The following is a 72,089-nucleotide window of genomic DNA, read 5'->3' as shown; positions in this document are numbered from 1 at the left end:
TGCAATCCTATGCTCACAAGCCTAGGAGTAAGTCCCACTGAACAATATGGGCCTCACTTTCAAGTAGACATGCGTAGGATTGCACTGCCAATCACTCAGTTATGTCTCCTGTTTCTTTACAGATAAGAACAGGGTGGATTCTATTTTTAATTGTTTGAGAGATTCATTCATGGATCGGCTGACTGACTCATTGTATTTCTACCCCAGCCTGGGTGGCACATATTAACATGACGGAACAACACAAAAGGTTATTTGAAGCCATCAATATAGGCGGTATTAAAAGTCAGTGTTCAAAATTCACTTTAACTGCAGCAGTGTACATTTAGGCTCCAGTCCTATCAGAGCCATGGATTGCCAGAACAAGCATTCTGGCTGCAGAAGGGCCTTTATAGCTGTGCAAAAGCTGGGTCACCATCACACTCTTCCAGGCCACTGGTGCAAATGGGCAGCAGTAGCTCCCCAAATCTCTGGCAGTGCTGGTAAGTTGGTGGTGAAGCAGTGTCGTGGGCAGGGAGGGGGAGTGAGGGGTGGATCCCAGTGGCAGCAATGTGCTGGATCCTATCCCCTTTTTCTCAGACTGCCTTGCCCTTTTTTCTCCTCGGATCGATACCAGCAAAATGGATAACATAGGTCCAAGGAGACCTGTAGGTGATCAGGCAGCCTACTGGAGAGTAAGCAAAAAATATTTTTATGTACCTCTTCCTGGCTGTCTGATTGCCCTCCCATGAATGAATACAGTGTATGCTCTATCAGTTTGACTGCATCAATAACAATGGTGGGGAAAAGGATGGGGCAGCTAATGTACAAATGAGCAAATATTGCATATTTTCTAAGCTGATAGACACATTTAATAGAAAGTTTGTGTTAATATACATTACAGCACCATCTATTTCTCTCACTGGCTAGCCTTTCAAGCTAACATCTCAGTCTCCTTTTCAACTTCTAGATTTCTTGCTAGATCCCTAGAGGCTTAAGCTTGGATTTATTCAGCATGTTCAGAGATGGGGGGGGGAGAGGAAAAGCCACTGATGATGGCCATTTGCAATCATTTCACTTCCTCCAGCTATGCATGTGTGCAGCATTTTCATTTTTCCTTGCTCTTTTTTGTGCTTAAGCGCTTATACATCAGTGACCTCTAGAGGCTCGAATTTCAGCTTCTCTGCAGGTTAATAATCATCTTTACAGAGAAACACAGCTTTGGACTCCTGCCCAGGCCTAAGATCAAACTGTGGCTGTCAGAGACAGGTACAAGGAATTCACCTGCCAAATTTGCACATGAGTTTTTCTGACGGCCAGAATTGAATCTGCAGAAGAATGACGTATTGAAGGATTGATTGCCCTTTAGAAGGGAGGACTTTCTCTACTATAGGGTGCTAGTTGGGGGGGAGGGTTGACGATATCCATATCTTTGAATGTTTGCACAGGAACCCTGGACATATTTGGTTCTAATTTTTAATATATACATTGATGATAGTAAAAATACTCTGAATATATGAAAAGTGCCTTACCATCAAGGATTCAACAATGGGGGGCAGGGGGGCCAGCTATGTGCCAGGCAGGTGCTCACCATCTTTTCCTCCTGCTCTGGAGTCAATCATGGCATGCTCCATGGTGGTGCTACAGTTGTGGACAACCCCCCCCCCCCCCGCAGAAAAAGCAGACCCCATCTCTTTCCATTTTTAACTAGGCTTTAAATGCATTCTAAATTCAGACCAGAATATAATGAGTAACCTGTTTTATGCTGCTCTAACTGCCTTGATAGGATTGTGGGCCCAATCCTATCCAACTTTCCAGCACTGATGCAGCCATGCCAACAGGGTATGCGCTGCATCCTGTAGTGGTGGGCAGCAGCCACAGAAACCTCTTCAAGCTAAGGGAACATTTGTTTTGATACTTTTTAATTTTTATTTGACGCCACTTTGAGTGCACCATAACGTAGAAAAATGGAATAAAATTTATTTGTAACCAATCCAACTTTCCAGTGCTGGTGCAGCCATGCCAATGGGGGCGGGGCAATCATGGAGGCCTCCTCCAGATAAGGGAAGCCTTGTTTCCTTTCTGCAAGGCTACGTTGTGGCTGCACCAGCACTGTTGGATCCAGAAAGTTGGTTAGGATTGAGCCCTGACTGTCCCAAGGTCACCCAGGAAGCTTCATGGCTACGCAGGAATTTGAACCTGGATTTTCCAGGTCTAAGTATCTACACTACAGCATCCCGGCTCAACGCTGAACATGTGCTCAGCGGGAAGAGGAGAAGGGACCAGATCCTCATGAACAATGGCATGCTTGCAACTTGGTCTTGCATGCGGCAATCTCTGGAACCATGTAGGGATCTTTTACTGCACACATTTTTTTGTTATGTCTAGCTTTCAAACTGCACAGATGTTTTATAACATATATGTTCAGTGCAAGAATTACGTTATTCTTTCATTCTTGTGAAAATTATTGAATGCTGCTTCCTGAAAGCATGAGGCAAGGATCAATAGAGTTTCACCATTAAGAATGCCCCATAGAATGTAAATGAAAGTCCTATCAAAATGCCTAAACACTTTTAGCCCTCTGTTGGAATGTTTCCAGGCCCCAGAGAAGTGGATCAGACCAAACAGGACCGTTTCACAATCCTTCCAAAAGCAGGCAAGCCTCAGGCTTTGGTGTTCCGCAAGAGAAGGAAGTTCTGCCATGGGAATGCCTTTGTCTGCACCCTCCCCCATCTCAGATGAACAGAGTAAGTGTTGTTCAGACAATTCTCTTGGTTGATCTCAAGAGGACTTGACGTATCTCATACAGGCACTCCTGGCCCAACCATGAAGGCAAGGTGAAGCCGGTTTCATCAGGAGCAGCCTGCAAGGTGTCCAAAGCAGCATATTCAGGGTGCTCTCAGTGGAATAGCTAGAGGGAGTGCAAAGCACTAAGTTTTGCAGGGAGCCTCACCGCAGTGTGCAAGCTGCCACTCTCCCTTTCCTTCAGAGCCATTCCAGGCAGTGGGAGCAAAATGGAGGCGAAAACACCTCCGTTTTGTTCCCACTGCCCAAAATGGCTCCAAAGGGGAGAGGGAGGGGCTGCTTGCTTGCCATGATGAGACTCCCTGAAAAACTTAATACTTCTCACCCCCTCTAGCTACGCACTGGGTGCACTTTACCCCAAGTCTGCTGCTGCCCCTGCCTACCTCCAGCCCACTACTGGCGTAAACCAGTCCCTCTAAGAAGGATTTTATCAGGGGGTACAAAGTTTCTGGGGGAGGGGGTTACAAAGTTTCTTCTGGGCCCATTCTCTTCTCCATTGGATCATACTTTTATGATAATTGGATGATAATTTCTACAAATTACAATATATGAAACTATGCAGTTTACACAAATGTGACTTTGGGGCCCACGCCCAACCACAGTGTACCCCCTGCACCCCCTTTCTCATGGGCCCTGGTGAGATTGGAATAGATCCCAATAAATTTTCAGGCCCCCTTCTTTGGCTCCTGTGCTCCTTTTTTGATCCCAGGCCCAGTACAATTTACCCCCTGCACCTCCCTCTCATGGGGGGGGGGGGTGAACCATAATGATTGCCTTCCCACTCATTCAGGCAAGATGTGGATCATCCTTCCCCCTTACCTTGCTCCCTATGCAGTTCCCCTAAAACTAGAAATGCAGGACTTCTGGCTGTATTTACAGGGATAGTGAAATCAAGGAACTCCTTTGTTCTCAACATCCCTTTAAACAAAACTGAACATCTTGTACTTCAGGGTTTGACAAAACCATGCAAGGAGTACAATAAGAAGCTCTTTCCCCCCCCCCCCATTGTCTAGAGCACTGCATCAGAGGAAGCAGCCATGACACTGGCATGGGGTGGTGGTCCAGGTTGTGCTGCCCCTGCACACAAGCACTTATCGAGCATGCACTTGGCTACAAAATCAGTGATGTGATGTGTGGAGTGGCCCCAAAAGACATCAAAAAGAAGAAACACCTCCCAGGCTACACACACTCACAGGTTCATTCTGCATTCCTTCTTCACCTATTTGTTCCCACTCAACCTGCAGACAGCAGAAATGACAGGAGATCTGCCCAGAAGGAATCCAGATTTGAGCTTACAAAAATTACCTGCTTTTCAAGGTACCTGCTTTGGCCTATTTCTTGCTCTTCTGGTTTATTCCCACAGCTGATCTCCAAAGAACCTCCCATCTGGATACCCCCTCAGGGTATTTATGTACAATGACAGCCTTTCATGCTGTCCTTTGCTAGAAAGCCATTCATTCAATTTTGCCATCTTCGTTCTTTATAAGGATCCTCATTAAGTTCCTGGATCAGCAGTGAAATAATCAGTGAAATAATATGTCTGCGAAACAACAGCGGATTAGTCATTTGCTCAGTCAGAGTCCCTTCCCTAGAAATCATGAGCCCCTGTCTTTCTTTTGCCTTCTTCAACGGATGTGAATTTACCATGACATCTTTGCAAACTAATGCTTTTAATAAAGGCAGAATACTTGCCAGTAAACCAGCAGAATTTACATCAGAGCCGAGCTTTGTAAGAAAACACATCACCCTCGATGCAAATCTCTTCTTGGGGAATTGATTGCTTATTTCATCGGATGGTTTTGTCTCCACAATATAAATGCATGGTGTTCTCTGAATGTCTTATAACACTATCCACAATGTCTGTGGATTCTATGAAAAGAGACAAATGAATGGCCTGCATCTCTTTGGTTAATGCAGTGAGGACTGGAGATTAAGCACGAGACTCTTTTTAAAATGAAAACCAATCTTCATTGTTTTATAGAATTCTATAGAAATAGAATAAAATGCTCAAGGAAGTAATTTTCACTTGCTGTAAACTGACATAAATTGTTCCCCTCAGTTATCAGGTGACACTCATTCATTATTATTGAGGTCTGTCAAACATGGCGGGGGTAGAAGGGATGGAAAGATAATTGCCATTTATATAGCAATTTCTGAGTGGGCAAAGCACTTGATGTGCATTCTCTTGATGCTCTTACAACAGCCCGGTAAGTAGCAGCTTACGTTGCAGCTGAAGCCTAGAGGGACTGGCTTACCCAAGGCCATCTAGTGAGACCATGGCAGAGGTGAGATTTGAACTTGGGAAGTTCTGAGTTGGAGCTCAGTCTCTTATGGCCCAGTGCTACCTTTGAAATATACCAATGTGTCTCCACATAGGCTGATACAACAATGACCCCACTAGTGTCGCTGCCTGTCCACCAATGGGCATGCCATGGATGCTGGTGTGATGCCAGAAAAATGACATCCAATGTACCTCGTGAGTGAATGTATGGACACAACCCTATCCTCTCCCCTCCCCCAGTGCAGCTGCACCAAAAAATAGCATGCTATCAGTGGCGGACTTCCCCCCCCCCGCTCCCGGGGCAAAGGTCTGCAAAGCTGCCCCTCCCCCACAAGATTCCGCCTCCCCCATGAGCAAAGCCACCCCCTACCTTTTCAGTGTGACAGATCCTTGCACAACCTAGACTGAGCATGGAAGCGTTCTGAAGCTTCCCCGTGGTCTTCTGGAAAACCAGAAGTGCAGTTTCTGACCACATCAGGAGCCTCAGTGAGGCTTCCCACGCGATCCTAGAGGCATGGCACATAGAGACCAGCACCAAGGGCATTTGCCCTATTCACCCAGCACTAGATTTGCTGCTGCATGCGATATCCAGCAGGGGGATGGATCAGGAGGCTTTGGAAGGGAATCTCCTTACCCCTCTGTAAACCTCCTACTCCACAATGTGTCTCTTCAGACCTGCACCAGCTCTTTAGCTTGTGCCTCTGTGCAGTGAGGCACCAGGACCCTGTTCTGCCTGAGTGCTATTGAGGCTCTCCTTGTGATTCATCTCAGTCCCTCCCCTGGCAAAAAAGTTCCCACAGGGATTCAAACCCTTGCCAGGGGGGAATTTTGTGTGTTTGTTTCACATGGCTGCTCTCTTCCAAGAAGAGCTGTTTTTCTACCTTTGCTCGCATCTGCTCAACAGCTACTCCTTAGCTGTATGAGTTTATGTGGATGGATACGGGAACTTGAACCGTGGGTGAAGGGAATTCTAGCAGGAGTAGAGGGCAAAAGTGACCTGCACAGGAAGAGGGCGAATGAATTCATGCAAAGTACAACACAAATCACAAACTTTTTTTGGTTTCAGTTTAACATAGACATCAACTTTAATTTATATTTATATTCCAGGTCTCCCAGCATCAGTATATACCTCATTCAGCCACTTGAAGTGCTGAATGTAATGCAATGTAATTGGCTCATCACATTCCATTACATTGCATTATATTCAGCACCTTATGGGCGCAATCCTAACCCGCACTGGAGCAGGCAAGCCAGGAGGATTTAGCTGCATCCAACGTGGGATTGCAGCGAGCAGCGGCTCAGCCGGGGCAAGGGGAAGCTCTTCCCCTTACTCGTGGGTAAGGGCTGCGCGCCCCTATGGGTCTCCTCGGACCTGCGCCATAACCGCCGGGTCCTAGCCCCGCTCCCAGCTACCTGCACGCCCACCCTCGGGCCCACCCCCCGCCCAGTAACGCCCCCTCCCTATGCCCCCCATGCCTACCTTTGCCGCTTATGTCGGCACACCTGCAGTCCGCCACACGCTTCCGCCTCCGTCTGCACGTCAGCGCATTTGAATGCACCAACACAGCTCCCGCCTAAGGAGGCACAAACGTGCTTTACAGCATGTTTACGACCCTCCAGGGCCACCTATACCAGCATAACTGCCAGTTAGGATTGCGCCCTTAGTGGATGAATGTGGTATACACTCATGCTGGGAAACACAGAAGTGAGTGTTTTGAGCTATTTTTAGCTCCAAGACGCTAGGGAACCTCGTGGGCTGGATAAAATCCTTCAGAGGGCTGGATGTGGCCCCTTGGCTAGACTTTGGAGACCCCTGAGTTAAAGGATGAGCCAAAAGATTGGCTCATGTCTTGTCAGTCCCCCTCCCTCCCATCACTCCCTGGATGATGGGCTGTGTAGTGGTTTCTAAAGATGCTGGGAGCATTACTGGGAAGGACCACACCCAGTGGCATTGCTAAACCAGGGCCAGGGGGGTACACTGCACTCCCCATACCAGAGTGGTTGCTTCCCATCATCTCTGCTGGGGGGGTGACAGCTCATACCTGAGGTGCATGACAAACACTGCAAATTTGGCACTCCTGCCCGCCCTCATTCCCATAAGCTCCAAATTGAGCCATTTCCTGGGCCAGGGCCACACATGCATGGAGGAGGGAGTGACAGCACAGGTGCAGGGGTTGACGTGATGAAGCAGGCAGTGCATCACCAGCCAATCCAGCTACGCCACTGACTGCACCAGCTGTGCCAATGTTACTGGGAAGGAGTGGCATTGCCTGGGTGGGCCTAGGATACAAATGAAGTCACACTGGTGTACATGCACCTCTGGTGTGGTGTCCAAATAAGATGGGAAGCCCAATCCTGAGTCGATCTGCGAGCAGGGCTGACATGGCACCAAAAATGGCTGCCTTGGCATCCTGAGTGCTATCCGGGCAGCGCCAGTGGCTCCTCGGGAGAAGTGGACTTTCTTCCCCTTCCCCTGGGTAAGGTAGGTAGCCCTGCAATGGGACTACTCAATTCTACAGCAACCCTTGGGTTGCTGTAGAATCAAGAGCCACTGTGTCAGGCTGGTAGCCTGACACGGAACGCCTCCTCCCTGCCTCCCCCACTCCCCCAGCTACCTCTCTGCCACCCAGCAGTCCACATGACCACTGAGTGGCGGAGCACTGGTGATCCACCAGCACTGAGCAAGCTCCAGTGCTCCGCTGGCACTAGGGCCTCTCAAATGTGTCTTATGGCACATTTGCAACAGTGCGCACTGGCGGTAAGTCAGTGTACACTGGTTAGGATTGGGCTGTGGGCCATTGGGCTGCAAGCTTATGCACACTATCCTGGAAGTAAATTCCATTGAACATAATGCAGCTTACTTCTGAGTAGACATGCCTAGGATTGCACTGTTAGCCACTATGCTGCACCAATTCCACCAGCTTCAAAATGTTAAGACGTTTTGGCTCAGCCCTAGTTAGAGGACTCCAGATGGAAGCAACCTCAGCCAACATTACACAGCTCCAGTTGCAGCTCTTTAGGCAATAATCTGGACATCCAACTCAGATTTGTATGCATCAGTTTTAAGAGCTGTTGCTCCAGAGTACAGGAAAGTAAATAAAATACATTGCAGGCTGTTCCAAGCACTTGCGAATGCCAGAGCACTAAAAAATGCAGTTGGAACATTTGGGAAATGGAACAGAGGGGCAGATTGTAAAGGGAAGTGATTTGAGGAACGCCAGAACATAAGACTGATTGAGAACAGGATGCAAAAGAAGCCAAAATAACATTCTCTGGTGATGACATTTCAAGCAGAGAATTCTTCTTCCATTGCAGAGGGGTTCCAGAGAGTTTTCTTATCAAATGTTCACTGAGAGTGGATTCAGACAACCATGTTTTTCCACAGGTAATTACCAAACAATAGGGGCCCATGTTGAGAAAGAAATAATGGGATAGCTATTACCAGTGCTACAATAACCAGTACTCAAATGGCCAGTTTGGATTATATCTACCTGTCCCAATTGGCCCCACTTGTTTAATGACATACAAGCTTACAGCATGCAAATATCGGGGCCCTTCTTCTTGCTTCCCCCATTTTCCTTGTAAATATGTTTAGTTCACTTGGGGGTGCTGTCCATCCAAAGGGGTACCGTCTATCAGCGTGTGCGCCCTTACCCATACTGCTATACTTACTTTAAGTTCACTACTTTAAGTAGGCGTAGCACTTGTAAGGATGCATTTAAGTGCACATAACATTAAACTTATGGGATGGTCAGATTAGGGTAATTAAGTATATCCTAAATCAGCCCATAATAAGCATTCACTTCATATGGACTGTTTCTGAGACTAGGCTTGCATGTGCACTTTAATTGACAGCAACAGTTTGCTACATTTTTATCATCTCCTTTTCATACAGCATCAGTGCAATGTCTGCAGTGGAAAGAAATTATAAGTCTCAAATTCTGGGCAAATGCCCCAGTTTCATGACTACTTGCTGTGAATTTTAGTGCTTTCACAAATGGTAACAAGATGGGCTGACAGTTTATTCTTATTTTCCTTTTGAAGGTTTTATATGAAAATGCATACATTGAGCATTTGCCCATCCTCATAACCCACATTTCTTTTTTATTTGGAAAGAATATAGTCTCTGTTTTAAACATACATAAAAATAAGTTCCTGCCACACCCAATTTCTGCAAATTCTTCAAAAGCAGAGTGTCAGGTTCCCTTTTTCAAGATGATTTACTTCTTTGTGAGGCGCAGAGATTTATTTGACCGAAGAACCATTCTGTGCGATTTTTGTAGTGAAGATGGAAAGGAAGAATATTGGAAATAGATTTATGAAGCCATTCCTCTGGCTACAGAATTACAAAAACAGACTAGGGAAGGTGGAACAACTGAACATAGGGAGAAATCAAAGCTCAGATAGAAGAAGAGTAACGAAACCATGAACAGTGTCATTTCACTTTTCATGTAATTATGTATCCACTTGGAAAGAGCGCTTACACTGTTGGGCAGCCCAATCCTACCCAAATTTCTCCCCACTGATGCAGCCACACCAACAGACCACATGGTATCCGTGGGAGGGTGGAAATTGGAGAGGTCTTCTTAGGGTAAGTGAACGTTTGCTCATTTATCCTGGTGAACGTCTCCAGCACTTCCCAGGGGACTCCTCAGATCTACACCTGCTATTATAACAACAGCAGTAAGGGAGGCAAATGGGGTTAGGACAGCGGTTTTCAAACTCAGGGAGAGTTTGAGCAGCTCTAAATTCTTGTGGGGGGAGGCAGCGGGGGTAGGGGAAGGCAGCGGCGCAATCCCCAGGATCATGCAGCTCAGGGGGGCTGCAAGGGCTTGAGTCCACTTACCTGAGCCTCCTGCAGCCTTCTAGGGTACAGGGAGCCCTGTGCAACCTTCTGCAGGGCTCCCCACAGCTTCAGAAGTGAAAGTGGAGTGATCATGCTCCACTTCCACTTTAGCAGAGGCGGGGTGCGATCACTCCACTTTCGCTTTCAAAGCTGCAGGGAGCCCTGCAGAAGGCCACAAAGGGCTCACCGCACCCCCAGGAGGCTGCAGGAGGCTCAAGTAAGTGGACTCAAGCCCCTGCAGCCCCTGCCTACTCCTTGCCTCCAGGCTGTACCTGCCCCTTAAGGGAAAACAGGCCAGGACCCACAGGCTGGGGTGTCACAACGCCCCAGTTTGAAAAGCCCTGAGTTAGGATATCAGGCATGCGATCCGATCCACCTCCCTCCCTGACCCATTACACACCCTCTCCACCTTGTTCTGCCCTGATTGCTGCCACACCTGCCTTTGTAGGTTCAGCAGCAGGCCACCAGCGCTGCCACTCAGTGTAGCAGTGCACCTAAAATGGCCGCCACCGGAGGCCATTTTATGACAATGAAAAAAATTCAGGAGCAGCACACCACGAATACCAGTTACTGGCAGGGGAACAGCAAGGGATGGCTGTCAATAGTTCTTACAAGTTGTTTGGGCAATTCTTTGTGCCATCTGGTTGACTACTATAGGAAACAGGATGCTGGTCTATTGACATTTAGCTTTATCTGCAGTTTCTTCTTATGTTCTTGGGGCAGTGTTTCTCAAATTGTGCATCAGGACCCACTAGGTGGGTCGTGAGCCAATTTCAGGTGGGTCCCCATTTATTTCAATATTTTATTTTTTAATATATTAGACTTGGTGCTACCATGATATGTAACTGCAGGAATGGATTCCAAGATGGCCACCTGGTAGAATTCCTGCTATTGTGCCCCTGTTATATGCCCTGATATTTCTCTTCAGTTGGATCCATTGTCTCTTTTTCCTCCTTTGGATGCTTTCTGAGTCCTGGTAGAGCAAAGCAATACCACCAGCTGTTTCCAGTCTGCACCCTTGTCTTTGGATTACAGTGGATTCTAAAAAGCTGCTCCAATGGGGAAGAGGAGAAGGCATAAACAGTCCCCTGGAAACGGCAACTCTCCTATCAAGTCAGCCAAGCAGCTACATCTGGAGGACCTCTCAGCATGGTCAGACACAGTAGGTGAGCTCATGAATCTCACTTCTCCCAACAGATATGAAGCTCTTCATGTTTCTGAAACAGAAGCGGAGAGAAACTACCAGTCTCCCTCCAGTCAAATTGGCATGGCATCAGCCTGCCCTCCTTCACCCACCCCTTTGGCTCCCTCTCCACAGGACAAGCAGTCATTATCTCAGGAGAATGGTCTCAGCAACTGTTTTTTGTCCTTGTTGGGTGATTACAACATTAATATTGGAAACACGGTTCTTTTTGTATATAAACAGCTTAGCACTATTCTTGCCCAGCTGGACTCACTCCATAAGGTTATTCAACCACCCTTATCTTCCCTCTCTGCTCAAGTTCTGGGTTTGAACTCTAACAAACCAGGAGAAGCTGAACAGCTGGGGCTTCGTGAGAATCTGGATTGTGGTAAATCTGCCTATTGCTTGTTGAAAAATCAAATAGTGCTGGAATTCCAGGACTCCCCCATCCATAAGGGACACTGGTCCAACAAACTGAGTGCAAAAGACTCTCTATGCAGATTGTTATACCTTGATCCATCCCAGGCGGACTGTGTTGATCTGCAGGAAATCATAAAACTATCCTGGATTCCCCAGTCTCCAAACTGGACCTGGCTTCTTTTGAAGTTTAGCACCTCTTGGATCCCGGGCCAGCTGCATGGGAAGAGTTGGTTTCTTCGATCCTTTGGCATCTTCTTGCGGAGAGTCTTTGGCTGACATGATTGTTAAACCTTTGCTCCCAAGGTATAGAATGCAGCCTCCCCCTCCTCTCCTTCCATCAGCCTTGAAGCTGGCTCAGGCTGGCTCTGTGCCCAGTCACTGGAGGAGAGATAACCATCCCCAGAGCATGGGAGTTACCAATTGCTTTTCTCCTGATTCAAGTCCTTTGGTGCTGCCTAATGTTAATGAGTTAAAGGCTGCCACTGATTCTTTAGGAAATGCTTTGCTTCAGTTAAAATCTTCACTGCATAACCCACAAGCTTCAGCTTTCTCTCAGTCAGCTAATTTAACAACTGGCTGTTCAACTAGTGCAGCTTCTAATAGTGAACGGCAAGCTCAGCATTTTGGCAGTAGCACCAAACCTCATGCACAAGACCAGGTACATTCGTCAATGATATCTGAGATGGTGGGAGCTCAGTCATCTTCTGTTTGCATACTCACCCTAACTGGAGCAGTGCAGCCTATGGATAGCTCTTCTTCTGAAGCCTTTAAGCCTGTGGTGATGAACGAATCGGCTGAAGAGTTGGACTATCTCAATGGGGTGGGTTTGCTGTTCCACATGACTAAATCTGAAGAGAACTTGCATCATGTTGTGGCTAACCAACAATTGCCTAGTGACTCAGTCCAGGTCTTGTCATCTTCCCCAAGACCATCACAGTCTAACATGATGGCACCCCTTAGCTAAAGCCCTGGATGGGGTGCCATCAGGGGCAGTGTCTATCGTTCCAAGTGTTGAGTTGGAATCAGCTTTTGATTTCTGTAAGGCTTTACCACAGACTGCTGGCTCTCACTCACCCTCCAGATCCCTTGTGGACGCAGAAGTAGATGGCCAAAACACAGGATCAATTTACTCAATAACTACTGACCTTCCAATGCATCTATCTACTGATGACCATACACTCATTGCAAGGGTGCTCCCGCCCCCCAAAGGCCCCTTGTCAGCAGAACAAGGTTTTAGGGCAGATCCTCCTGCATTGCTGGCAAAAGATCTGATAATGGAATTACAGCTGGAGGGCGATGACATTGTGGAGGGTGCCATCAGTGCCTTGAAGGAACTCACAAGACCAGAACAACTAAATATTATCAGATCCCTGGACAGAGTTAATGCAGAACTTCTCTATCACAACGCGGAAACTTTGACCTATGAAATCCTTCCAGTGCAAGTATCAGCTCATCTATCTGTTCCAGAAGCAACCACGGAGGTAACTGCTGCCCCTCATTCCAGGGATTTTACACCATCTCCTGTGGCCAATTTAGCCCTGAGTAGCTGTGTGTCTCACAATCCTTCTGGTGCTAAGTGTCTATTACGAAGCGAAGATTGACTAATTAATGCTTCTCCAGCTCCAACTACCTCTTTCCCATCTAAGAATTCTTTCCTGGAACATTGTAGGGTGTAAGAACAAGAAAAATGACAGCAGCTTCTTAAGCCATCTTAGAACCTTTTACATTATTCTGTTGCAGGAGACGTGGGTTTTGGACCATCTGTAAATTCCTGGCTACAGGGCTTTTGTAGTACCTGCAACTAAACCCATCTCTTAATGGTCATCCTTTAGTGGGTTTAGCCAGCCTTGTACTGAAGCAGTTTAAGTCACGCCCTTTAGACATCATTCCAGGGTGTTGTAAGATACAAGCACTGATACAATTTACAATTTACCTTTAATTTACCTTTACAAGATACAATTTACCTTTAATCTTGGTCCTTGACCTCCATCCTGGGAGCGTTCCATTACAAGCTGAGGTAGATATAAATAGAGTGTAGATATCAAATCGTGGCTAATAGTGCCCTTTCCGCAAACTTCCATTATTTAAGAACGGAACCAGCAAGTAGAGAATTTTTATCGGCCATTCTACAGGATTCAGATCCATTTGTTCAAATCAAATCCTTTGATGGTTTTATTGGTTACATTTTTAAGGTCCTGAGTTCAGGCCCAAGTTGGTTCAAACATGCGGCGCATTTGAAAAAAAGGATTGGTTTGATAGTGAATGCAGGGATCTTAAGGTGTGTATCAGAGCATCTTACTTAGATTTTAGAAATTACAATGACCCCAATTGTCTAGTTAAATACTCTACTCTTCAACTAAGAGTTTTATTGACAGAGAAAAAGAAAATTTTGTTTTAACTCAATGGAATAAGCTGCATCAAGCGATTCAACAAAAAAATAACAATTTTGGGCAGTTGTAGCGGGTTCGTGTAGATCAGAAACATATGACCCTGCTGTTATTCCATCGTCTACATGGGTTCAACACTTCATAGGCCTTTTTTATGATAAGAGCAAATTCCAAGACGCCTACCCTGACTTCACTTCCATGGATTTGCCTGTGTGGCCTCCTGTGACCCCTGAGGAAATTAAAGAGCTAATTATGCAATTGAAGCCAGGGAAGGCCACAGGCCCAGATGAAATATCACCTGAGCTTCTAAAAGGTGATCCGGAATGGTGGGCCAAGTTACTTACCCACGTCTTTACAACGATTGACAGATTTGGCCTATTGCCCAATGCCTAGCTTACAGCGACAGTGATCCCTATCCATAAAAAGGGTGTCCCTAATATACCAGGAAATTTTTGGCCCATTAGTTTGCTTTCTGTAATAGGTAAGATCTATGCTAAACACCTATGCAATAAACTTATTCTTTGGGTTACTTTGCAAGGCATCTTAGGCCCCAAGTAAACTGGCTTCTGTCGAGGCAAATCAACTTTGGACAACTGCCTGATCCTGGCTCACTTGGCCCATAAGCAGGTTAGGATATGTAAGGCTCTCCCTTATGTAGCCTACCTTGACTTGAAACGTGCCTTTGATTCTGTGAATAGGGAGCTTCTTTGGTCCAAGTTGGAAAATATGGGGATTGATAAAAGATTACTGCTGTTGATTAGGTCCCTCCATCTAAATACTTCATGCAGGGTTAGATGCTCCTGGAGTGGGAAACTAACTCATTCCATCGCTACTAACAAAGGGGTCAAACAGGGCTGTGTCTTGACCCCATGCTTTTCAGTCTGTTTCTGAATGATCTTGCCCCATCCCCGAAGGAAGTGGATAGCCATTGCCTGAAACTTGGCGCAAGCCAAGTGCCGCTACTTCTGTACACGGATGATACAGTACTGATATCTCATACTAAGATTGACCTAAAATGTCTGCTCAGTCGCGTTGCAGAGTATTTCTTGTCCAACAAATTGCAGATCAATTATACTAAATCTAAAATAATGATATTCGCCAACGGATGGAAAGTTTTTAAATGGTCTTGTAATGGCAACAAACTGGAACAGGTCAAGCATTTCAAGTACTTGGAAATCAACTTCCATTACAGGCTCACATGGGCTTTTCATTGTAAGGGAGTGCAGAACGCATCCAAACTAGGATCCTCAGCTATTTCCCGTTTCTTTTTCACCTGCAGCAATGGCTACGTTCCAGGCGCTCTGGAGGCGTTTAAGGGGAAGGTTCTTTCCCAGGTTCTCTATGGCTCTCCTGTCTGGTTTAAGGCTATTAACCAATCATCAGAATGAATTCAAGCCTCTTTTTTGTGGAAGATTTTGGGTTTACCCAGGTGTGTTCCCTACCCGGTTCTGGGTCTCAAGGTGGGGTTAATTCGGTTAAAGACCACTGCATGGCTAAGATTATTGAAATTTTGGTTTAGGATTTTATTTAACCCTACCTCTACTGGTCTAATGCACCAACTACTGTCAGATTCATTCCTGCCTTTGGAGATCGCTGATCTTTTAACTAAACTTAAGTCAGTAGGGCTGGACACTGCAGAGCTAGGCATGATGGACCATGATGTAGCTTACAGATTTGTCAAAGAAAGAATTCTTGACATTGAACAACAAGAGCTGTTTAGTGCTGCCAAAACCACATGCTCTCCACTCTATCTCCATGTTCCGGTTAGTTTTGGGAAACCAGCCTCCTTCTTTAATCATCTGGAGTGCCCGCAGGCTCGGAGAGCTTTCACATTTGCAAGATGCAATGCTCTTCCATCGGCCTTGTTAACGGGCAGGTTTAGTGGTATCCCCTACTTGGAGAGGAAATGCAAGTGTGGTAGGGATTGTATCAAGACACTAACACATACCTTTTTCTACTGCCCATTACATGATGCTTCACGCCTGAAATATCTAGGCCCATTGTTAGCTAGGATGCAGGGCTGGGAGAATTCAATCATGCTCCAGTTCCTTTCCACATCTGAACCTGAATCCCTGGATAAGGTCACTTCCTTTTTATCCGTGGTAATAGCCAGGCAGAATTCTGGGTCTCTCGGCAGTGTGTGAGAAAAGAACTGATGATTATGTTGTGATATCATTGTATATTTGTGTCTTGTTTTGTTTTTTCTCTCTGTATTTTATGCCAATAAAGATTTCACTGAACTGATATGTAACTGTATTTGGGAAAATGTTACAGATCTGTACTTTTAACAGACTATGTATATGCTTTGAACAATCATAGTAAATGGGACTTACTCCTGAGTAAGTGTGGGTAGGATTGCAGCTTAGGATTGTCAAAACTCTTCCTGCTTGATGATGTCACTTCCGGTCATGGCATCATTTCCAGTGGGTCCTGACAGATTCTCATTTTTAAAAGTGGGTCCTGGTGCTGAAAGATGAGAACCACTGCCTTAGAGGCCTATTAAGTCCCTGATGTGCCGACTAGCCAAATCAGTGGGCCAAATCAGGCTTGATGGACAAGTTTTGCAGTCCCATGTTATTGCAACTGCTACTGCTTGGTGAAATCACACTGAGGACTTGTTTGTTTTGTTCTTATAAGAATCTCAAGTGGAAAAGCTGCATGCATACCCTGTATGCTAGGATGTTTACTCTATCCATAAACGAAGCAGAAAATTGTACCAAATTTCCCTAGCATTTCCAGGCTGATAACACTATCAAGGGGCATATAACAGAGGAGCCTGGGTGCCAGTGGCTTGGAATCCAGATAAAACTGTCATTTGTTTTCCTTCAACTTTTTAACTGTTCATTTGTTCAACGCCCCACTAAAATGAATTGTTTATCAAGAGGAGAAATGGGCCTGTTTTGCTAATCAAAGAGCCTGCTAGGGCCATACTTTTGCTTATATTAATAAGATGGTAAATTTAGACAAAATATTTATGGAAATGCTTTATCCCTCTAAAACATTAGCTTCCAAACCACACCCCACAGGTCAGATCCAGCATAAAGAAAAAGCTGTCCGGGCACAGCGCATTCCATTCCATGCCACAACTTCCTATCTTTCCAGCTGATCTTCTCAGAAGCTCTCACTGGGCAGCCGCTTCCACCCAGAAATCAGGACGCAGAGCCTGCTGGGATGATGGGCAGCAGAAGCGACTGCCTAGCATGAGTTTCTGAGAAGATTGGCTGGAAAGATAGGAAGCTGTGGCATGGAACAGAATCTGCCATGCTCAGATAGCTATTATCTTATGCAGTGGGCTGTGGTGTGGAGACCACTGCTCTAAAACTGCGATTTTCAACATTTTTATTCTCACGGCATACCGAACTCTATGATCTTTTCTGTGGTCTCTTCCTCTTGTGATGTCACTTCCAGCTTCTGGGAGAGTCTCCTGGGTTCTGCGGCTTTCTTTCTAGGGCAACTATCTGCAGTAACAAATTCTGCCTCCTGCCAGTAGAGGATAAGGGACAGCCAATTCGTTGCTAGACAGTTGCCCTAGAAACAGAGAAGAACCCAGAAGAGTTTTTTAGCCATTTTTGCTGAAAATCCAAGGTGTTTCACTGAAAATTCACAGGTGTGCCCCAAACTCCCACAGCACACCTGTGGACCTTTTGCAGCACACCAATGTGTGATGGCACACCTGCCGAAAATTGCTGCTTTAAAAGTTCAGATGATTGTCATTCAACCAGCTGCTGACTATGCCATGCAAGTGAGTGCATGAAGGTCTCCCTTTCAACCCAGTATAGCACCCCGGCATAGTCACACGGAGGCAGAAATACTGTCTCATTGCATGATTAAAATTCTACCTGAATATGTGCAGATTGATATTGGTGCAGATTGATATGGGAGAAGGTGGTCCTTCAGATATCTTGGCCCCCAGTCATTGAGAGCATCTGGAAACAAACCAGAAACCAGTGCAGGCTTTTTCAGCATCAGCAAAATATGATCACCGTGGCAGATTCCAGTCAATAATGAACACGCACTTGTTTCTAAGCACAAAACATTCAGCTTATTAACTTCCTGCCAGACATAAGCTGCAAATTTAGTCACATGTTCTGAATGAGCCTGGTCCTGTGGAATACTGAAGATTTCTGAATTTCAGAACTGGCACTCCAACCTGGTCTCAATATCATGTGACATTCATCAGGAGACTTGAGGATCTGCTGGAGAGACCCTCCTCTACTTTCCACTCCTGATGTGTGCCTGGTTGGGTACACCTAAATGATGGACCTCCTTTAGTAGGAAGGCCCACTCTCTACACCTTCTCTGATGGCTTTTTCATACTACATACTTTTGTTTCACCAAGCTTTTAATTTGCTATTTTTTCATTATTTTTCACATTTTAATGCTGCCCTCCCTCCAAGGAGCTCAAGGTGATGTACATGGTTCCTTCCGTGTCTGTCCTCGCAACAACCTTGTGAGGTAGGTGAGGCTGAGAGAAACTGACCCAAGGTCACCCAGGAAGCTTCAAGGTGACGTGGAAATTTGAACCTGGATTTCCAGATCTATGACTGACACCAAAACCACTACACTGTCCTGCTGAATCTGCTGGCTGCCATTTACAAAGTGTGTGTCAATGCGCGTATGTGTGAATTCATTTGTTGTTTGGGTTCCTGTGATTATGGTATTTTTATCTGCTGTCCAATGTAAAATGGATGTTTATGTATTTTTTTTGTTACTTCACTATTGCATCATTGCCAGTCACCTTGTGCATTGTCTTAATGGAAGGCAAGATAGGCAGTCTGCTAAGTAAATAATAAAGTAATCGTAATTGTAGTGTGTGCAGAGTGGAAATTTGACAATCCACAGAGTGCTTATGTGAGTTGACTCTCAGATAAGAATGTGCGTGAAGCTTCCTAAGTCTCCGACTGCCAAGAATGCACAATGATGTTTTTGACTTTGAAAGATGGATAAAGAAGAGACATGCAGCAGGAATGCTGAAAAGGCTGAATGATTAACTGGAATGCAGTTAACTTAGAAAATTAAATATATAGTATGTGGCTTGCCCCCTCTAGAACGAAGCATGCTCAAGAAGTCTGTTGGAAAGAAGATTATTGTGATTATTGTGCTTTGTTTTGACCCATTCAGCACAAAGTTAAATGTCTAGCTCTTATCACAAGAAAACACATTCTTCCTTTGTTATGTGCAGTATCAGTGACAGCTGGGAAAAAAATTATGTTTCAGTGTTTTCCTTTGCCATGTCAACAAATCAGATTTTACACCACATTTTGTGCTGGATAGACATATTACTCTTATCTTAGGCTGCATTCTTAAACATACTTAGCTGGGAGTGAACCCCATTGATCTAAATGGGACTTAGTTCTGAGTAGACATGCATAAGGATTGTGCTGTTGGTCCTGCCTGAATTCACTTATGTGTGTATACACATCGCAGGGTACCTTGGAATAAACATCCTGGAATTATAAACATGGATGCTCTGGAGACCTGTGGATAATGGAAAGCACACCCTTCTACTTCAGCAGCATTCAGATGGAAATTAAATATTAATTGTTATATAGTGGGTCCATGCGAATAAAGGAAGGCATAGTGATAACAGCTCAATACATTTATTCCATCTTCAGAACAGCTGAATACAAGGCAAACCCCTGGTTTTTTATAGCCTTTAACTCTGCCCACACTTCCCGTGATTGGTGCATTTGAAATCTTACTAGAGAGCCAATTGGATGGTAGGATTCCGATCCATCACCCGATTGGCCAGAACTTACATTAACTAGAGGGCCAATCGGATGGTAGGATTTCGATCCATCACCCAATTGGCCAGTCATAAGTCTGGGCCAATCAGTTATGCAGGATTTCAATCCTGCATAACTTACATACATAACACCCCTCCCCCCCAAGTACAGTTCAAGATTAACCAACATAGTCCTGTCAGTGGTGGGGCTATACCCACATTCGCAAAGAACGGCACGGCGTCGGTATCAGGACCTCTGGTTCCTCAGTCAGCTCTGGGGTAGGCACATCTATGGCAGAGGGACTCCCCATAGGTGCGCTGACATCTGGTGTCTCAGATAAGTCCAGGGAGGTCTCCAGTTCCTGCAGTATCACATCTGGACTGATGGCCTCTCCAGACTGTGGCAAGACCTGATGCTCTACACTGGAAACAGGAATTGGCGTGGTGGGTGCTGAGTCAGCCAGGCGGCGACGCATCTGGTCTGCATGACGGCGGAGGGTCTGGCCATCCGAAATGGCCACCTCGTATGAGACGGGGTCAGTGATTCTAATGACGGTTGCTGGGATCCACGCTGGACTATTCGCATAGTTCCGTACATACACTGGGTCTTTCGGGCTGAACCCACGCACACCCTCTCGTATCTCGGAGGTCGGTGGTCTTTCCGAAGTCCTGTCTGGGTGCAGCCGGTCAAGACGCGTTGTCAGGCGCCGCCCCATAAGAAGCGATGGGGTGTACTGAAGTAGTGTAGATTTCTTCCTGGCTTACAGACCCCTGAAGAACTTTCTGACTCCGAGCTTGAGAAGACTTACTGCGACAAGCGTGGGCAATATGGCCCCTCCTTCCGCAGGCCCGGCAAGTCACATCACGGAACTGGCAACTCTGACGTTCATGTGGTTCCTCACAGCTGGCACATGGGCCCTGGTTGGAGACATCGCAGGCCTGCCGGACCCTGGGTCTAGGTGCTTGTGGTTCCTGGCGATCATTGCATCTTGACATACCTCGATTGATTTGTAGCACCGCCCCTTCTTTCCAAGGGTCTGCGGCCGTGTCCTCATGGTGGACTGCCTCGGCTTTTCAAGTTGTGGCTGGGCTGCGAGAGGCACAAATCTCCCTTGCTGCATCTTCTGCTTTTTCAAACGCCAGTGCCTCCTTGACAGCCTCTTGAAAGGTCAGCTCTTCCTTCGCAAAGAGCTTCCTCTGAATCCTTTCGTCCTGGAGGCCGCATACAAACCAGTCAAGACGCATTTCTTCCAGGTCTCAGAATTCACTTCTTCGCGCAAGATGACGAAGCATGGACACGTAAGCTGGAACAGACTCACTGGCAGCCTGATCTCGCTTGTAGAATGCATGGTGGCGTGCAATATGGGACGGCTGTGGAAAGAAGAGATTCTGCAGGAGGCCCACGATATCCTTATAACTGGTATCCCTTAATTCTGCTGGTGCCACAAGATTCTGGGCGATTTCAAAAGTGGCAGAGCCACAGATGCAGAGCAAGGTGGCCCACTTTAGGGTGGCATCTTTAACTGCGTTGGCCTCCAGGAAGAATTCCAGGTGTTCTGCATAAGTGTCCCATAGCTCTGGGGACACTGAATCGAATTCCCCAATGTGACCTTGGATGGTCATGGTAGCAGCTCAATAGACATATGGAAGCCAGTCTTCTTTCTTTGTCTGGGGCGACAATTCCCCAGTGGTGAATCAGCTCTGAGTGAATCCGCTCTTGATTCTAGTGTTGTTCAGCATGGAGGAATAGGATCCCACCTTCGTCGCCAGTGTTATATGGTGGGTCCATGCGAATAAAGGAAGGCATAGTGATAACAGCTCAATACGTTTATTCCATCTTCAGAACAGAACATTGCTGAATACAAGGCAAACCCCTGGCTTTTTATAGCCTTTAACTCCGCCCAGACTTCCCATGATTGGTGCAATTGAAACCTTACTAGAGGGCCAATCAGACGGTAGGATTTTGATCCATCACCAGCCATAAGTCTGGGCCAATCAGTTATGCAGGATTTCGATCCTGCATAACTTACATACATAGCATTAATTATTTTAAATTTGAAACATTTACTGCTCAGTCCTTGAAAGATGATGGGTTGTTAGTCAATCTAGTTGACTAACTTCATATCCAATCTCACAAGTTTAGATAAACAAACCTCAGCTTCACTGAAAGCACAACTAGAACAGCAAGCTAAAACTGGGAGTTCTAAAACTCTCCAAAAAAAAATTAAGGCACTTCTAAATGCAGAGTTTAGGGAACAAAGAGTGAAATAACAAAGTGCCTAGTTGGGGCATTTATATTCTATCAATATTAGTCCCCAAGGTGGCTCACAACAAGTAATTTAAAATATTCTTTAATTTTAAAACAAACAATAACAATGAAAGCAAGAATGTCAGCTAGTCAGCAGCAGTAAGGATCATCACGGATTAATGTCTCTGTGGTGCGGGGGGGGGGCTGCTCAGACTTGCACTAGCTAAATAGCTGGCATAGGTCTGCATGAATTTGCGCCATGGAATTCGGTCTAGGAAGAGAATGGGGTTTTGAAGTGTAGGAAAAAAGACAACGAAAGGGGGACATGGAAGAGCTCTATAAAATCGTGATTGCTGTACTGAAACAACAGGGAGAGAATTTCACTCTTTCAAAATGCTCAGAGTCATGTTCAGAAAATGATTAGCCACAGATTCAGGACAAAGAAAAAGGAGTATCCAATGTATAATGACCACAAGAGGAGGTGATAGCGTCAGCCTTAGAAAGCTTATAGAAAGGGTTAAACAAATTCAGAAGGGACAATGATTAAGAGCGTAATCCTAAATCCCTTGCGCCAGCCTGAGAGGGTCACAAACATGTCGTGAAGCATATTTGTGCCTGCTCTAGAGTCAGCTGGGCCGGCGCAAGGATGTGTCCCGGCCCACAGAGGCTGCATTCAACCTCCACAGTCCGAAAACCAGGTAAGTCCCTGCTGGCTGAATTTAGCTGGCATGGGGGTCTGAGAATGTGTGGGGAGGTTGGGGAGGAGGCATTCCAGGAGAACAGGCGGTGGGTGGGCCTGTGGGCAGGAGGTGGGAGAGTGGGGCTGGGGCCAGGACCAAGCACTTGTGCCAGATCCTGACCTGTCCCCGGGCAGTGTGATGCGCCTCCAAGCTGCTTGGATCTGCATCACCTCTTTAGGTGGTGCAGATCCGAGTAGACCCATTGGGGCTGCAGCGACTCTTCCCAGGATAAGGGGAAGCAATTCCCCTTGTCCCAGACTGAGCTGCTTGCAGCCCGAAATACGGGATATGGGGCAGACCTGCTGGCCGTCCCGTTCCAGCACAAGTTAAGATTGCGCTGCCCAGGACACAACAGCAAAATGCAATGTCTCCTTTCAGACAGAGTATATTTCTGGTTACCAGTTGCTGAAAGCAACAACATCTTATAAGCTTCCCAGGGTGATCAGGTTGGAAACAGTTTTGGACTCAATGGATCTTTGGTCTAATTCAGTCCAGGCTGTTCTTATGCTCTTAAACTTCGTAACAATAATTAGGATTTGCCATCAGATCAAGATCAGTGCTTCAAAGTTCATGGGGATGCCTTGGACTCTAGAAGAAGCCAAGATTTAATTGCAGCATCATCCTCTCATTTTAATGGCCCTTCTTACTTCATCAAAACTTGTTTTTCTATGCTGTGATTTGTGCCTGTACTTACAACTGTCAGTTAGCTCCATTTGTGATCTTGGGAATCCTGTTTGGAAAGCCTGCATCAATGAGCTTTACGCATCTACTCGTATTAAGTTGTATTTTGAACCAACAAATGTCAAAGGTATATAATTCCAGTCTTATCAGTCTCATACAGACCTGAAAATAACCTTTGGTTAACATGGAAAGAGTTTCCTCCATAACGGAGCAGAGAATGAGGTCTTTTACAGATTTATCTGATGGAATTTATCTGATCCACACAGGTCCCACCAACTGCATTGTTTATCATTCCCTTTCAAAAGACTAGGAAGAAATACAATGCAGATACAAAATGTGAAAATGGTTATTCACTTATATTCACTTTTTTTCCCCCTACAAGTTTTAAGGCAAAGGGAATCCTCATGGGCTTTCAGGTCACCTCAAAACCTGGCTCAGAAAATCTGGCAATATTCCAATTGTTTTTCATTGAATTGTGTGCTTGCATGTATGCGAAGGAAGAAAACATTGCGAGTCCATGCTGGGGTTGTTGAGGTTTTGGGATAGATCCTGCTAGGTACAGGATGTAAAATGAACAATTCCTGGTATTCTAGGTTATAACTAAAACCGGCCATAAAAAGTTAACAGAAACATATATCAGATACAAATGGGAGAATGTTCTTGATTCTCCTAAAGCAATGGTATTCAGACGGGGTGTTGTGTAGCCTCGGCCTGAGGGCCCTGGTCTCTGCCCCCGTAAGCAGCGGGGGCAGGGGGAAGGCAGTGACGCGATCCCCAGGATTGCATCGTTCAAGGGGGCTGCAGGGACTGGGACGCACTCACCAGTCCCTGCAGCATTGTCCTGGGGGTGCAGGAAGCCCTGCGCGAGTGCCTGCAGGGCTCCCCAGCTGGTTCAAAATGAAAGTAGAGCGATTGCACTCCACTTCAGGCGCTCGTGCAGGGCTCCCCGCACCCCCAGGACAATGCTGCAGGGACTGGTAAGTGCATCCCAGTTCCTGCAGCCCCCTGAGCGGCGCGATCCTGGGGATCACGACGCTGCCTTCCCCCCTGCCCCCGCTGCCTCCCCCCACCCCCACAAGGACTTACTGCGCTTTTCAAACTCCTGGAGAGTTTGAAAACCGCAGCCCTAAAGGATCACAGTAAAGACTGCATCATACAACCCGCTCCCTCTAACACCTTATAATTAACTTGTGCTCACAAGAGGGAAGGATGGAGTATGGTAAAAAGATGTTGGTTCCCTATTGCCTGCTTATGGATTCAATAGATGATTCTGAGAACACAAGGAGCACACACATTTTGGGAGGCTTTGGTGGTAGCCAGTCATTAGTGATGGTTCCTCCCTGACTACTTGCTTCCCCCACACTCTCTGGCATATCCAGAGGAACTGGAGGAGCGGATGCCATTTCACGGCTTTTCACCAGGATTCACAATCAAATAATCAGAAGCAGTGAGAACATTCCTGGCTGGTTTGAGGGCCTTCAAAACCTGGTTCAATCACTTTGTGTCTTGCTTTGGAGGCCCTCCAAAGTACAACATGAGATATTTTTGTTGCATCTGCCCACCTGTATATTCCAGCTTGAAATGAGAAGCTGAACTTTCCCCCAAGTCCTCTGTAGATAGTTGAGAGCATTAGGGAAAGGAGTGGTCTGTATCTCTTGCCTAGCATTAAGCAAAAAAACCCTCTCAGGTTTCTTAGATGTTCAGGCAAACAGAACTCATTTCTGAAAGTACAATGAATGTGCGTATGATGAGAGGACAGAGCCACCTCCCACCATATGTGCATTAACAGTAATGTACTGATTAGCCCTGATTTTTTGAGCAAGGCTCCAGAGTACTTGGGGAGTAAATGCCATGTCATACTGGGATTGTGCAAGTGGTGAATTCGACCATATTCATCCACACTTGCGGCAGACTTGAGTATGCTGCTGAGAGGTGACAGCTTTTCACTCCCATTAACAGAGAATACAAAGGGTGGACTCATACAGCAACTTGTAAGATAAGCTATTATAAGACAATAAGCTACTATACAACGGTTGTGATTCAGAAAATCAATTTCTTCAAGCCATCTTCTAGAATGGTTAGATAGCATTCTACTTTGTAATCTTAGGCTTAGCCTTGGATAATTTTTGATATTCATCATTCATTCAATTTGTCACACAACTTAGAGCCATAACCACAGATATCTATCTGACTGCTAGACTGCCAGCGTTATGCCATATGAAGAACACCATTTAGGGAAGGTAGGGGGATGACAGTCAAGACACACATGTTAAAGAGTCCATGTGATTATTTCTCAGCAGTACATGCATCTCAAGCTATTATGAGGTATAAGAAACAACATCAGATATTCTTAAATTATACCACTTTATCCAGAGGCAGATTTTAAATCTTGCTTGTTATCTAGCTCCCTACTGACCCACTCAGTGCACCTGTTTTGTACAGGATCCATCTAACATATGCAGTTATTGTGATTATGAAAATTATAGTTTTTGAAAACTAGATTTAAATGATATGTTTTTGGCACCTATATATAAAAATAGAGAAACAATTTCCTGTTTCAAACCAAAGGTTTTTGTCCCCAAGATTGGAGCAACCTGGAGAACTAATTTTCATCAAGCTAGAGGTGGGCTGTTGTAAAAAAAAACTCAGTGATGATACCCTGCTTACCAATTAAACATTTCAAAAGGCCCAAGTGGGTTATGTTCATCAGATAGTGCACAGCTGGAACTTTCAGGTTCCCAAACTCAGACTACCAGATTTATTATCATCTCTTGATTGATTTTGACAAAGCAAAATCCTGTTGTTTTTTAAACTGTCAAAAGCCATTTGTTGAACCATAAAACTTTATAGGAGAATTTTGCCTATTGAACTGCAGAGCATGGATAAGGCAACCTGACTGCAGCTATTCCCATGGGAAGGTCAACTGCCTGTTTACAAGACTTCTTGAAACAGTGGTAAAGAGTCACATAGCTGCATTCATCCACTGGTGTCCTGGGGGGGGGGGCAAAATGCTACGATTTTTCAGGTACAGGAATGCTTGTAAAACGTGACTGGCTCTGAAAGCAAAGGGACACCTGTGCATTTACCAGTGATGTTGCTGAAATATGTATTTACCTGGTTTGGATTACAAATTCATCCAGAAGGTAACACTCGTCTATATTACAGAATGAGTAACAGTTTTCCCAAACTTCTTCTGTGGTTCAGGATGTAAATGAGATTCTGCGCACATGCTTTTTGCATTCAGTTGGTAGAGGCAATGTTGTTGACCTTTGACCCTTGCTCTATTTAATATATGACATCTATGCTCTATGACATATATGACTAGACATATATGATGTCTAGTTGACATCCAGGAACCTATACATATGGACCCCAGGTCAGCAACAAGGCTATATTATTGAAATCAGCAAGGGCCAAAACATGCTGAAGAATGGCTAAATTTATGCATGAGAAAGCAAATTAGAGCCTTCAAAACATTGTACAGAAGAGTACAGTACATGGTTTGATTTGGATTGCGGGGGCAATTTAAGATGGTCTAAAGCAGGTGCTCCTGAACAGTGGGTCACAGATGGGTTGCATATCCACGCAAGGTGGGTCACTGTCTGAGAACTCCTACCCTCCCTTACTCCTGAATGTCTTCAAATAGGAGCCATTCTGGAAGATGAACGGCCTCTGGGAGCCTCTGAAGGGCTAGTACAGGTTGCACCTAGCTGTAGGCCCACTCTATCAGCCTCACAGGCCTCAGAATGGCCTGCAGAAGTCTCCAGAAGCCATTTCTGGAAGCAAACCAGGTAGCTTTCCAAAAAACGGAAGTGGCTTCTGGAGACTTCTGCAGGCCATTCTGAGACCTGCTGAGGCTGACAGAGTAGGTCTGTAGCCCAGCGCAACCTTGTGGAGCCCCTTGGGTACCCTCCAGCACCACCAGAAGTATCACAACCCCACCACAGAGGATGAAGTGGGTTGTGGTGCTGAAGAATTTGGGAAGTGCTGGTCTACAGAATAAGCCAAAAATCACCAATCTGAATTTCTGCCATGTCTTCCTAGGTGCACTTCCAATTCTTCATTTTAAAAAAACAAGCATTTTATCTCCTCAAGGATGAGAGTTTTATAAACTCAAAACTACTATAAATTGAGCAAAGTATTAACTTATTTTCTGTCCCAAGTGCAAAGCAGGATTTGTAAATCAAAATTTTATTAAGGTTTTATTAGTGTGATATACAATATTCCAATAGGGAAATAAAAAGTGGATGTGGATTTTTTTTAACTGCAAATCAAAACTGCAGATATAAAAACAAATCTGAAATAGATGTGTGGTGATCCTGTGAGGCCCATTGCATGGGTTGGGGCAGAAGAAGACACACAACTCATTGGCTCTTAGGTCACTTTTGAGTTAAAGAAATCCACTTTTTGTTCCTTAAGGCAGTTGTGTTTTCATTTTCTGGTTAATTGGCCATAACTTTTGATACAATGCAGATATACTAATGTGGTTTGTTTTACTGCATTCTACATTAAATTACCTTTCCAATGATATACAACATGATGGTATTATTCGTACATACCAATATTTTCACAATTTTGGTCACTAGTGTCAAGCTCAGCTTGTTGCCCCCCAAAAGCTTGTTGCCCAGTGCGACTGCTACCCCCTGCACCCTTTTAGCTACACCACTGGTCTTTATCCATAGACACAGTTTTCAGTGATATTGATATGGTGAAGTATAGGATTGGGCTGCTGGTACAGAATTTTGTTTTATTGTTTTTGTAAGCACTTTGTAACCAACTACTTCATAATCAGCTTGCCAGAAGTTCCTCACCCTAGTCAGTCCAGCTGAAAATAACCAAAGGCGGATTGGAAAGAACAAGGAATTGCTAACACCAGACACTACAGCGTGCCCTTACATCCCTATGTAGGTCAGTGCCCTGGTGAGAACAACAAGCAGCTAAAGAGTTGGGAGTAAGCACAAAGCTTTGCAGCAACCTGGGAATCAGCTGGTGAAGGGAAAACCAGAGAGTCAGGCTGTACGTCCATAAACCAGCAGCAGATCTGGCCACAAAAGTGGCAATGTTCTTGACATAAGAATACAAGAAGACCCTTGCTGGATCAGGCCAAGGGCCCATCTAGTCCAGCTTCCTGTATCTCGCAATGCCCCACCAGATGCTAGACCTCCTAGCTACTATGCCCTATGTCTCACACACTAGATTCTCAAATTCATTCCCTCAAGCTATATTAAATTGATAACGTTAAGTTAAAAGTTAAGTTCAGATTAGATTTAAATTAGATCAAAGTCAGATAGATAAAAGACTGCTTATCCTCTTCACGCAGATGCTTAGCTCACTGATCTCCATCTTCATGTACCTGGCACTTTGTCCCAATGAGGCAATTGGTCCTAAGTGGTTTAGTCACTGCCTGTGGAAAGAGCTCACTCTTGGGGGGGGGGGGGAACATAACATAGTTTCAACAAGTGAAGCACAAACCAATAACCACAGCAGCAACTATCACCAGGTAGTTTGTTGCTACAAGAGAGTAACCTCATCTAAGAAATGAGCCCCAGAGACACGGACTGATGATTTGTTCAGTCATTTCCTCCCCAACCCCACAACCATGTCCTCATAAAGGAGTGAACACAATCAACACCTAATGACTCTTTGCACCTACCTTTGTTCTATTACAACCACTAGTATCAAGAACTTTTTTCAAGAGTTACAGCTGTTCCGCTATGTATAATAACCCCAGAATCAGGTTGTCTAGAGATAACCGATTGCATAAGCAAGTCTCGGCAGATAGGCCGACTCTGTGTCTTTTCCCATGGAGTGATGTACATGGGTTGCAATATGCATCTGATGCTAGAGCTGAAACAAAAAAGGAACAAATCATCCCAGAGGAAGGGACGCTGGCTGGCTGAGCAAATGTGAAGTTATGATAATGCTTGCACAGTTGCATCAGAATCAAATGACAGATCCTTTTAAAACCAGGAATGAACAAACGAAATGCAGACTACAAATGATCGTCCCCACTGGCAAATAACATTCCTGCTAAAATGGCCTGCTAAGATCCTAATAATTAAAAAAAGAAAAGCTGTTGGCAGCAACATATGCGATGTTGTGAAGGATGCCACAGCTGGAAGGGTGATGCCTTCAGGGAGGGTGGCAGTCAGGAAGGAGTGTGATGATGCAGGGGGGAGTGAATGCATTCTCATTTCCACATAATTAGCCTTAATTTAGGGGAGGAGGAAAGAGTCACACCAAGAAGAGGCTGGCGGATTGAAGCTCTCTGTTTGCTGAAGTGGGTAATCGGCTTCTGCAGTCTGCAATTAAGGCAGGAAGGAAGGCTTCCAAGGTTGCTTCCTTTGCTCTTTCATTTGCTCAAGCAAAGTAACAGAGGAAACAGTGTACTTATTGATCATCTTAATTCATATTTGTAGACAGCAGCATCCCAAGTGAGTTATTGGTGGCATGGCTCAGTAGTGGACGGTACGCTTTGCATGCATAGAATATCAGTGTGCAGTGATATCAGCCACTGGCATAGCCAGATGGGGGCTGTGGGCTAAGTACTGCCTCAGCATGCTGTGTAAATGGCCCCTCCCACTCACCATTGAATCCATTCCGGGCAGCAATGACAATGCACAGGTGCTCACCAAACCAAACAGTGTCTCCAGTGGCATGTGGGAAGGGCCACTTACACGGCACATTGAGGCACCTGTTGCACTTACCACTTCACACGCACCCCGCTGGCTATGCCACTGATGGTAGCTGTACCCCAGTTATGTTTTCAGCTCCCAGGCTCTGTGCACCAAGCCCTTCCTCCCCATCAGCCACCACTGGCCAGTGAGAATGCTGTTCAGCTCCTCAGGCTGCTGCTGAGTTAAAGTATTTCATAGGATTGGCCAACACATGACCACATCCTGTGGCAGGGAGTTCCACAGATTAATTACAGCTTTAATTGTAAATTGTAATTGTGGCAGGGAGTTCCACAGATTAATTACCCTTTAATTGGGTAAAGAAATATTTTCTTTTGTCTGTTCTCCATCCAGCAGAATTTAAGGCTGTGGGCTTGCATCTTTCATGAGGAAACATTTTTCAGCAGTGTTGTACCATTCATCTTACCAGAAGAACAAAAGTTACAGTAGGGAACGCTCTCAGCCTGCCAGAACACTGAAGCTGTCCTTTTTTGCCTCAGTGCTTGTGACACATCCCAAATGTCTTCCTACCTGGGTGCATTCATGGCTCTCGGATAAATTCAGGCTTCTTTATTTTCAGTTTATCATGAAGTCCAGAGAAAGGCTAAAAGCAATGAATGAAAACTGGAATGTATTCTACATTTCTCCAATATTCTGCACCTATCAACTGGTAGTTTACAGTTAGCCCAAATCTTATCTTTGAAATAAAATCCTGGTGAACGCCAGATAAGATTTGGGATAATTGTAAACTACTATCCTCCTGTGTCCATTTGGGGGGAGTAAAACATCTGATTTCAGTTCTCTTCGATGTACTCGGATTAATATAGCCTAACGGGGCCCCAGCATATCTTTCCATCTGCTCATTGTTGGCTCAGGTGCCAGAGGCAGCCAATCTCACCGGCTGTGTTACAGGATGGATAAAAGATGTTCACAGCAATATAAGCTCATACCTTTCTTTTCAAGCCAGATACAATATTACCATGCAATACAGAACTATGAATCGTGCATGGAAATGCGCAACCTGCCCAGGAATTTCAGTGAGGGCTAAGATTGAAGCCTTGACTCCTGCTGCAGTTCGGTGGCACTTTGTGGTACATCCCTCCACTTGTGCCAGATAAAAAAATATAATGAACAAAGAGCTGAAGTCTTACATTCTTTGTAACCTATAGTTTGGCCCTGACTTTCAAGTGTTCTGGTCTGTTTAGTGGCGTAGCTACAGGGGGCGGTGCAGTGAGTACTGCAGGCATTACAACATGCCATGTTAAGAGGTCCCCCCTCACAGTTGCGTACCTACCATAGACTTCCCTGGGGCAGATGCCCCAGGCGCCGGCCGCTTGGACCCTGTGGAAGCCTCTCTGAGGCTCCCGATGGAGGCGGAAACTGTGCTTCTGGTTTGCCAGGAGCACGTTTATAGCATTGGGGAACCTCAGAGAGGTTTCCCCGACGTGGGAGAGGGTCGTGCGAGGCTCCGTGAGCCTCTGGTGAGTGGGGGGGGGACTTCTGCGCAGGGGGGTGGTGATAGCCTGTGGGGGGCGCCATCGTAGAGCTTTGCCCTAGGCAAGAAGCTGCAGAGGTTCGCGGCTGCCCCCTCACCATTCCAGGAAGCGATGGCAATATTCTGAGCTCCTGCACATTGCTGTCACTGCCTGGAATAATCTAATGGCAAGTGGGAGGGGCCACTTACACAGTGCATTGTTGTACCTGCAGTACTTACTACGCTGCCCCCACTGTAGCCGCACCACTGGGTCTGTTAAAGAAACAGTGATTTTTTAAGCAATGATACTGATAGTTCCAGCACAAACCTAGCATTTAAGGCCACACAAACATGAAATAAAATATTTTATAATACAGGTGTGCCCTGGTATCTGCAGGGGTTCCATTCCAGAAAGAAAGAAAGAAAGAAAGAAAGAAAGAAAGAAAGAAAGAAAGAAAGAAAGAAAGAAAGAAAGAAAGAAATTGACATTACCTTTTCTTACTGAATAGTTCTACATACAAAAAAGGGCTATGTTTGAATTATTATGAAATGACAAAATCCAGAGCCTTTTCTTCCTCTTCTTAAACAGATGTGATATTCTTTGTTTTTAATACCTGGCTATATTATATTGATCAATGATTTGTAGTTTCTTCTGGATCTGTTTTCAAAGGAAAATAAACACTGCCTGAGAGAGAGCAAAGAAAATGCCAGCACTTTTTTCTCCAGCACACAGCAGGGCCGCTGATTCTGCAAAGACTCCTTGCAAAATGCTGGCACTTGGCTGACCTCTGACTGCCCAGATTTCATTTATAAACATTGTTGGAGGAAACTTGCTTGTGGCAGATGCACAGCCTGGAGTATAGCACTGCAAATGACACTGAGCTTTGCTTACACATCCTAGTAGGCTTGTTTAGTGGACCTCTTTCCAACTATTATTTACAGCTCTATCCCACATTTCATCAATGGATCCCAAAGAGGCTAACAAAATACTCTTAAAAAATGCAACATATTCAAACACAAATCCAAACATCACAATAGCGGAAACTGATAGGAAGCCATAATGCCATAAACAGCAAGTATCCTTCCCTTAGCACCCAAATGTCTGCTAGAAAAGATGGATTTTCAAAGCCCAACCCTATCTTCCCACCCCACCCCCCATTGGTGCTGCCATGCTAAAAGGCATGTGCTGTATCCAGTGGGGGAGGCAGATTGGGAGCTTAGGAAAGTAAGTCTTCTCCACAATAGGTCTTAGACCTGCACCAAAGATTTTGCTGGCGCAAGTCTGGAGAGAGAAAGGGGGTAGGAGTCTGCTGCCAGAGGGGATAAGATCCAGTTTGCACCATCTCCACCAGATCCATCCCCTGCCACAGCCTCCCTGGCCCTTTCTGCCACCTCCCTACCCAGTTTTGCTCACTCCTCCAGTGGGCACTCCAGCAACACACTATTTGACTTGCTGCCAGAGTGCCTTTTGCAGAAGCCTTGGCAGAATGCTAGTTCTGGCAGGGTTACAAGCCCATAGGGTTGGCTGTTAAACCCCTAGGGCACTGGTTCCCAAGCTGTGGTCTGTGGACCACAGGTGGTCCGCAAAACCCTAAGAAGTGGTCCAAAAATCACCTTTGATCACTTCCAGAGTCTTGCTGAGCAAGCGCGACCACCAGAGAGGGCCGAGAATGGACTGTCCACAACTGGAACTGAAGTGCAGATGCGGGTGGTCCATTCTCAGTCCTCTCTGGTTGTCCATGAGGGAGTGCTCACTTGAGAAACGTTTCCCCATGGTCCATCAGAGAGGGTAGAGAACAGACCACCCATAGCTGGCATTGCATGTGGTCCATGACAATTCCAATTTTTGCCTCAGAGGTCCGCAGGCTCCTAACACTTGGGAACCACCACTGAAGAGGGAGAGAGATTCTCCTGTACCTTCAGAGTATTGCTGTATGGATGACATTTCTGCTAATGTTGTATCCTGAACTCCGTGTCAGGCTGAAAAGGCTGACACGGAGTCTCTCAAACCTGTGCCAGCAAAATAGATGGCACAGACTTGAGAAGCCCCATTGCGGAGTTTATCTATGGCTACTTCCTGGCACCTGCTAGATACAGCAGTAGCCACTTTGGTGCCACTGCTCCAGCAGGCCCTGGGAAGTTCAGGGTTGGGTTGTATGCTAAATTTCTACCTCAGAGGTTCCTGGTTCAAAACTCAGAATCCCTCACACACATCAGATTGGCTATAGGGCAAGCAAATAGTTCAGCAACTAGTAGGATTTCAGTCCTGAAAGCAAGATGACCAACTGTGATGTTCTGAAGGGAGAATGTCCCTAAGCATCCTCTGATATTCACACATGAAAGGTGTTATTATGCAGGGAAGAGTTGGATTATTAACCTCTAAACAAAGAGAAACTTTCTGAAATGGGACAGATTATAAAACCTGCTGATACCCTTGGATGGCAATGTTGGTCTGTGGAACCTTTAGGAGGTATTAAGGGAAAAGCTGCCAGAACCGATAAGGCACAACCTCAACAGTTAAGATATTTTAGTCAGTCATCTGCTTGGTGTGAGATCCACCGTGAAATGTGATTCAGTGTCTGGAATAGATTGCTTAGAATAACATGCCAGCTTCATGAAAAACCATCTGAGTGTCTTTGAATAAAATACTGAATGACAGAAGAGGAACATTCTACGTATACAGCAAAATCAGGTATACAGCAAACAGCAACAGCACCAAAACCCTTAATATTAATCTTTAAACATCACACACTCTCTTCCATGTTTAGCTGCCTGGAGCATGCGGTATATAGTACTATTGCGTGTTTCAAGTAGTAATGCTTGCTTTCAATCCCCCAAATCTCAGTTTAAAAATATAGTATAATACAAGTATGTGTCGATACATTCTCTGAAAGCATTGTTGGGCACATCTGTTTGGGTAGTGGTTTGGGTAGTGTCCTAGAATGCCTTGCAGCAGCTGGGTTACACCCCAAAATGCCTTGTGGCAGCCAGTAGGGCATCGGAAAGTTTTGCAGCTCAACCCACCAAAAATCGGATCACGACCTATAGTTTCAGAACATCAGCTCCACCATTATATATGTGGTTGGCTGTTGTCTAACACATGGTTAAGCAGCACAAACCTGTACATTATTCAAGTTGTAATTCTACAGAAGGTCTCTAGCTCAGCAATAACTGCACTATAGCTAAAGTGTGACCTAGTCTCTAGGGAAGCTGGTATAAACCACTTCCTTCTATGGGCTCTTTTCCATATTACTAGACCAAGGAGACCTCAAGTGTTCAGCAGCTTAGAAGGAGGACAACGGGAGCTACTCCTGAAAGAGTCTAAGGAGACCTGCACAATATATTGCTGTGTTTCTCAAACTGTGGGTCAGGACCCACTAGGCGGGCCATGAGCCAATTTAAGGTGGGTCCCCATTTGTTTCAATGTGCATTTTATTTTTAATATATTAAACTTGATTCTGCCATGGTATGTGACTGCATTTGGGGAAATGTTATAGACCTGTACTTTTAACAGGCTACTACGAGGCTGTTACAGGCTCGTACATATATGCCTTGAACAATGATACTCAATGGGGCTTACTCCCAGGTAAATGCGGATAGGATTGCAGCCTTTGGGATGTTTGGGGAATTTTTTTAAAACAGATCAGCAACTGTTTGGGAGGGTTAGGAAGGCAGCTCTTTATTTTAAATAATTTTTTTTAACATACTTATTGTAAACTTTTAATTTACTTACTTAATGAGATTTGATTTTGTCTCTTGGGGGACGTTAAAAATTTTCCTGCTTGATTATGTTACTTCTGGTCATGATATCACTTCCAGCTTAATGACATCACTTCTGGTGGCTCCCAACAGATTGCCATTCTAAAATGTGGGTGCCGGAGCTAAAAAGTTTGAAAACCACTGATGTATTGTTTATAGGCCTGTTCTTAACTAGTTGCAGAACTCTAGTCTTGGAGATCTGCCATTTTGTTGCCTGAGGTGATGTTGCAAGATGTTCCTGCACTCTGTGGTGGGTGGCAGGCTGCAAGGAGCAGAATGGAAATCCTGACAGAACAAGACATGCCCTGGGAAATTATCAAGGAAATAGAAACTGCCTGTGCTGCTGCATCTTCAGCAACTCATGCAATAAGTAGAAAATGGAGAGATGGGGGCGCACAGGAGGTGGAGGGAGAGCTTGAACCATGTCACCTTTCCAGTTATGACATTCAAAAGCATGACCAGGTCTGAATTGGTTGTGTACTTGGCCTCAGAATAAACCAAGCAATTTTCTAATTAGTTGAAATATTGCAGTTTATCAACTATCCCAATTCCAAAATGACACGTAAAATTCATTTCTTCACTATACATATTGGGACTGAACTTCAGAGTTTCTAGCCAGGGCCTACTCCACTTCCAGCTTTGGCAGTTTCACAGGCCTATGTGTCTGAATGCACATGAAGCAGCAGCCCTAGTCAGTGCTTGGAAGGCAGACCACATGGGAACCCAGGTGGGCAATATTGAAGAAAGGTGAAAGAAATCCACTGGCGCCAGGATTTCTGAAAGCTGGCAATCTTAGCTGTGAATGTGCTGAACCATTGCATGAAGCCTACCCTCCACAATACCCCAGCACATGCTGCACAACCAGAGGCATGGCAGACTTAGACTGAAGGAAGAAGGATTTCCATTACCTAAAAGCAAGGAAGGGTATTCTCTAGATAGAAGGAAGAGAGGAATGGAACAAAGCCCAGGAGGAATGGTTGCGAAAGCATTATAAATATCTTCCAGAGGTGGTATAATTGGTTCAGCTTAAGGGCAGACATATGGGTGAAATAAACGAATGATGAGTTTTTCTGCATAACATTTCATTTTATAAAACATGAATAATTTTGTTCTGTGAAAGGCACTAACATTATCACAAAAGTGAGAAATTCCAAGCACCGAAGGGCCCGAACCTATCCAATTTTCCAGTGCCAGTGCAGCTGTGCTGGTGGAGCATGCGCTGCAACCTTTGGCGGAGAGACAGTCACAGAGGACTCCTCAAGGTAAGGGAACATTTGTTCCCTTGCATCAGGGCTGCATTGCAGCTGCATCAGTGCTGGAAAGTTGAACAGGATTGGGCCCTAAAGCTGCAGTCCTATTCACACTTACCTGAGTGTAAATTACATTGGCATAAATGGGATTACTTCTGCATAAATTTGCAGAATTTTGCAGGATTATGTTGTAAATTTAATTAAAAAGCCAGACCAAAATGCATGTGACTAGGAGAGATTTCCATTAGTTTTGGGGAAAGAGTTTAAATTGTTTAACCAGTGGTTTTCAAACGTTTTAGCACCAGGACCCACTTTTTACAATCTGTTGGGACCCACCTGAAGTGATGCATTAAGCTGGAAGTGATGTCATGGCTGGAAGTGGTATCACCAATTTAGGCTTCAAACCTAAGCTGCAATCAGCCAAATATTTCATTATACAGTGCTCTGGTGCTGTTATTTGGCACCGCTCAGAATTCAAACGTTCCAGCCCAGAAGTTAAAACAGAACTCAGTCTTGGATCCTTCGCTGACCACATAGCCTTTCCTCCTTTCCAGCATACCATCTCCCCACCTATTCAGGGCAAAGCACTATGCCTCTCTCCCGCTAGGAGCCCGCCCTGTCCAGCAGCTCTGTACCCTGTATTTTCAGCAGCAGCTGAGCTAGTGGGTCCCAACCCACGGTTTGAGAAACACAGTGTTATACAAAACAAAAAGTATCCCAGGCTTCCTTAAAACCATTTTAAATGGGCTTTTCCCCCTTTTCTCTTGCCATGCAGCAGCTGAAATTTTTAAATATTAAAATTAATTCAATTCTTTATTTCCGTTTCCAACCCAAACACAAAACTTCATCAACACCAGTCAGTTCTTGTTTTATCAGCTGGTTTTCATTCAAGCAGGAAGCAAAAGCCCGGCATTCCAACCAGAAGGGCAGCCCCGGCCTTTCTCTGTCTCCAATGCAGCTTGTTAATGTGACAGAAGTAATTATTCCCTGCTCTTGCCAGCGGTTTGGCAGATCTATCCCTGGTTTATGGGAACAGACCATATCAAAAGAAGAGGTTTAACGCAAAACTGTAACAGATCGGCATTAGAAGACGGAGCTGATTTTCCTTTTGCTCAAAATATCAGATTTTATTCCAAGATTAAGCAGCATTCGCCATGCAGAGAGAAACTGGTGGAAGAAGCAGGCCCTGTCGCTCTGCCAAAATGGTCTGTGTGAAACAGGAAGATATGCCTGCTTCACTGCCCCTGTTTTCATTCAAACATGAATAGGAAATCAAACGCCTGCCCATGGTCACATGACAGACATGGCTGACAGGGGAGCTCGGGGGGGCAGTCCCTCTTGTAGTTTGAGATCACATAACTGGAAGCACCAATATCTGTGGTCAGTCACTGGTTCTGGAAACAGAAAGGCTATTGCTATAAACAGAGGTGTAGCTACAGGAGGTGGCATGATAAGTATTGCAGGTGCTGCAACACACCAAGTAAGCAGCCCTTCCCACTTGCCATCGGGCAGCAATGACAATGTACATTGCTGTGGCTGTCCAGAATGCTTACCACACTGCCCCCTATAGCTATGCTACTGGCTATAAACCATTACATGGACTTATGTACTAGGTAGGCATGCCAGACACACACTGCTGAAGTTCATTTCAGAATAGAGGTGATGTAGATCATTTGCCTCATATAAAGCAGTGGTATACAAACAGCCCAATCCGATCCAGACACCGCACCGACGGCATACCAACGATGGTGCAATGTCCGTCGTATCCTATGCCTGTCCAGGCCCCACCACACCACTGCAGCCCTCCCAATAACACTGGCACAGTCTTTCCCAGCAATGCTGATAGCGTCCAACACAGCCTGTCATCTATGGAGCAACGTCCTGAGGTCAGCACATCATTGGTGTGACACTGAACGTCATCGTGTAACACCTGAACATCATCAGTGTGATGTCAAGGAGCAAATGACTGCATCCAGTGTCAGCAGCCAGAGAAGAACCACAGCGTGAACAGAGGGTTGATGGCAGCCACAGGGCCAATTAGTGGCCCATACTGGGGAAATGCTCCCCCACCAGTCACTAGGAATGAGTAACATAGCAACAGGTACCCCACCAACTATGGAGAGATACACCAAGAATACTACCACACTGCTACTCTCTGCAAGGAGCCACTGCGGTATGGGGGAATCCCAGGTTCACGTCCCTCAGATGAGGGTTACCATGTGAAACAAACCCACAAACAAGGGTTCTATTCCCTATAGGGGGCAATGGCCAGCTGGAAGGAACCATTTTGCCAGGGGAGGAACTGTAACAAGTCAAAAGGGGAGCCTCAACAGTACTTGGACAGAGCAGGATGCTGGTAGCTCAGAGCACAGAAGCACATTACACACTGCTCTCCTGTTTACTATAGCCTTTCCACCAGCAGAGTTGGGCCAGCAACTCAGCTTCATTGGTGCAGTGTTTTTGTGACGTTGTACCAGCATCTGTGGTGCATCTGTGGGCAGGCAAGACTTCTGTGGTTGCACTGGCATACATGGAGATAACACTAACATATGTGAAGAAGCATAAGCATATCTCAAGGGAGAGATTGGGCAAGTTGCAGACCTCCCATTATGCTACTTGGGCAAATGCCCCGGGCACAACCTATGTATCCCAGAAGCAGTTTATAGCGTTGGGGAACCTCAGAGAGACTTCCCTGATGCATCCTTGGGTCATGTGAGGCTCCTTGAGCCTCATGTGAGTGGGAGGGGGGGTTAGATTTGCACCCGGGGGTGGCAACAGCCTGTGGAGGGGGTACCTTCATGGGGGGCCATGGGGCTGGGGAGGGCTGGCACTGGATTGGGCTAGAAGTCAGATTTTTGGTGCACCAAGCTCAGTATTATCTGTGCAGCAGCTCTCCAGAATTTAGGACAGAGGCCTTTCCCAGCCCTATCCAAATATGCCTGGAATTTCACCTGGGACCTTCTACATGCAAAACAGGTGGTCTGCCACTCAACTATGACCCCTCTCTTCTAAAGCTTTTCCTCCAACATCAGTTTTTCTCAGCTCGAAACTGTGATATTAGGCTACTCATTGTTGCCTTGAGATAACCTCTAGGCGGCTAACTGCTTTTTCCATTTGCCAGTTCTCAATTTAAAAAAAAAAAATCTTCCTGCAGGGCTTCATTAGACAGCCTAACAATGTGATGTGACCAACATGGATTCCATACTTGGCAACCCAGCCCTAAAAGAATGCCACGTTGGCCAGTTTGTCCTGACCATTTTCATTCATGTTCTCCAGCAGTTTTGACTAAAATGGACTGATTTATTAAAACGCCAGCCATACAATGCCTAGGTTTTACAAGCATAATGTATTGTGTTTCAATATACCTCACTAGCCTTCAGGAGCGCACAGATATTGGCATTCTCAAAGGAAGACTATGTTCCAGAGGCACAGATCAGATCCAGGGAGTTCAAGATGCTGGCAAAGAAACACTCTTTGTCAAGAAATTTTGGGGTCACAGCGTGCACCATTCTTTCCCCTTTCCTTTTACAGCATGTGAATTCCCTCAAGACACAACAGCAAATTAATTACCTGTGAAGGAAACGTAGACAACACCCTGAATTCTTATCCAGATCATGACACCATTCTCATCAAAGCAGTGGGAAAAGAGCAAAATGGCTCTAGGTATAGCAACTGGCATGGGAAAAATGCAAAATATTTTCTTGGAGGGGGAGAAAGTCCTGTACACACGGGCGATAATTTTGAATGCAACTTGCAGTTGAACTACATGGGCTGGACGCACTGCATACCAGTCATTTGCCAAGGCTTGATTGCAGCAGATAGTTCCAAATGCCAGTTGCCCAGTGAGAAGGGAAGGGAAAGGCCCTCTGATCAGCAGCCAAAGAAACAAGGGATGCTTGGAAGCTGAACTCCCTCCTTTCCAGGTGGACCCACCTGGCCCCAGCCATCAGCCAGAGAAGCAGTAGCTACAGGGAGCTTCTCCCTCCATCCCTGCAATAAAGAGCTCTGCTGCAACTGCTATTTGCTGCCTTGGAAACAGCAGAATCAAGGAGAGAGACTCCTGCCACCAGCCAGAGGTCTGAGGGCACAGGGTAGTCGCACTATTTCTATCCAAGCAAGAACAGCCGGATCATAATTGAATATGATGGCCTGTTTACAACTTCCCATTATATTTTGGCATTCTGGAGCTAACCTTCCTCCTCTGCCTTTTCCCTCTGCTTCCCTTCCTTTGTGCATCTTGTCTTTTTAATTTCTAAAAAGGTACATCTTGAAGGTAGATCTCATTTTTATTGCCCTTGGCACTGTATTGAATTGTTGGTTGATGTGAGCTGCTTTGGGAGACAATATAACCAATCGATCAACCAACCAAACCAATCCACCAACCAATCAATCAGTCATGAGGACATCAAAAGACTACTTGTGTAGAACATGGTATTACTCACATAGATATTCACATATATAGATACTCACATATAGTACATGAAATTTATGCCAAGTAATCAAGCTCCACTTCTCACTTCGCCTTATCTCCGGGTCAATCTGAGGGCAGAGCCTTTCAACTCTGAACAGTTTCTTTTCTCAAGCAGACAGGCAGGCACCAGGCAGGCAGGGCAGAGATCCTTTCTACAGCAACTGGGAAATTCCAGCCAAAGTTAACCTTTCAATCTCCTTCCTTCTGCTGCAGCCTGGTTCTGGTTCTGCTTGGCAAATGCTTGCAAAGCTGGTCTGTTTTTTGAAACACCAGGATGGGACCCTCCTTCCCAGGCTACAATTCAGTGCACCCTTACTTAAGAAGAACACCCATGGAAAGCAGTGGGTCTGCTTCTGAGTAAAAAGGGCTGTAAATATATGCAGCTGCATCTCTCTGCTGTGAATTGAATTGCATACTCCCAGTTATGTGTTATGGGTTGTATGTAGAGCTTCTGGCTTAACACACCAGACACCTTAAAGGTGGATTTGATTCATGGTTCAACATTTTTCACTGGTATATCCCTTGGCAGCCCATTTCCATAAATTGTACCCTTCCTATTAGCAAAATGGTTGTAATTAATAATACAAGCCCACATCTCCCCCATATGAAAACCCATACTTCATGTATTCATCACAGTGTTTTCTCTTTTTATCTGCTTGAAGAACAGAAGACTCTGTCTTTGCACTATTTTGCACGAGAAATGTGCTGAGAAATTCTGGGTGATTGATCACTTTCCATATTACGTTTCAGCTTTTTTACTGCGCTGGTTTTCAATCACTGGTTCATACATGAATTGATGACCAAAAACTAGCTATTGGCGGGGCTTTCACAGCCAACTAGCTACCTCACTTCCTGCCTTGCTGGTCCTTGCAAGGCATTCCTGTCTTGCAAGGCATTCTGGAGCATGACCTACATTATGCTATTCTTTTTCAAGTACCCCTAAAGGTCCTGTTGTGTGTCCCTAGGAGTACATGAATACCAGATTGGGAACCACTGTTCTGCTGGTATGTAGTTTACAGTGCACTTACTCTGATAGTGTTTACAAAAAGGTGGTGAAGACCAGAATTTTAAAAGAATAAAAATATATCTTATGATCTTTTACTATATTTTTAATAAATCAGAGACTACAGTTCTCAGGTAATCATTAGCAGTAGGTTATTTTTCAGGATCTGGCCTTGGGTAAAATCAGACAAAACTATAGTCAGACACCCCCCCTAAGTTTAACCCCCGACTTATCCGAGGGTCATAGAAAATTCCATGATTGTTGGCTCAAAACCTGCCCTCGACTTATCTGTGGGGTTGCCTTGTGGGCGAGTATTTGCGGTATCTATCTGCGCCAGAAAGTTTGTCAGCTGAGCAGCAAGCTTATCTGTTGAATAAACTGTATGGCAAAAAGATATTGGAAAACTTACAGCCCAAATCTACGCATGTCCATTCAGAAATAATCCCCACTGAGTTCAATAGGACTTACTGTCAGGCAGTAGCAGAGCAAAAGGGGGGTGGAGCTGTAAGTGCTACACAGCTCCCAAACTCACCATGTAAGCTGCCTTCCCCCTCAATCTTGGAGCCTGCCTGGGGCAAAAGCAACGTGGAGAAGATGCCTCTGTGTTGCTTTCGCTCCTCGGAATGGCCCTTCGGAGAGCGAAGGGGAGGGGCAGCTTACACATCGAGTTTCGGAGCTGTGTGGCACTTACAGCTTCGCCCCCTCTGGCTCCGCTACTGCTCCCAGGTAAACGTGTCTAAAATTCCAATCCAAATCTAACAATTTATGCTGTGAAGCTTAATAGCAAGGACTCCAGCATCTAGAGCCAAGGTTTAGCCTAGGAGATTACACAGACTATATACAATGTCTTACATTTATCACAGCCTCCTTGAGACAAAGGACTGCAAGTTTACAGTATTGGTCCCTGCAGTTAGCAGGTAGTATGAAACCAGACCTGGTGAAAATTTTGCCTGGCCAATAGAACCCTAGCAGGTCTAGATTTGTGTATGGCCTTCCATGGCCTGGCCATTTGAAAGCCTTTGTGAAATTACAGCTAGAATAACCATTGTATTGTGTAACCCAAAGAGTGGCAATATTGAGATTGTGTTGTTGCAGCATGTGTTGGCAACCTTCAGTCTCGAAAGACTATGGTATCGCGCTCTGAATGGTGGTTCTGGAATAGCGTCTAGTGTGGCTGAAAAGGCCAATTCGGGAGTGACAATCCCTTCCACACCAGGAGCAAGTGCAGTCTGTCCCTGGTCTGTCTCCCTGGCTATGGGCCTTCCTTCTTTGCCTCTTTGCCTCAGACTGTTGGCCAAGTGTCTCTTCAAGCTGGGAAAGGCCATGCTGCACAGCCTGCCTTCGAGCGGGCCGCTCAGAGGCCAGGGTTTCCCACTTGTTGAGGTCCACTCCTAAGGCCTTCAGATCCCTCTGCAGATTTCCTTGTATCGCAGCTGTGGTCTACCTGTAGGGCGCTTTCCTTGCACGAGTTCTCCATAGAGGAGATCCTTTGGGATCCGGCCATCATCCATTCTCACGACATGACCGAGCCAACGCAGGCGTCTCTGTTTCAGTAGTGCATACATGCTAGGGATTCCAGCACGTTCCAGGACTGTGTTGTTTGAAACTTTGTCCTGCCAGGTGATGCCGAGAATACGTCGGAGGCAGCGCATGTGGAAAGCATTCAGTTTCCTCTCCTGTTGTGAGTAAAGAGTCCATGACTCGCTGCAGTACAGAAGGGTACTCAGGACACAAGCTCTGTAGACCTGGATCTTGGTATGTTCCGTCAGCTTCTTGTTGGACCAGACTCTCTTTGTGAGTCTGGAAAACGTGGTAGCTGCTTTACCGATGCGTTTGTTTAGCTCGGTATCGAGAGAAAGAGTGTCGGAGATCGTTGAGCCAAGGTACACAAAGTCATGGACAACCTCGGGTTCATGCGCAGAGATTGTAATGCAGGGAGGTAAGTCCACATCCTGAACCATGACCTGTGTTTTCTTCAGGCTGATAGTGTGCTTATTTTTAAAAAGATGACAAAAAAAATTATGACAATAAATCCCGAACAGCATATTAAAATAGGACTCAGCAAATGCTCTGGCAGATTTCCACCCTGAAGCAAAATCCTTCCTCAGAAACAAAAATATTTCCCCAAAATCTGAGAAACTGTATAAATAGGAACTGACTAAAAACAACCCAGGCTATTTCCTTTCAACTACATGCCATGAGATGTGTCTATGAAAAAGATAGCTATATACTGACCATGGTACAATATACTGACAAGAACTATCCCTTCTAGTTGCTAATTGTTCCCTTGAAAAACCAGCTCAAATAATTGCAAGATTAAAGCAGCAGGGCACAGCGAATGGTCTAAATGCACTTATAATAATAGTTAGCATTTATTGAGCGCTTTTTTAGCGCTTTTTGAGTGTTCTAAGTGCTTGATATTATTATCTCATGGTTAAACTAGGCACGATTTACTAGACACAAAACATCCCTTCCCTACACATACATACAAGCTGTTTAAAAGCAACTATTGTATGTCTTCCCCTCTGCTTCTGTGTGTCGCTTATTTTTCCTTTTTCTAATAGCGGTCATGGAGGTGGGGGAGATGGATGATCAGAACTGCAGAGCATGGGGAAAGGGTTAACTGTTTCCTTCTGCAGTACCCTCCTGACAAATGTTCCCCACGAAGCTGATATTTATTTATTTTCACATGTTTTTACCACCCTTCCTCCAAGGAGCTCAGGGAGTTGTGCATATTTCCTTCCCTCCTTTTGTCCTAACAACAACCCTGTGAGGTAGGGTGACTGGCCCAAGGTCAACTAGAAAGCTTCATGGCTGAGCAGGGATATAAACCTTGATCTTCCACGTCTAACTTCCAGACCACTGCACCATCATGGGTGCCATAGGACGGAAGCTGCAGTGAACTGAGACTCTACCAATGGACCCCAAAATGAACAGGGATGGGTCTGAATGGGCCCCAAGTGGAAAACAGAAAAAGAAACAAACATTAAGTGCATATTCCTAATAATTGAAAGTGGACGGTGAAGATGAAGACACCATTCTTGTGCATTATGACTAACAGGCACTTCCAGAACTTTTCTCTGTGAATTTGTCCAATTTCCTTTTAAAATTTTGTACTGCTCTGGGCTAATACAACATCTAGTGGCAATAAATTGCCCCAAGAGAAAGAAAAGCAAAATATTTTCCTATTGCAAAAGCTGAAATGAATTAACCAGTTTCATCTGCTGTGCTGGGTCAGGGGGGATTTGGGGGGAAGGAAAATAAGATGGTTGCAGCTTCCACTCTGTCCCATCCCCACCCCTCCACCCCTTTTGCAGGGCTTATATCTTAAGAAAATTAAGGCAGGGAAGGAGTGCCATTTGACATAGATGACAACAATCATTTGTCATTCATGACAACAAATTACAGATCCTGAAGGATTCACCACCAACAATCACATTAGTCAAAAATTTGACATTTCCACATTAAGTGTTGCCAATACTTCATCTGAGTGGCATTTTGTTCTGCTCTTGCTGTGTGGGATTGTCATCCATTTGCTCTTTGCTTTTGAGAATAATTTGTGTCACTTTTATTCACTTTAGGTAGTCAATTGCTGCCATCCATCTCTAATGCATTCATGTTTTATGGGGTTAATTACTGCAATTTTCCATGTCCTGCCTCTTGGACAAGTGTTCTTTATCACAAATACCGGGGTCTTATTGAAACTGGCAGCCTGTGACTGAACACAGTTAATGAACAGGGCACCTAAATGCAGCATTATTGCTCCCCCCCCAATTGGAATTGATGAGAAGTTGGCTCAATTGATCCCTGAGAGAAGTTCATCCGAGGTCCAACATAATTATTAGCTACTGGTAAATCTGTAAGTTGTTTTACATTTCACAAATATACATTTTCCATTGTCTGGCCCCAGTCTTACCAGGAGCTGCCCAGCAAGAAATTGGCCATCTGGGGGCCATCACACCTAGATGGTCTGACAGTGCACCTCCTGAGCACAATCAAAGAGGCTGCAGACACGAACAAGACAGCCCGGGGTGGAAGACACCATTGCCTAGTGATGGGTGGGGCAGTTTATGGGGCTTGATGAGGCCAGTCAGGCAGATGAAAGCCCAGGTCTGTGATGAGTAGGCTGCTGGCTCCACACTTGGGAGCTCAGTAAAGTTCCTAGTCCTGAGGCTAAAGCTGTGGCCTAGGCACAGGACCCTTCAGAGAGGCAATTTAGCCAGCCAGCCAGCCCAGCTGGAGGAGGGTGTGTGTAACCCCCTTCCCCACCATTACTCTGAGACCCTAAAGTGGCATCCACCTGAATTGGCTTCAAGGATCTCACCCCTGGACATTCCCTCCTAGGGACTGCATGGTGAGAGGGGAAAGACACTCAACCTTCTGCTCCGCTGACTGCCCACAACCATCTACATACAACATATAGGCTAATGGGTTCTGAGCTGTCTGAGATGGAAGAGGAGAGGGATCTTGGGGTGGTGGTGGACTGCTTGATGAAAGTGTAAACCCAATGTGCGGCAGAAGTTAAGAAGGCCAATTCTATGCTTGGGATCATTAGAAAAGGTATTGAGAAGAAAACAGCTAATATTATAAAGCCGTTGTACAAATCTATGGTAAGGCCTCACCTAGAGTATTGCGCCCAGTTTTGGTCACCACATCTCAAAAAGGAGTAGTAGAAATGGAAAAGGTGCAAAAGAGAGTGACTAAAATTATTACTGGGCTGGGGCACCTTCCTTATGAGGAAAGGCTACAGCATTTGGGGCTCTTCAGTCTGGAGAAAAGGTGCCTGAGAGAGGACATGATTGAGACATACAAAATTATGCACGGGAAGGATAAAGTGGATAGAGAGATGCTCTTTACACTCTCACACAACACCAGAACCAGGGGACATCCACTCAAATTGAGTGTTGGGAGAGTTAGAACAGACAAAAGAAAATATTTCTTTACTCAGCGTGTAGTTGGTCTGTGGAACTCCTTGCCACAGGATGTGGTGATGGCATCTGTCGTAGATGCCTTTAAAAGGGGATTGGACAAATTTCTGGAGGAAAAGTTCATCACGGGTTACAAGCCATGATGTGTATGTGTAACCTCCTGATTTTAGAAATGGGCTACATCAGAATGCCAGATGCAAGGGAGGGCGCCAGAATGCAGATCTCTTGTTGTCTTGAGTGCTCCCTGGAATATTTGGTGGGCCACTGCACGATACAGGAAACTGGACTAGATGGGCCTAAGGCCTGATTCAGCGGGGCTGTTCTTATGCTAGAGAAGGTAGCAGTTCTGCCCCTCTCAGATAAGCAAATTCACAGATAGAGAATTCACATATAAAGAGAACTGAATGTGTTCACATACAATTCCAAGAAGTAGAGAAAGGGCAGACCACACAAGAAACTACTAGAGCTTACCCACAGCTGACAATAATGCTCTTCTCTCTGGACAACACTCTTTTATTGCCCCAATCCTTAGCCAAACCAGCTGGCCAGCATTTCCCCCTTAAGTAATCACATTACTTTGCCCCAGCTGGTATAAGAGTAACTACAACCTAAGTAAAATAAAACCAACTAAGGCCTTAAAGGGGCCAGCGCATTACATGGCCATAGGAATGCACCAAATTTACAAATAGGCAATGACTATCCAATACTGTTTTGTTCTGGGGCCCTGTGTGTATTGGAAACCTAGCATATGTTCTGGCTATAACATAAGCTCTGGTCACAGCATAATGGACAGAAAAGAGAAACAACTAACACAGCAACAAGTGGGCCAGAACATAATATTTTTCCTTGTGTTGCAAGGTCACAGCAAAGGTCAAAAGCAAACTCAGTAAGCAAGAGTGGTGATCGTCTACAAGCTTTATTTCATTGCCAGCAATGGGCCTCTCAGGAACTCCTGTCCAAAGCATTGAGAGCCATGTGGGAACTCTCAAATCCCTCAGAGAGAGCACAATTTTCCAGTGTGAACCTTTCCCTTATATTGGATTCTGGCTCCTTTGTTTGAGGAGTCTTACATTTCATTGGCTGATGTGTGACATCAGAGATGGAGGCCTTCTCAGGATTGGCCACAGATAACTTTATGTCTTTTGCTCTTATCTTTTGTTATTCCTCACTTATTTATTACTGGCCTTTGGTACGTCTTTGCTTATCTCTGGCCATTCCTCATTGGCCTGACCCTGATAAACAGCTATCTGCTTATCTATTCAACATTCCTTCTGTCTGGTCTCATCAATCACTGGTTAAACTAAGCCTTTTGTCTTCCCTCTATTAATTCCATGTGTAATTCCCTTTATGTGACTTATTACTTTGATATATAGTGGTATCTTCTATTCTATGTGTAAACATATATTTAATACAAGACAAACTAAACTCTTATTGTACAAAAGGATTCTCTTTTAGAACTCTTTTCTTCTTCATTTTAACTAAATTCAGCTCTTTCTGTTAACTTAGAGGCTCTAGTGATGTTTTGCTGATCAGGGGACCCTCTCAGGAATGTTCTTTGCTTATCTGTTCCTGTCTGTTTCTGCTGGTGTCTGTATCTGTCAAACTCGATCTCTGTTTGTCAAACAAGATAAACTGTCTCCTCATTAAAAATGCTCCTAACCTTTATATAACCTTTTTATCATTTCTTGGTGCCAAGAGATATAACTTTTCTTAATTAATTGTTACAAATGCATCCTGCTTCCTGGCTACTATCTATATCTGTCTCTCTTTGAGTTGTAAATCTGTCTCTGAATTGTAACTCCTTTGTTCCTCATTAAAAGTATCTAAATCTGTCACTTTGAGTTTACAGAGATATACAGAGTTCTTATCTTGTGAGGAGTACCACATTCCAGTCTCCTTGTTAGACTTATTTAATTAACATTTGCCAGACATCTGCTTTTCAAGGTTACTTTGAGACACATCTGAGACTTAAGCAGCCTCAATGGTCTAATTTAATGGCTTTTTTACTATTTTGTGTATTTATGCTTTGATCAAACTATTTTAACAGCTAGAATTCACTTTGAACTACTATATGTTGCTACTAACATTATTTACACTCTTAAAGACACTAATCATTAAGCATTAAAAGCAAGCAGCCATCATACTCTCTTTGACATGAAACTTTGCTATATTGGCTCCTCCCAGCTTTCAATATATGCATACATGACTGTAATTTTGATTTAAAGAGAAGCCTAATAAAATAATAAGTTTAAAGAATCCAAAAAGCTTTCTTCTCTCTGGTTTAAGGAAGCCTGAAAGTTTTAAAATGCAAAAATCCCCTTTTTTCCATGTGTTTTCTTCTTATCTAGTCCTTGGTATGCATGCTGTAATAACTCAGTATTCATTCCTCATACTCCCTTTTTCATGGAGCGGTTCATCTTATCTGATGCTCTGACAGTTCTTAAGAAACATTCCTTAATTTAGAACCTGTCTACTGGCTGCAGCTTCTGACTGAGACAAAAAATGCTTTAAGCAAGCTAAACAAACTCTTTTCCTTATTTCCTAAACATAGAAACCAATAACTAATTTAGCTATAAACTTCCATAAACATTTGGTTCATTAACATAAGTAAACATTTGAACATTTTCCCTATTAAACTTCCTAATGATTTGACTTTTAATTTGTTTGTGTTTGGCTTATGGCTTTCACTAGCCTGTATCACTTGATGTACTGGAGTTTTGTTTTCTTTGGTCGCTTGCTTGTTAACTTGCATGGAGTCTGCGGTCAGCTTGCAGTTGGAAGTGATACATTACCATCTCAAGATTCTTTCACTACATTCTATTGCATGTGCAAACCAAATTAAACGTTTGATTCTGAGCCCCTTCATTCAAGAGAAAGTCATGCTATTTCTGTAGGATCCCTAAGCAGGCATCTAACCATTTAACACAACTTGGTCTAAATAAAAAGCATTATTGAACTGGTTCTGTGGTTTTTCTTCCACTGGAACCTAACTGAAGTTCACATAGAGAAAAATAAGCTATGGGATCAAAGGCAATAAGTATACTTAAATCCTTCTTATGCATATTGCATTCCTCAGATCTATAGGAAAGTTTTGGGATCATAATGTTTTCTTGATACAGTTCTCTTCTAAGGGAGGGTCTTTGATTTCTTTCTCATAGCAGCATTTGTAAAATACTACTAGATATATTTGGAAACAAGCCATATTTCTGTTATAGAACTCTGTTTATATATCCAGGTTCTTTGACAATATCTACCCAGATAGGTAAATCAAGAATGGATTTCTGCACCTTCCTAGATTTCAGTGCAGAAGAATTATTCAACAATAACTAGCAGGTTCAATTTTTTTGCAAGGGAATTTGTAAATAATCTTTCTTCCTAGGGCAGCTGAAGACAGATATTGGTTTCATTCTAAAACTTTGACATCTCACTCTTCTGTTTTTAATCTTATAGAGATTTTTTTTTTCCTTTGACTTGGAAGATTCAACTTTTCCTTTTACTTGAAAAACCCCACTTCAAAAGAATGGCTCTAAACTTTTCCTGAATCTCTTCATGCTCGGGGGCTTGTGGTACATGATGAAGGCGGGCATGATCTGACCAGGTTCAAGAATAAATGTGCTATTGACACAGTATGTAAGAGAAAGAAGGGGGCACCTGGATGGGAATGCCTTCCAATGGCTTTTTCTCCCATGGAACGTCTACCAATCATGCGTATCCTAAACAGCAGAGCACAGCCCATGTTTGCTGTGCTTGTAGGAGCCAAAGTGGCTGTGCCAAGTTAATTAAGCCTCTTTACAGTTTGGGGTTAGAATTGGACTGTGGGATGTTTTGTTATAGCAACAGAAGCCACTGGCCATGTTCCAGTTATTTCAGAAAAGAACCTTTGAAACAAAATAAATGAATTGTGCTAATTGGTGTGCTTTGCGTTTTGGCTAAAAGATGGGTGAAATATTTTTGTAATTTATGGTGTTTGTCAATGTAATATATATTTTATCTTGCAGTTTGTGTTGCAGTCAGGCCTAATGAATTAACCATGTGCTGTCCCCTTACCTTAAAGCTGAGTCACCAAGCTCTCCCTCCCTCGCTTTCCCTTGGGCTAGGACAGTGGTTCCCAACCCTTGGTCCATGGACACAGGTGTTCCATGAAACCCTGAGAAGTGGTCAGCAAGGTCTCAGGAACAAAAACAAAAAAGATTGTCTTTGATCACTTCCAGCATCTTGCCAAGCGAGCACTCCCCCATGAGCCATGAGAGAGGGAGGAGAACAGACCACCTGCAGCTGGCACTGAAGTGTCAGCTACAGCTGTGGGCGGTCCATTGGTAGTCCGTGGGGAAGCACTCACTCAGGAGACGCTCCCCCAGAGTGGAAGGGAACAGAGAGGGCAGAGAACAGACCACCTGCAGCCACAGCCAGCAACAAAAGCATCTTATTATTTATCTTCTCTAATTATTACACATTTATTATTTTTGTTTGTGCAGGAGGTTTGGGGGGGTTGCATGTGGTCAACAACAATTCCAATTTTTGCCTTAGTGGGTCCGTGGACTCCTAAAGGTTGGGAACCACAGGACTAGGAGAAACCCTGCTGCAGGGTTGTATTAAGAGCCCTGCCAGGGAACTGTATATAACCCTGTTAATAAATCTATTAACATCAACACCTGTGTGAAGCCTGAGCGACAAAGAAGGATTCACCTTCATTTTGCTTCCACCTCCTGGAATGACACCAAAGGGGAAAACAGGAGTCGCTTACATGGTGTGTTCAGGCGCCTGCAACACTGAGCAATTTACATCCCCTCTAGCTATGCCACTGTTTGTGATGTCTGCAATTCAATATTTTTGCTTTTTGTTTTTTGATCCTCTGTTTTTATAACATTGGGCCCTATGAATTTATTGTCTATCAATTTTATTTGTTATTACTGGAATGGTAGTTGATATTTTTTAGGTACTTGCAGAATTTTAAAAAAATCCACATTTTGCAGTTTATTTCAATGCGGAAACTTCTGGGTTTCTCTGTAATTTATTTGGAAACTGAGGGGAGCAGGAAAGGAAGGGGGAGAGAGAGTGCAAAAGCTCAAGACTGGCTCTGAATTTTCCTCCAGAGAGCTAAAAACTTGGGGGGAGGGGATTTTTTTTCCTCATTCAAGAACTGCAAGGAAATCAGATTTGTTTTAAAAGTCTCCTGTTTCCATACATGCCAGGGAGGCAATGCAGATTTATTTTCCTCCCAGATTGAGAGGGACAAGAAATTCCTGACTCGCTGGTAGGAGTCTTGTCAAAGGTTATTTTTTCCTGACAATACCACTAGCTCATTTTCCACTTCCCCAATTGTATGGAGGGGAGTAAGTGTATACCTGCCCTCTCCTTTCATCTGGGGTGGTGGGCCCAAGTCTGCACACAGGGCTGGCCCAACCATGAGGTCTATTGAAGCAGTTGCCTCAGGAGCAGATTGGCGGAAGCTATTTCCATCTCTGCCATCTCTGTCCACTACTTACCTCCACTGCTCCTCCTCCTCCATCAATTTCCTGGATTGGAAAAGGAAGAAGGGAGCATAGAGGAAGAAGGAATGTGGAAGGGAGGAGGGTGCTGAGCCAGAACCTTGATGGGTAGGAGGAGCAGTGGCTGGCACATCATTGGATATCCACCCAATCCCTCCCCTATTCCACCTCCTGCCTGCCCATTTCCCCCCAACATTCCCTCATTCCTACCCTCCCCAACCTGTTTCTCTCACCACCTGCTCCCTGAGCCAGCTTTCCTGGGGTCCCCTATGTTGCTAGCTAAAGCAGCAGGTCACCAACACCACCACCATTTGCAATTATGAAATGGCCATTTGATGGTGGAAACAATGTTCCACTGTCATAAAGCCTAGTTAGGATTGGGCTGTCTGTTGTGTCCCCTTTCATAGACAATAGTCTTCAACCTTTGAAATTAATTGCTAAGATCTAGTATTCAGAGATTGACACACAAGACAAGATTGTGGCTATCAGGGCTTATACTGATCAACACGACCTACCGCCATGTTTTGATTCAACATAATTTATACAAGTGCACTTGGCAAAGTCCATTGGCCTAATTGAAACTGAACAGAGTTTTGTTCACATTTGGTGCGTTTGCTTGAACAGCCATGCACACAGACTGCTCTCTTTGTGGTTGTTTTGAATGCAGAGTGGACCTGAAAAATCAATACAGTTAAATGTTTGCCTTCTAGGAGAGAATACTGAAAAACTTCAAATAGTGGAGATTTTTTTTTTCTACGCTCAAATCCACCAAAAGGAATGGAAATTGCAGTTTGCTGACACTTGTGCTAAAACACAGCGTCTGCAGATCAAGCTGGAAGGTATTAAATTGCTTCCACCCCTTCCCCACCACTACACAATGCATCAGTACAAAGCAATTTGTATTTTTAACATCTGAAAAGACTGCTGGAATGACCTTGGGGAGGAAACTGCGATGTGCCTTCTGTCAGCTCTTTTTTCTTCTTTGCCACCTTGCAGGCATTTGGCTGCAAGCTGACACAAGGCACAAAGGTGCTCTCCATCACTTTCACTGCCTTACTTCCTGAAATATCATAGGCAGGGCCTGGGAAGTCTTCAAAGCAGGGCTCTGGAATATAGAGACCAGCTGGTGGTTAAAAATCTATATTCCTTCTTCCTGTTCCACTAGCCGCAGCATGTTTATAAGTATCCAAGTCTGCCTTTGTAGGGATTGTGAGAATATGGTCTGCATTAGAGCTGTCGGTGGAGAGGGGAATGTCCTTGATCTCCAGTTCTTGGGCGGAATTCAAACCCACATCTACCAGAATGGCAACTGGGGTGGCAGGAGAGAGCCTTAATAACTGTGTACGAATATAAGCAAGAGCCTCTCTTTGTGAAGCCAAGTCAAAAATGTTGCTATTGTCTCATTGGAGATAGTTGGGGGGGGGCCTAGGTGAATGTAAAGAAAGATATATGTATGTAACCATATGAGCAGAAACCAGTTTTTTGATGAAGCCTGCTATTGACCATTTGCTGAGCATTTATAACACTTTTCAGTGCTTCTCTTTATCACCAAGCTTTATGGTGAAACGACTTCCATTTTCACAGCTATGTTTTCTACCCAGCCTACATTACTGTTGACATTATTATTTCTGACAATTGATCATCATAGTATAGTTTTAACAAAGGGAAAAAACAGACAGGTGAGCTGCAAACCAGCTTGTGTAAAAAATATGTAAAGGTGCAGAATAAAAAAATGTCCTCAGGCAAACTAAAGGTGTATCTGTGTTCTTAAAATTAACCAATCACCTTTGCAACTTACAACTGCAGTCTACTAAAGGGAATAATATTCTGTGGGTGGCGAACCCTATGCTCACCTGAGAGTAAATAAATATTTTGGATAAAATAAATCCTTGCATGAACAGGCCAGCCCTATAAAGAGGCAATAACACAGAGGGAATTCTCTCGAGATATCATAAAGGGGACTATGTAAAACATAATTCTCAATGTATTCCACCGTATTCAGGGAACATGCACAACATTCGTTTTTCTGATGGGACACTTGAATATTCACCATTAACATCTGCTAATGGCATCATTTGAAATCTTAAGCTTGTAAAGACCTTCCTAAGACTAAGGGAGGGAAGGCTACAGTTGAGAAATTACAGCCCAATCCTATGCATGTCTACTCAGAAGTAAGTCCCATTGCAGTCAATGGGGCTTACTCCCAGGAAAGTGTGGACAGGATTGGGCTGACAGCCTGATAAAAATGGCCATACTTGAAAGAGGTACAAAATCCTGCAAACTGAGAGAATTCAGTACTGGCCAGGTCATATGGATGTAGTTCATTGGAAGAGCACCTGCTTTCCATGCAGAAGGTCCCAGTTTCAACCACTTGAATCTCCAGGTTGGGGGGGGGGGGGAAGAACCCTGTTGAAAACCCTGGTGAGGCACTGCCAGTGTCTACAAGCAGGACCAGCCCATCCATGAGACCACCTGAAACAGTTGCCTAAGGAAGCAGATTGGTGGGGTCACCACCTCTGTTCCCCCACTTGCCTCCACTGGGAGGAGCAGAGGTTGTTGCGTCACCTGGTAAGGCAGGGGGCAGCATTTGGCATACTGCTTCAAGTGCTAGGAAATCTTGGGCTGGCCCTGTCTACCATACTAAGCTGGATGGACTCATCTGATGAAGCATAAGGCAGCTTCTATATGGATACATATGTGTATGCATAACAATTGTAGGCATGAATATGGCTTAATTGGGGAAGTCCTAATCACGTTAAATGATGTGACATTCCAGCAGCTGCTTGTTCCACATAACATAATCTGAGGATACAACGTCCAACAAATAGCTGCTGGCAAACCACTGCGCAAACAAACATTGTGTGTTTGTGGATTCTTCTGCACATAAGTGCGAGAACTTTCCCCCTCCCTTGGCATCTATATAGCCTATTGCTCCAGGGCCTTTGCTGAAGTGGAAGCTTCTGCAAAAGATTCGAGACTTCTTGGTGTGATGGAACACAATCACTGGTTTTAAGAGCCAGGGAAAAGAAGCCCAAGGATTACAGAGTGTGCCCAGAGCTTTCCCATTTTTGATAAGGATGGAGACCACACTGTTGAGCAGGCAGAGGTGTCATGTTCAACCCCAGCACCCAAGGCAGTGACATCACATGATGTTCCTTCTGGGCTTTCCTCAGAGAAGGGAGTGCTTGCTGTTTTCACCCCTTGTTCCTTCTCCGGTGGAGGCTCCCTTTTGAAGAAGAAGGAATGGGGGGAGGTGCAAAGCCATCAGCACCTCCTCCATAACTAGGACGGAGCCTGAGGGAATGTCATGCGCTCTGCCTTGATATAGCACCCAGGGCACAAGCCCCTCAAGCAGGGCCTCTGAGAGGAATTGTATCAGGGGGTACAAAGTTTCTTTTGGGCCCCTTCGCAAAGGGGGAGGGGTGAAACAGTGGGGGAGGGTTGTGACGGGCGAGCAGAATAGCGGCAGGGAGAGGCGAAGCAGGGTAAGGGGAGGGTAGAGACAGCTGGAAAAGTCTTTGGAGCCCAAGTCTACCAACCCATGTGGCATCAGTAGTGTCCCCAGCATCCCCAGTCATGGTAGTGTCCCCTGTATCCCATACAGGCAACAAGTCTTAGTAGATAGGAAAATGTCAGACCCAAGGAAATTTCTAGGCCCCCTCCTTTGGCTCCTGGGCCCCCCTTTTGATCCTGGGCCTGGATACAAATTACCCCCTTTACCCCCCCTCTCCTAGGCCCTGCCCTTAAGCTCCACCCTAGTTATGCCTCTGTGACCAGGCACCAGAAATCATGAGGGACATCCTGTTCAGGACAGGGCTTCCAGGAACTGCATGGTGAGAGTCTATAGTTCAAATGAGCAAAGACTGAAAGGAAGATCCAGGAAATACTGAAAATCTTTAACTAGTGGGGGAATGATTTGCCCTACCTTTAGTTTTCCTTTAAAAACAGCTTATTTTATGAAAAATCCATTTGAAGATAAAGACAGATGTAACAGCTGGTGCTGTATATTCTACACAAATGTGTGTGCACATGTGTGCACACTACATACCCACAGAGTGTGGGCCCAGCTTCACAATTTATGCAACAGATGTAAGTACCGGTGAACCACAGATGCAGTGACACTACAGCAGTTTTTCTGCTTACCAATGGTATGGAGCCATATGTGGATGCATTCTTCATCACGCTCAGCCCCCATACATTGTCACATCCACTGTGATCCCGTGTGCGCAACTGCTGTGGCGATTGGGGAGCTCTAGTGTCTTCAGAGTTCAAGCACTGGAACAAGTGCGTGTTTTATGAACAGCCCCACTGGTCTGAATGTCATGTTTGGTCATAACAGTAAAACAAACTACACATTGCATTAAATAAGCATGCAATTTGCTTTTCTGTTTACAAAAATAAAAAACAGCAGGGCTGAGATCAGGTCTGTGGTGAATCTTTTTTACTACCAGTAACGTAGCTAGAGGGGGTGCAAAGCACTAAGTTTTGCAGGGAGCCTCACCGCACTGTGCAAGCGGCCCCTCCCCTTCGGAGCCATTCCTGGCAGCTAGAGCAAAACAAAGGTGAGCTTGCACGGTGCGATGAGGCTCCCTGCAAAACTTAGTGCTTTGCACCCCCTCTAGCTATGCTACTGCTTATCACACCATCATTCCAACTAAATTGCCCTCTCTGAAGCTCCTATTTGCCCTGGTAAGTAAACAACCACTGGAGACAATAGCAGCTGAATCCCCCCCCCCCGGAAAAGTAGCACACTTTTGGGGGGGAGCTCATTTTCATTCAACAATAGCAACAATTCCCCTCTCCCACAGTCCTAAATGCTGACGGCTCCCACTGATATTTACAAAAATAAAAACAAAGGCAAATTTGTTTTAGCTTTAACATAATACTTGAATATAACCTGTAGTTTATCCCTTTGTTCCACACTAAAGTACAACGGTCTGTTCATAGAGGAACATTTGAAGCCATTCCAACTGAATTGCATTAGGCATTCTGCTTTTAGCAGTACAAAGGGAATGGCATCCCTGGCACCGTTTGAGACTTCAAGTTAAATGCCAAGGTGTCTATATTTTTCCCCCCTGCCCATTGGTGAAAAGTCAATTCGAGGCAATGAGGACATATTTTCACCAGGAGTTCAGCCAGCTACCTGCCAAACATGATTAGTCAAACTGACAGGCCAGCATCCTTCCAAACCCATTGTTCAAGTGGAATCTTTTTTCTATTCCCGGAGGAAGTAACTCTCTCTACTTCTTGTTCCTTGATGTACAAGGGGAGGCCAAAATGAGTGTCATATTATCATTGCAACATTCCTTTAGACAGGTGACAGGCCCCCTGTTGTACACTAACAGGCCAATCCTCTCAAACCCACCCACCCCCACTGATGCAGCCACACCACGAGAGCACACACTGCATCATGTCCTTGACGTCTTGTCTGGGTAAGGGAACGTTTGCCCCCTTGCTCAGGTCAAGCCTCTACTGGCTGCATGAGTCTACATTGTTACTGAAAACTTAGGGCTGGGCTGTAAATGAACCAATAGTTACAGTTACACTTACAAAGCCTTATGGCCCAACTCTTTCCAGCCCCCGCACCAGCAGAACATGTGTTCCACTGGCACGTGCTATCATAAAAGCACCATAAAGTGCTTTTTGACAGCACTTCTAGTCAGTGCACCGGTGGGAAGGCTGGACCCTTTCTACTGGCATTGACGTTCTCAGAGACACCTGCCGGACCAAGAAAGTCAGGCACAAGGGCAAGGGAGGCGAGGGAAGGGTGAAATGGGGAGTGGCAATGGGGCAGGGTGGGCAAATTGGGCCTGGGAGAAAGGTGCCAGGGCACACCATATCCTATTCCCTTTCCTGATTGGATCCACCGGCATGATATATAGCCATTGATTCAGCTGGCACAGGTGTGACTTGACCTAAACTGCTGGGGTTTACCCCTTACCTATAAGCTGCTGGGGCTTACCCAGGGGCAGGGGGACAAATGTCCCCTTACCCTGAGGAGACCTCCAGCAACCAAAATTCCCCTGTTGGATACCGCGTAGCGCACGCCAGCACCATTGTCTCACCGCATGGAAATTTAGTTAGGATTGGGATGTCAAGCTCCTTTGGGATTTCTTATACTCTAAAAGGACCCACTGACTATGATGTCACCAGTCGCTTAAAACAGCAGCAGTTCAGACTCATGTTGTCCTGGTTCAAATAATTGTTTTCTCTTCACCTTTTCCCCCTTTTAAGGTACATCTAAATGAAGCATGGAAACCACCTGGGATAATGTTTCCTGCTGAATGGAAAAACATATGAGGTTTTAATATTAGATAGGAATTTCCAGCCCAAACTGGAAAATTCCATTGCAAGCAAGGATATTGCGGAGATGGTAATTTATTAATCAGCTGATGTATATCTAAAAAGTGATAGAGAAAATACAGAGATTCTCAATATATTTTTTTCAGCATCATTATAAAGCTGGAAAATAAATGCATTTGTGCTCATTTGCTTTAGGACATGTATTCAACATGATTTTCAATTTGTTGCTATCCTGTTTCTATTGCAATGTTGGGCCTGCACATGGAATATAACAGTTGGGCATATCAATTTAAATTTCAGCAAAAATAATACATACTCATGTGAGCTTGCAGGACCTTTCATTGGTAGAGGGGCCAATACCAGCACTGCTTTCACCTTCCAGAAGAAACCCATAGTTGCCTGTCCAGAGTTAGGAAGAAATATATATTGTATTTTGTGGCTGCCAATAGGGCTTCATTCTTTTTCCACTGAGATACTTTCCACCCCTCAATTATTTTATATTTGCATCACCCAAATGTTCTGAAATCACACAGCATAGTTCTAGTGTTGAAACAAAACTGGTCTATTTCTGTGTGCTGCCTGGATCAGAGACGACCTGGAAATACATAAGCCATTTTAAGCATTTGGGAGGAAGGGCAAAGTATGAATGTATAAGAAACAATTGTTGACTTTAAAAAAATGCATTTTTAAAATAGCCTTTGCATTGTAATGAAAGCAAGCTAGGGGAAAAAAAAGAAGGGCGTGTGGGAAACCCTCTGAGCAGGGTGACTTCACAAGGCTTCAGAAAGCTGCCCAATGCATTGCAAAGAAAAATCTATCTGTTACTAAGGGCACAATCCAAACTGCACTGCCAAGCACTTTTGTGCCACTCTGGGGGAAGAAAGGCTAGTGCATATCTATGTGCTGGCCTCCCTGCACCGATGAGAGCTCCGGGGATAGTGAGTTTGCATCAGCCGAAGTCAGCCGGTATAGGAGTCGGGGGGGGGGGGCATGAGGAGATCAGAGAGGAGGTGGAAGGAGGCATTTGGGGTGGGAGAGGGTGGGTAGGAGGCAGGACCATTGGTGGGTGGGCAGGGAGCAGGAGGTGGGGCCAGGATCTGACAGATATGCTGGATCCTAACCCCATTCCCAGGCAGTCCAGGGCAGTCCTGGGCTGCACCGATTTGCGCCACCTCTGGAGGTGGCACAGATCCAAGGACCCCCATTGGGAGTGCAGAGGCTCTCCACAAGATATGGGGAAGAGTTTCCCCTCTCCCCTGACTGAGCCTCTGGCTTCCTGAAACTTGAGCTGGATACAGTGGCATAGTGGGAGGGGCCACTTGCATGCTGTAGTGTGGCATGGCAAAGCAAGTATGAAGACGAGGCAGGCAGCGCCCCACCACCATCAGAACTATCTGTTGCTTACCAACCACATAGCCCGCCCTCCAATGTCCTGTGTGTCAAGTTTCAATATAAGAAGTCTGCTCAACTTGGGAGAAAAGCACTTAGACCAGAGGTTCTTAACCTAGGGTCTGTGGACCACTACGGGGTCCATGGATGGACTTCAAAGGGACTGTGAATCAGGAGCACAGTGAATTTCTGCATGTGTGTTTAAGAGCATTTTTCTGGGGAGGGGATTCACAGTTTTTATGAGATTTTCAAAAGGGTCCATGAACCTCCAAAACATCCATGAACTACTGACAGGCAGCCCAATACTGAGCAGCCTGGAGCGTGGGGCTGCCACAGGGTCAAAAATGGCTGCTGTGGCATCCAACGCACAACCAGGCAACCAATGGTGGCTCCTCGGGAGAAGGGGACATTTGTGCCCTTCTCCCGGGTAAGAAAGTAGCCCCACAATAGGACTACTCCATTCTACTGCAATCTTAGGGCTGGCACAGCATCAAAAAGCTCCATGTCAGACCCCACCCTCCACGCACCACCTGCCCCACTCTCTCCCCCCGGCATGCCTCCCCATCACCACCCACCTCACTCCGTCCCAGAACACCTCCTCCCTGCCTCACCCATGCCCTCACCTACCTCTCCGCCACCTCCACTTCTGTGCCACCTCCATCTCTGTGCTGGCCCGATGCAACTGCTCTCCATGTGAGGGCGACCTCACGTGAGCTGTGGGACGAAGGCTTCCTCCATTGCTGGCTGTTTCATTTCTGTGATGCAGCAGCGACAGTGAAGGAAAGGCCAGCCTTGCTTTGTGCAAGGTCTTTTGTAGGCCTTGAGCTATTGCAAGACCTTCATTCATTCATATATGTTCCATCTCTAATATATTCACTTACGTAAATGTATTCAAATTTGAAATGTAAATTAATTCTTTTTTTTTCCTCTACCCCCGACACAGTGTCAGGGAGATGATGTGGTCCTTCTGCCAAAAAGTTTGGAACCCTTGTTCTACCTTATGGGGGCAGCTTATGTTTAAGCATGTGCATCTGTCACTGTCATGTCTGCTGTGGCCTTGAGACCTGCACAAGCGCTTGTGGAGGCATGCTATACATCACAGAGGCACTCTCCAGTTTTTGGCTTGTTTTGAATCATGCACCTACTTGCAACTGGGCAATTTCTTTTTAAGTTCAAAGCCTTAACCCTGCCTTAGCTGGCACTGAGAGATGTGTCTGTCCCACCCATCATTTGCCCTCATTCTTTTCCTTGTTGTAGTCAAAGAAGAGGAGCAAATGCCATTCCTTGGAAGAATTGTATGTAGAAAGCTTTAAAGGGGGATGAATGGAGGACAAGTCTGTCAATGGCTACTCATCATAATTCAGAGGCAGCAGGCATACCTGTTGCTGGGAACAATGGGAAAGGACTGTTTGCCCACATGTCCTGCTCGTGGGCTCCCCAGAGGCTTCTGTTTGGCCACAGTGGGAAACAGGATGCTGGGCTGGATAGACCATTGGGCTGATCCCCAAGAGCCCTCTTAATGTTTTAAGCAACCTTTGACTATGGGGACATAAATGCCTCCTGCATCTCTGCCTTACCTCCTAGTCCCTCCTGCTCCTATCAGAGACATATTGGCTCCTTCTGCTACCCATTTCTTTGCTCTGCCTCTTATCACCTTTCCATCTGCCTTCTCTCCCTCCCTCCCATCTTCCACTTCTTCTCCCTGCCTTGGTAGCATCGTCAGGCATCCCCTGTGTTCACATTAACACGTGCATCTGAGAAGCCATGCCTGCCACACGGAAATGGTCTTTCCAAGACCAGCAAGATGGCTGCGTTCCCATTATAAATGCACTGTGCGTACACTCTGGGGTGGGGTGGGGGACAGGAGTGATTGCAGCTCGCAACAAAGGAAAGAAAATGAGACGAGGCCAGGCAAACATTTGTCTGAGAAAATCTCTGCCTCCTGGAGGATGAAGGATAGCCTGTTCTCAAAACACTTCTAGCAATAATAGAAGACAACTAGCAATAAGACAGCAGCAGGTTTGCTTTAAAACTTAACCATTGCTTGGTTATTACTTCTGCTTTCAATTTTAGCAGGAATCTGTTCATCTATTAGAGATTTTTTTTCCCTCATTGTAGCCCCCTCATCTTTTTAGCTTTTATGGAGCAAGTCGTAGCAGATCAGCTCTGGCGTAAATCCACGGCAGAAATCATTGGGCTTCTCAGTCCATTATTAATAACAACCAATCTCAGATGATAATATAGAGGCTACTTCAAGGAGGGCTTCAGGCTCCAGCTGCTATTTCGGAGCTGAGATAGATAGACCCTCCCTGAGACTCTGTAATTGTAACCAGGTAGCTTCCTTCATCATGTCAAGCCAGGCAAGGCGTGTGGGTGCCCGATATCTCTACCTGAGGGAACACAGTGATTTGTATGCTAATACTTCAGCGGCTGCTTCTTTGGCTTAAAGCCATAAATGTGCACTGAGGCACATCTCTGTATTTTCTCTGTGGGCTGGGGGGGGGAAAGGGAAGGAAACCTCTGGCTCCTTTGCCTTCTTGAGAGAGAACAGCTTTCATTTAAAAGGATCCTCTGGGGCCACAATTCATAGCGTTGGGACACTCCACACTTTGTTGGGTTGCTGTTTTTCAAGGGTACACCTTAACACAGGAGGAGGGCACAGGGCAGGAGGTCTGGCTCAGTTGGTAGAGCTGCCGCCTTGTATGCCTGAAGATCTGAGGCTGCCAGTTCAAAACAACCCAAAGTACCCGAGAACTGACGATACGCTGATATACTGATGAGCTGACCCTCAGTGGCAGAAAGGAGTTGCTGTCAAGTGGAGCATGGGAGGCGAAGGGCCAGAGAGAGGCCAGACCGGGAAGGAATCCAGCTGGAAGGAGGAGTTCTATGAAAGACTAGAACTATTCAATTGTAAAAATCCCTGCGGGGGTTTAGAACAGCCTGCCTATGTAAACCGCCTTGGATTAAAGTCTGAGGAGAAATCTGACGACCAAACAAAGGCGGTATATAAATACCTGTATAAATAAAAATAAAATAAAAACACGTAAAATCTGAATGAGATTAACACAGCTGTCAGGTACTCATGACAGAGGTCCAACAGACAACACATCCCAATCCCATCCATTGCATGAAGAGGAGGAAAGGTGCACTTAAAATCCACTCTGTTACAAGCAAGTGTTCAGAAAATTCCTCACTATTTTGTCAGAGGGGTCCAAAGATCCGACACCCTGGATCGGCATAAACCAATAAGGACTGCTCCTTCGTTTGACTGGAAATTCTGCTTGTTGCATTTTTTTTACCTTAAAATAATCGAGACTCAGTGTGTTTCTCTGTCAAAAACACATTTGAGAACTGAACCAAAGTACCAATGCAGGGTCACAGTGGGTGAGAGTAATGGCCCCCTCCCAACAAGTCAAGTAATTGATTTCCATGGCTCCTGAGGACTGCACGGAGTACTGCTTGAACCAGAGGCAGCATAGTTACAATTGCTGTTGATTTGCCAACAACTAGGGCATGAAAAACAAACCTGCCTTTGCAGCAGCAGTTCACAGTAGATTGTCCAATACTTTATATTCTCCACAATCCAAACTGGCAAGGAACCGCTAGCTTCATTTTTAACATCTACTGCTTGGAAAGGCTGGATTAGAGGTTTTCCCCAGCAATATTCTTAACAGTGGTCTTTGATGTCACTAAAGAGTAAAAAACTATCTTATAAGTATATATAAAATTCTTATTCTTTCTCTCATGGCAAGAAGGTACAGAATAAGGATATATGCTGGTTAAGTAGATTCTAACTGCCTATTACCACATTGGTAACAAGGTCAAAATTAGCATAACTGCACAATCCTGGCCACTGCCGTGTTATAGCATGTAATTGTTCCAATAGAGTGTGTGCTGGCAGTTGCTGTTGATGCCCAGAATGGCTCCAATCATTAGTGGGATTTTATCTATAAAAACTTGCTGTCTTTTTATTTTTAGGGTAAACCTTCCAAGTCAGTGCCCATGTTTTGGACACACGTGACTCGAGTTACGTATGAGTGAAAAACACGCATTTTCACAACTTGAGTCCAAGTCACCCGAGTCAAGTTTCATCCCTGAACTTCACAGAAAACTTGGCCTCAGTTACTACAGTTGCTAATTCCTCTTACTTAAGCCCCAACCACTGGGTTCTTTCTGTTGATGTGACAGACTTTAGAAAGGCTTCTTTACAGAACTTTGTGCTAAGGACCAATGAACTGGAGAAAGTGCCTTTACTAGAAACCCCAAGGGTTGAGCCAATGGTTGTGATGGAACCTCTTCTTTTTATTAAAGGTATTGCTTCCTGTTCGTTGTTTGGTTCTTATTTAAACCCACAGTCAGGGCCATTTCTAGCTTTCGTTGATAAATCTAGGCAACGTTTCAAGTTTGCCAGTGGGGTTGCTGGGAATCCCAGTATGTCTGTTTCATGTGGGTTGGACGTTGGTGTAATAGAAGATCTGGGCCATGTTTGCAGAGCTGTTTTTTCAAGCTGTTTCTCCTGCCCTCCACCCTTCAGATCAGAAGTGTTTTATTATATTGTTTAATAGCTTAATTGCACTTCAGTCACCAGTAAATCTTAGCTTGGAGCACTGCTGAAGGCACTTCCCAGTGGATGCAGCTTATTTAAAGTGGAAAGAGAAGCAAAAGAGCACACAAGAAGCCACCAACTTGCTTCCGCCCAGGCCTTTTATGTTCAGGCATCACTGTAATAAGCCCTTCTGCTTGTTAAGTGTCGCCTCTGATTTAGTGGGGGTTTAGATGTAAGGATTAGGAGTGGCACCGAGATGGTTTTATTTCAAATTGCAAAGTAATAGGGTCAAAGAGCTGCAGCAGCCCACACTATGGAATGGCAAGAAATGTTTTTGCCCAGAACAGCTCTCAGAGATTAAAAAGCCAAGAATCTAGCAAAGAGTATTTTTAATACAATTGACTGCACACACAGAATCATTTCCTTCCACAGCTGTCCGTTTTTACTGGTGGTCATGTTCAGCGTGATATAGAGAGCATTCATGAAGTATAACTTATACCTATCACAAGTATAATTTGTTTGTTATTGCTTATTATACCTAGGATAAGGAAAAAGCAATATAAAAATAAAAATATAAATGTAGATTTCTACAATCTAAATTTAAATTTACATTCCTTTAGACTGAATTTGAGCCTTTAACCTGGAGAGATCTTTAGACTGACTGTGCCCGCAAAATTGCGGCACAGATCCAAGCGGCCCCATAGGCCAGTCAGCATGCCTGTTCCAGCACAGATTAGGATTGTACCCTAACCGGCTTATAATGAAAGAAAGGGGCACAAATTGAACCTATCCTTTGTCTCTAAAGAAATTGTGTTCCATTTAAATTAGGAGGGCAATGATGAAAAGAATATTTCATACACTATGTCTGCAAGACCGAATGGAGCTGTGACGATGAGTCTTACGACACCCTGTCAATCTGTCAGGGTTTCCAATTCTGATAAGAGAAAAGAAAATCAGATTGAAGCGCCTGAATCACGTCATGTTTTCTGTCGTGTCTAAATGATAAACAAGTTCTAGGGATGCCAGTTATTTAAATTTTAAAACTGCTGGTACACGGGTGGGGTTAGATGGAGAATTCAGAGGGGGACCCAGGCTGGAACTCAGAGGTCTTTGCTGGGACCAGGAACCGAGGGGCATGTGGTTTTTGGTTGGGCTGGGGATGGAGATCAGCAGTTGCTGAAACAACTGCCATAAAGCACACTGTGCTTTCGAAACACATGTTCCAGTGGTGCAAAGGTGCCACAGGATTGGGCCGTTAATCTGGAAAACTGCAAAGAGTCAAAACTGTACATTTGCAAAATGGTACATTAAAATCATATTTTGGGAGCAACTGGTTTTCATTTATGAAGAACAGATACAATGTGTTTATGAAGAACAATGTGAATATTAATAAATGTAGTCATTTAATAATATTTAACCAGTTGCGTAGGTAGAGGGGCTGCAAAGCACCAAGTTTTGAGGGAACCTCATCACAGCATGCAAGCTGCCCCTCCCCCTCCCCTTCAGAGCCATTCTGGGCAGGGGGAGCGGGGGGGGGGAGGTAAACAGAGGTGTATGCCTGGCTCTGAAGAGGAGGGGGATGGTGAGGCTCCCTGCAAAACTTAGTGCTTTGCACCCCCTCTAGCTACACCACTGTATTTAACTGTGGTTTCATAAAAGAAACTATATTTTTCTGTATTGTATTCCTGCCTTTCATTGCATTTCCTTTTGTAGTTGCAGCTTTCTGTATGTTTCAAGAAAAGAAAAAATAAAAGGTTAGAGGTAAAAAGATGATCTTAGCACTTCTTCAAACATACTGTGTAATCTGCGGTGAATTAAGGACCCAACTACATGTTACATGCAAAGGTATGTAACAGAACACCAATTTCTTATTCCTTTAACAAAAAGGAAGCAGCTATTTGGAGTGGGGAAATGGTTGTGGACAGTGTGCTCAACTGTTTCCCACCTATTGCTTTTCTACTTCAGATTGCACTGGCATTTGCATCCCCACATACACCCAGCGTTCCACACACAGGATGGAATTGGTAGGATAAGGCAGATGCACACTTAATGGAAATACAAAGGTTTGGCTCATCTATATTAGTGTTCCATTTGAAGCCAGACATGCACCTTCAAACATGCATTCAGATGAGGTATAGCCAACCATCACCTTGCTAAAGCTAAGCTAATCAGGGTCTAGTCAGAGCCTGGAGAAAGACCACATAGGAAACCCTTGCCCACCAACTTGATCTCCTTGGAGGAAAAGAAGGACGTACACAATATACCGCAGATACTCACCTATTTGTCAATCTCACAGATAAGTCGAGGGCGAGTCTTGAGCCCAAAATCAAGGAATTTTCTGACCCTCGGATGAGTCAGGAGTTAAACTTAGAGGGGTTTCTCACTATAATTTTGTCTGAAGGCCAGATCCTGAAAAATGAATTTCCAGTACAATCCGCTTATACTGGAATGCAAATTAAATGCCTTCAAACACAGAATACTTGCCCCAGAATGCACCCTCAAATTGTTGGCTGTTTGCCAATCTTTGAGCAGTAGATTCAGAGCAATGGACCTCTGTTGGGGGCCAGTGAGGAAGAGGAGAAGCTCACCACAATTATCCTCCCATATGCTGCTTGAGCAGGTGAGTGCTGACTGTATGCGCTTTAAAAGCTCTACTGATGCCCCCCTCTCCCCCTAAAAATTTGCCCTTTTGTAACTTTCATGCTCCTGGCAGGGCGGCTCATCAAGTCCATAGTGTGGCTTAACTGCCATCCTTATGAAGGGGGTATGAGGAGGGACTGGGCTATGTGATTGCATTCCACTGTCCTTTCTCTCTCCCTGATGTTCCTGTTCTCTTTCCCTGCCAGAAGACTGCAGCTCATCAAAACCCCATCGCCTACTCCCAAGACAAAAGAGGTGTGTAAAAGGAGATTTTCCAGAGGCAGAAGCCGTGCTAAGTAAGGGCAGGGTGCGTGTGTACGTGTGTTTGTTCATTCCCCCTGTATAAATGAGAGAGAAGGAGGGGAGGCTCACACTAGGACTTGGTGGAAATCTCTCTTCCCCCCCCCCGACCCATGTGCCCCAGAGATAGGGCAGGGGAACGATCTATGCTGATTTTATTGGTAAAAATTTTTCACCTTGTAGATGAGTATCTACAGTAAGTTGCAACTCTATACCTTGTCACATCACATGTCCCAAGTGTTTGGAGACATGCCTTCTTCTTTCACACTCTATATCAGGGGTGCTCAATAGGTGGATCGCGATCTACCGGTAGATCGCGAGGCAAAATGAGTAGATCGCGGAGCCCTGTCTCTCCAAACTGTTAATATGTCAGTTTCGTCTAGTGACTAGACGAAACTGACATATTTAGCTGACACTAAACTGACACTGAAACTGACACTTTAGCTGCTCTTCAGGCATGCAGCAACAAAACTGACAAAACTGACTAGACTCCAGCAGGGGCTCCATGCATTAAAGGGGGTGTCTGTCAGACGCTTCCTTCCCCCCTGGTAGATCTCCGGGCCTTGCTGGGTTTCAAAGTAGCTCTCGAGCCAAAAAAGTGTGAGCACCCCTGCTCTATATGCTCTCTCCAGGAAATGCTCAGCATAAGTGCAGCTGCCACACCTGCCACCAAAGGCGTAACAAGGGTGATATGTGAGGGGCACCTGCCCCAGATGCTAAACCTAGGGAGACACATGACTGCCTTGTGCTGCATATGGTTCTCCTAGAGGATAGGGCGCTCATGGTGGAGGCTTTGCACCCCATTCTTTCTGCTCAATGGTGCGCCCTTCAAGGGACACCTCTTCAAAGGGGAGCCTCCACAGGAGAAGCAACAGGGGGGTGAAGCTGCCAGCACTGCCTTCTCCAGGGAGAACCCAGAAGTGACATCACTATGTCACATGATGTCATGATGTCACTGCCCCTAGCACCAGGGCTTCTAGGTATGCCTCTGACTCCCACCATATTGTTTATCCACCCCTCCCCCATGGTCTCTATACCCTGCCATCCCACAGCACCAAGCCTTGTTACCAGATAGCGCTGCACCAATTTAATTGAACTGCGCTAGTAAAGATGGGAACATAAACTGTTCTAGAAATGAAAAGGCACCTTTTGTAAATAAAATAATAATGATTCAATCAGCAAGTATATCAGAAATCCAGTGTTGGGGCATTCTTAAATAAATGGCTGCTGGTTTTCCTTGTGTCTGAGTAACTAAAAAGAATGTTTGTGCCATCTAGTGGGTTGTGAAACAATTACACAAATTGTTGCTTTTAAGATTTTTCTGAGAAAGAATGCAAGGACGCAATCCAAGCAAAGCTAAACACTTGCAGATTCCATTCATTTCAGTAGGAGAGTGCATGCTCTCCCCGCCCCCATGCAATCAGTGGGTCTGCAAAGTGACTTAGGCTTAAATTGCAGGTCACCTAAATGGCTTGGGGCTTAGAGAGATGAAGAAACACTTTCTTCTGTATGAATCTGCCAGTCCACTGCCTTGCTTCATGTCTCGACACTTGCGGAAGCACAGCTAGTGGGAACGTAGGGTAGAGTCTTCCCAGTTGTGCCTCCAATATTGCAGCATTCCCTCTCCAGGGAGGCCCAGGTGGCTCAGTCACAGCTTGTTTTAAAATGGGCAGAATATACTGAGCTGTTTTTGGCCCAATCCTATCCTCCCTCCTTCCCCACCAGTACAGCCATGATGAAAAGTCGCATGCTATATCCATTGGTGGGGTGGAGTGAGAGGCTTCAGCAGAGAAAGAGTATCTAAATCCACTTTCCCCTCTGTAAGCCTCCCATTCCACAATGGGTCTCCTTGGACCTGTGTCAGCTCTTTAGCTGGCACAAGTCTGAGGACTTAAAGGGGGTAGGGAGGCTGAAGGAATAGAGGATAGGATTGATGCATGCCATCACCGGCAGATTCAGCCCCTCCTGCAGCCTCTACAACCTACCATCCCAAAGCACCAAGCCTTGTTGCCGGGTAGTGCTGCACCAATTTAATTAAATGTGCCTGTAAAGATGGGAACATAAAAAGTTCTAGAAATAAAATAATAAATGAATCAATCAAGGAGTATATCAGAAGTCCAATGTGGCAGCACATGTGGATATCCTATCCCCCTTCCCATCCTTGATTCCTCTAGGACTATATATACCAATATATAAGGGGGCTATATTGATATAGCTGGTGCAAGTCCAAGGAGACGCAGTGTGCCAGCACAGGCTTACCCCAGGGCAAGAAAACAAATGTTCCCCAAGGAGATCTCCATAGGCCAAAACTCCTCCACAGGATACAGCACACCACACTGGCACAGCTACATTGCCGCACAGGAAGATGAATAAGATTGGGCTGCTTGAAAACATCCTCCACAGCTCCAAATTCATTGGTTTTTTTACCAGTGGCGGACCTGCCATTGAATGAAAGGGCAAATGCCCCAGGCGCAGAGTCTTGCACGCCTCTAGGACCCTGCAGAAGCCTCACTGGGGCTCCCAATGCGGTTAGAAACTGTGCTTCTGGTTTGCCGGAAGCACAGTTTAAAGCGTCAGGGAAGCTTCAGGAGGCTTCCCCGACACATCCTGGAGTCACGCAAAGTTCCGTGCACTCCAGGTAAGTCAGGGGGGTGGATTTGTGCATGGGGGCGGTGGCATCTCACAAGGGGGTGCCATCGCAGGCCTTTGCCCCAGGGCTCAGGAGGTCCACCACTGTTTTATACATAGATCAATTACAAATAGGCAAGGCTTCTGCACTTTCCATAGGCCTTGGCTCACTGGATATGGGCTCATCCAAGGACATTCCCAGAGCCTTCCTAAAGTCTGTGAACCTTTCCACTGTTCCCTTACCTCCAATTAGTAACAGGAAGGGTGACAGTGTGTCTTCTGTCCAGGCTAGGAAGTCCTCTCTACCAATCAAGTAGCAGGGACTAGAATCTTTTCAAGCCCATGTCTTCATATATTCTTTAGCCTTCATGCAGATTCTGAGTTGGGACTGAAAAGAGTGGCTCACAAGGTACTATGCTACTTTACTGCTTTGCTACGGAGAGATTTTCATGTCAGGAACATTAATGAGAGCATTAATTTCATGCCACAAAGAGAATTAAAGGCAGGTACAGATCCTTCTGAATGTTATCCAATGGCTGAATGTCAACCAGCTGACTCACATGTTCTGCTGTTTTTAGTATGGCTTCATCTGACTCAAAGATGGAATTACTGCATCTTTTCTGTGTTTAGAAGGATTTCCAATCAACATCCAAGGGACTGAAGAATGTCTGACATGGCACAGGCTCAAAGGGAATGCAACCTAGGATCAGAAAGTTGCTGCAAAAACATGGAGGATGCTGATCAATAACATTTACTGAGGAGTAGGCCTTGATGCTAAACACCCATGTTTATTTATTAGGAATTTATATCCTACTTCCCTTTCTGAACTGCTGACTGGTGCAAGTGTCTATATTCGACAGGGCTACGCCGCAAAGACTTGATGCCTCTGCAGATGACCACATCACATGTGCTGCACCCATAATCCCTCATCCAGCTAAGAATATATATATATCCAGAATGCTCCTCCCATACATGCCATGCTGCAGCCAGTGAACATACAATTAAGTATAATAATCATTTCTTGCAATCATACATGCTCCTGTTCTCCACAAACATCACAGGAAGTATCATACTAATTACATATGTTGGCAGCTCAGAATGATTCCACACATTTATCCTGTACTTCTACTTTCACATCTGGAGTGTTCTCAAGGGGGAAGAGGAGGAGGAGGAAGTCCCGCAAAGCCTCCCTCCCTTTTTGTGGGTTTCTTCATTCAGAAACCCACACTGCCATAACACAGTTTTGGCCTGCTGTTCCAAAGGTGGTTCCAAGGAAAGCAGGAAATAGCTTTTTTAAATCTGCACAGATTTGGCAATTATTTTTTTTAATGATGACAACAATAAGTTAGATTGCTTTAGATTTTATAAGTCAGTGCCTAGCTCTATTGCCTGCTGGTGGAGAAGGGGACAAGAAAAGCCCTGCTCTTGATAATAATGTGATGTCTCTTAATGTCACTCAAAGACACTGTCAAAGGGGATCCAATTAGTACCTTTCTGAGCAATGGATTCCTGACCATGATGGATCAATAGAAGAAACATCTCAGAGCCAAACTGCACATTGAGCAGTAGATCTATGACTGATCTTATTAGTGTTGCTACCACTACCTCTATAGTGGGTATAGAGTACCCACTATAGTAACATCTATAGTGGGTATAGAGTACCCACTATAGTAACATCTATACTATATAACTATAGCTATAGTAACATCTATACTGGGTAAGATGGTGGAATGCCTCATCAAAGATAGAATCTCAAAACACATAGACGAACAGGCCTTCCTGGGGGAGAATCAGCATGGCTTCTGTAAGGTTAAGTCTTGCCTCATGAACCTTATAGAATTCTTTGAAAAAGTCAACAGGCATGTGGATGCGGGAGAACCCGTAGACATTATATATCTGGACTTTCAGAAGGCGTTTGACACGGTCCCTCACCAAAGGCTACT

This window comes from Tiliqua scincoides, chromosome 2 (genome assembly GCF_035046505.1).
Source record: "Tiliqua scincoides isolate rTilSci1 chromosome 2, rTilSci1.hap2, whole genome shotgun sequence".
Taxonomy (NCBI): domain Eukaryota; kingdom Metazoa; phylum Chordata; class Lepidosauria; order Squamata; family Scincidae; genus Tiliqua; species Tiliqua scincoides.
This window is presented reverse-complemented; position numbering follows the sequence as displayed.